General features: G+C 35.8%; 1 protein-coding gene and 1 non-coding gene across 5 annotated transcripts; both read right to left on the bottom strand.

The window, feature by feature from the left end:
* Window positions 1-6403: 6403 nt before the first annotated feature.
* On the bottom strand, window positions 6404-6511 carry LOC112787670 (small nucleolar RNA R71). The gene has a single exon (XR_003195070.1). It is a non-coding gene; the product is annotated as a small nucleolar RNA R71 (small nucleolar RNA).
* Window positions 6512-19694: 13183 nt separating this feature from the next.
* LOC112782493 (2-hydroxyisoflavanone dehydratase) lies at window positions 19695-41742 on the bottom strand. Of its 4 annotated transcripts, XR_003816339.2 has the most exons (3): window positions 40492-41626; window positions 28831-28941; window positions 26451-26719 (listed from the first exon to the last, which is right to left on the bottom strand). XR_003816339.2 is itself a non-coding variant. In XM_029296310.2 (2 exons), exon 1 carries the CDS (start codon window positions 41563-41565, stop codon window positions 40513-40515), a length of 1053 nt encoding a protein of 350 aa, XP_029152143.1. In that variant the 5' UTR covers window positions 41566-41626; the 3' UTR covers window positions 19695-20302; window positions 40492-40512. The 4 variants fall into 4 exon arrangements, 3 of the variants coding, with proteins under 3 accessions (XP_029152143.1, XP_072086471.1, XP_072086472.1); XM_029296310.2 differs by lacking the exons at window positions 26451-26719; window positions 28831-28941 and adding an exon at window positions 19695-20302; XM_072230370.1 differs by lacking the exon at window positions 28831-28941 and having other exon boundaries at window positions 40492-41742.
* Between the last annotated feature and the right edge of the window lie 30347 nt (window positions 41743-72089).

Here is a 72089-nt window from a genome sequence, read left to right as displayed (position 1 = left end):
TATTTGGTTCATGATCATGTGGAGTCACAAAATAAATACAAAAATTAAAAACAGAATCAAAAATAGCAGAAGAAAAATCACACCCTGGAGGAAGGGCTTACTGGCGTTTAAATGCCAGTAAGGAGCATCTGGCTGGCGTTCAACGCTAGAACAGAGCATGGATCTGGCGTTGAACGCCCAAAACAAGCAGCATCCTGGCGTTCAGATGCCAGGAATGCACACTGAGGAAAGCTGGCGCTTAACGCCAGAAACAAGCATAGAATTGGCGTTCAACGCCAGAAACATGCTGTATCTGGGTGCTGAACGCCCAGAACAAGCACCAATTCGGCGTTTAAACGCCAGAATTGCATGCAAATGCATTTTACATGCCTAATTGGTACAGGGATGCAATTCCTTGACACCTCAGGATCTGTGGACCCCACAGGATCATCTCAGCATCTGTGGACCCCACAAGATCCCCACCTACTTCCACTCATACTCTTCCCTCTTCTCATTCATCCTCTCTTCCCAATAAACACCCTTTCCCAAAACCCTTCACCAATCACCTCAAACTCTCTTCCTAACTACCCCTTCACCACTCACATCCATCCACTCTTCTCCATAAACCTACCTCATAAACCCCACCTACCTTCAAAATTCAAAATCACTTTCCCACCCAAACCCACCCTAAATGGCCGAACCTAACCCCTCTCCCTCCACTATATAAACCCCTCTATTCTTCTTCATTTTCACACAACACAACCCTCTCTTCCTCTTCTTGGCCGAAACACAAACCTCTCTCCCTCTCCTCCATTTCTTCTTCTTCATCTTTTCTTTCTTCTCTTACTCGAGGGCGAGCAATATTCTAAGTTTGGTGTGGTAAAAGCATAAAGCTTTTTGATTTTCCATTACCATTGATGGCACCTAAGACCGGATAATCCTCTAGAAAAGGGAAAGGGAAGACAAAAGCTTCCACCTCCGAGTCATGGGAGATGGAAAGATTCATCTCCAAAGCCCATCAAGACCACTTCTATGATGTTGTGGCCAAGAAAAAGGTGATCCCCGAGGTCCCTTTCAAACTCAAGAAAAATGAGTATCCGGAGATCCGACATGAGATCCAAAGAAGAGGTTGGGAAGTTCTAACAAACCCCATCCAACAAGTCAGAATTCTAATGGTTCAAGAAGTCTATGCTAATGCATGGATCACTAGGAACCATGATCAAAGTAAGAACCCGAACCCAAAGAATTATCTCACCATGGTTCGGGGGAAATACTTAGATTTTAGTCCAGAAAATGTGAGGTTGGCGTTCAACTTGCCAATGATGGAAGAAAACGCACGCCCCTACACAAGGAGAGTCAACTTTGATCAAAGATTGGACCAAGTCCTCATGGACATATATGTGGAAGGAGCTCAATGGAAGATTGACTCAAAAGGCAAACCGGTTCAACTGAAAAGACTGGACCTTAAGCCTGTAGCTAGAGGATGGTTGGAGTTCATTCAACGCTCAATCATTCCCACTAGCAACCGGTCTGAAGTTACTATAGACCGGGCCATCATGATCCATAGCATCATGATTGGAGAAGAGGTGGAGGTTCATGAGATTATACCTCAAGAACTCTAAAAGGTGGCTGACAAGTCCTCCACTATGGCAAGGTTAGCTTTTCCTCACCTCATTTTCCATCTATGCAATTCGGCTGGGATTGACATAGAGGGAGATATCCTCATTGATGAGGACAAGCCCATCACTAAGAAAAGGATGGAGCAAACAAGAGAGCCTATTCATGGATCTCAAGAGACGCATGAAGAAGCTCATCACCAAGAAATCCCTGAGATGCCTCAAGGGATGCACTCTCCTCCACAGAATTTTTTGGAGCAAATCAACACCTCCCTAGGAGAATTAAGTTCCAATATGGGACAATTAAGGGTGGAACATCAAGATCACTCCATCATCCTCCATGAAATTAGAGAAGATCAAAGAGCAATGAGGGAGGAGCAACAAAGACAAGGAAGAGATATAGAAGAGCTCAAGGACATCATTGGTTCCTCAAGAAGAAAACGCCACCATCACTAAAGTGGACTCATTCCTTGTTCTTAAAATTTTCTGTTTTTCGTTCTCTTTATGTTAAGTGCTTATCTATGTTAGTGTCTTATTACATGATCATTAGTATTTAGTAACTTTGTCTTAAAGTTATGAATGTCCTATGAATCCATCACCTCTCTTAAATGAAAAATGTTTTTAATTCAAAAGAACAAGAAGTACATGAGTTTCGAATTTATCCTTGAACTTAGTTTAATTATATTGATGTGGTGATAATACTTTTTGTTTTCTGAATGTATGCTTGAACAGTGCATATCTCTTTTGAAGTTGTTGTTTATAAATGTTAAATATGTTGGCTCTTGAAAGAATGATGACAAGGAGACATGTTATTTGATAATCTGAAAAATCATAAAAATGATTCTTGAAGCAAGAAAAATTAGTGAATACAAAGCTTGCGAAAAAAAAGAGAAAAATGGCAAAAAAAAATAATAGAAAGAAAAAGAAAAAGCAAGCAGAAAAAGCCAAAAGCTCTTAAAACCAAAAGGCAAGAGAAAAAAGCCAATAACTCTTAAAACCAAAAGGCAAAGGTAAATAAAAAGGATCCCAAGGCTTTGAGCATCAGTGGATAGGAGGGCCTAAAGGAGTAAAATCCTGGCCTAAGCGGCTAAACCAAGCTGTCCCTAACCATGTGCTTGTGACGTGAAGGTGTCAAGTGAAAACTTGAGACTGAGCGGTTAAAGTCAAGGTCCAAAGCAAAAATAGAGTGTGCTTAAGAACCCTGGACACCTCTAATTGGGGACTTTAGCAAAGCTGAGTCACAATCTAAAAAGGTTCACCCAGTTATGTGTCTGTGGCATTTATGTATCCGGTGGTAATACTGGAAAACAAAGTGCTTAGGGCCACGGCCAAGACTCATAAAGTAGCTGTGTTCAAGAATCAACATACTGAACTAGGAAAATCAATAACACTATCTGAACTCTGAGTTCCTATAGATGCCAATCATTCTGAACCTCAATGGATAAAGTGAGATGCCAAAACTATTCAAGAGGCAAAAAGCTACAAGTCCCGCTCATCTTATTGGAGCTATGTTTCATTGATAGTTTGGAATTTATCGTATATTCTCTTCTTTTTATCCTATTTGATTTTCAGTTGCTTGGGGACAAGCAACAATTTAAGTTTGGTGTTGTGATGAGCGGATAATTTATACGCTTTTTGGCATTGTTTTTAGTATGTTTTTAGTAGGATCTAGTTACTTTTAGGAATGTTTTTTTAGTTTTTATGTTAAATTCACATTTCTGGACTTTACTATGAGTTTGTGTGTTCTTCTGTGATTTCAAGTATTTTCTGGCTGAAATTGAGGGACTTGAGCAAAAATCAGATTCAGAGGTTGAAGAAGGACTGCTGATGCTCTTGGATTCTGACCTCCCTGCACTCAAAGTGAATTTTCTGGAGCTGCAGAACTCCAAATGGCGTGCTCTCAACGGCGTTGGAAAGTAGACATCCAGGGCTTTCCAGCAATATATAATAGTCCATACTTTGCCCAAGTTTAGACGACTCAAAAGGGCGTTGAACTCCAGTTCTACGCTGTAGTCTGGAGTTAAACGCCAGAAACACGTCACGAACCAGAGTTGAACGCCAAAAACACGTTACAACTTGGCGTTCAACTCCAAAAGAAGCCTCTGCATGTGTAAACTTCAAGCTCAGCCCAAGCACACACCAAGTGGGCCCCATAAGTAGATTTCTACATCAATTACTTACTTCTGTAAACCCTAATAACTAGTTTAGTATAAATAGGACTTTTTACTATTGTATTTACATCTTTAGTTTAATCTTCGGATCATCTTGGGACGTCTAGTTCTTAGATCATAGAGGGCTGGCCATTCGGCCATGCCTGGACTTTATCACTTATGTATTTTCAACGGTAGAGTTTCTACACACCATAGATTAAGGTGTGGAGCTCTGTTGTTCCTCATGAATTAAAACAAAGTACTACTATTTTTCTATTCAATTCAACTTATTCCGCTTCTAAGATATCCATTCGTACTTCAACATGAATGTGATGATCGTGACAGTCATCATCATTCCCTATGAACACGTGCCTGACAACCACTTCCGTTCTACCTTAGATTGAATGAGTATCTCTTGGATTCCTTAATCAGAATCTTCGTGGTATAAGTTAGAACCCATGGATGGCCATTCTTGAGATCCGGAAAGTCTAAACCTTGTCTGTGGTATTCCGAGTAGGATCTGGGAAGGGATGGTTGTGACGAGCTTCAAACTCGCGAGTGCTGGGCGTAGTGACTGACGCAAAAGGATCAATGGATCCTATTCCAGTATGATCGAGAACCGACAGATGATTAGCCATGCAGTGACAGCGCATTGGACCATTTTCACTGAGAGGACAGGATGTAGCCATTGACAATGGTGATGCCTAACATACAGCTTGCCATAGAAAGGAGTAGGACTGATTGGATGAAGACAGCAGGAAAGCAGAGGTTCAGAGGAACGAAAGCATCTCTATATGCTTATCTGAAATTCTCACCAATGAATTACATAAGTATCCCTATCCTATTTTATGTTTTATTTACTATTATTATTCGAAAACTCCATAACCATTTAATATCCGCCTGACTGAGATTTACAAGATGACCATAGCTTGCTTCATACTAACAATCTCCGTGGGATCGACCCTTACTCACGTAAGGTTTTATTACTTGGATGACCCAGTGCACTTGCTGGTTAGTTGTATCGAAGTTGTGATAAATTATAAATTAAGATTAGAGCACCAAGTTTTTAGAGCCATTACCAGGGATCACAATTTCGTGCACCAAGTTTTGATCTTATACTTTTATGTTTTGTGTCATTTTTTGTGTTTCTCTCTCTCCTCATTAAAAATTCAAAAATAAAAAAATATCTTTCCCTTAGTTTACTCATAATTTTCGAAATTTTGAATTGATTTGGTCAAAAAATTTTAAAAATTTAGTTGTTTCTTGTTAGTCAAGTCAAAATTTCAATTTAAAATTTCTATCTTTTCAAATCTTTTTCATTTTTCTTTCATGTTTTTCGAAAATTTTAAAATTAATTTTCAAAATCTTTTTCTTAATTTCTATTTCATATTTTCGAAATTATTGCTAACATTTAATATTTTGATTCAAAAATTTCAAGTTGTTACTTGCCTATTAAGAAAGGATCAATCTTTAATTTCTAGAATCATATCTTTTAATTTCTTGTTAGTCAAGTAATCAACTTTAATTTCAAAATCAAATCTTTTTAATTTTCTTTTCAAATCTTTTTCAAAATAGATTTCAATCATATCTTTTTCAAAACTTAATTTCAAAATCTTTTTCTAACTTCTTATTTTTTCAAAATTGAATTTCAAATCTTTTTCAATTAACTACTTGACTTTTTTTTGTTTGATTTTAAAAAATTTACTATTTCTTATCTTTTTCAAAATCACCTAACTACTTTTCTCCCTCCAATTTTCGAAAATAACTAACCCCTTTGTCAAAATTCTTTTTCATTAACTAATTGTTTTAAATTCTAATTTTAATTTATTTCTTTTAATATTTTCGAATACTAACCAATAATTAAAATAAAAATAAAAATATTTTTCTTTTCTTTTAAATTAAAATTTGAATACTCTCTCTCTCATCTCTTTCTATTTATTTTATTTATTTACTAACACTTCTCCTCTACTTATAATTCGAACCCTCTCCCTCTCTCTGTGTTCGAATTCTTCTTTTTCCTTCTTCATTCTATTTTTTCTATTCTTCTACTCACATAAAGGAATCTCTATAGTGTGACATAAAGGACTCATTCTTTTCTGTTCTCTTCTTTTTCATATAAGCAGGAACAAGGATAAGAACATTCTTGTTGAAGCTGATCCTGAACCTGAAAGGACTCTGAAGAGGAAGCTAAGAGAAGCTAAAGCACAAAACTCTGGAGAGGACCTAACAAAAATTTTCGAAAAAGAAGAAGTTATGGCAGCCAAAAATAACAACAATGGTGGAGATGCAAGGAAGATGCTTAGTGACTTTACTGCACCAACTTCTGACTTCTATGGAAGAAGCATCTCAATTCCTGCAATTGGAGCAAACAACTTTGAGCTTAAGCCTCAATTAGTTTCTCTAATGCAACAGAATTGCAAGTTTCATGGACTTCCATTGGAAGATCCTCATCAGTTCTTAGCTGAATTCTTGCAAATCTGTGACACTGTTAAGACCAATGGGGTTAATCCTGAGGTCTACAGACTTATGCTTTTCCCCTTTGCTATAAGAGACAGAGCTAGGACATGGTTGGATTCACAACCTAAAGAAAGCCTGAACTCTTGGAAAAAGTTGGTCAATGCTTTCTTGGCCAAATTCTTTCCACCTCAAAAGTTAAGCAAGCTTAGAGTGGAAGTCCAAACCTTCAGACAGAAGGAAGGTGAATCCCTCTATGAAGCTTGGGAAAGATACAAACAATTGATCAGAAAGTGTCCTTTTGACATGCTTTCAGAATGGAGCATCTTATGTATATTCTTTGATGGTCTGTCTGAATTGTCCAAGATGTCATTCTCCATCTGAAGAAAATGCCTGCAGAAGCCTAGGAACTCATTGAAATGGTTGCAAATAACCAGTTCATGTATACTTCTGAAAGAAATTCTGTGAATAATGGGATAACTCAAAAGAAAGGAGTTCTTGAGATTGATACTCTGAATGCCATATTGGCTCAGAACAAAATATTGACTCAGTAAGTCAATATGATTTCTCAGAGTCTGACTGAAATGCAAGCTGCATCAGGCAGTACTAAAGAAGCCTCCCCTGAAGGAGAAGCTTATGACCCTGAGAATCCTGCAATGGAAGAGGTGAACTGCATGGGAGAATTCTACGGAAACACCTATAATCCTTCATGGAAAAATAATCTAAATTTCTCATGGAATGATCAACAGAAGACTAATCAAGGCTTCAATAATAATGGTGGGAGAAATAGGTTTGGCAATAGCAAGCCTTTTCCATCATCTTCTGAGCAACAGACAGAGAATTCTAAGCAGATCCCCTCTGACTTAGCAACCATAGTCTCTGATCTATCTAAGACCACTCTCAGTTTCATGACTGAAACAAGGTCCTCCATTAGAAATTTGGAGGCACAAGTGGGTCAACTGAGTAAAAGAGTTACTGAAACTCCCCCTAGTACTCTCCCAAGTAATACAGAAGAGAATCCAAAAAGAGAGTGCAAGGCCATCAATATACCCAACATGGCCGAACCTATAGAGGAGGAGGAGGCAGTGATTTCCAGTAAAGAAGACCTCAATGGACGTCCACTGACCACTAAGGAGTTTCCCATTGAGGAACCAAAGAAATCTGAGGCTCATAAAGAGACCATAGAGATTCCACTGAACTTACTGTTGCCATTCATGAGCTCTGATGAGTATTCTTCCTCTGAAGAGAATGAAGATATTATTGAAGAGCAAGTTGCTCAGTATCTAGGAGCAATCATGAAACTGAATGCCAAGTTATTTGGTAATGAGACTTGGGAGGATGAACCTCCATTGCTCATCAATGAACTAAATACCTTGGTTCAATAGAAATTACCTCAGAAGAAACCGGATCCCAGAAAGTTCTTAATACCTTGCATCATAGGCACCATGACCTTTAAGAAGGCTCTGTGTGACCTTGGTTCAAGTATAAACTTCATGCCACTCTCTGTAATGGAAAAACTAGGGATCTTTGAGGTACAAGCTGCAAGAATCTCACTAGAGATGGCAGACAATTCAAGGAAACAGGCTTATGGACTTGTAGAGGATGTCTTAGTAAAGGTTGAAGGCTTTTACATCCCTGCTGATTTTATAATCCTAGATACTGGGAAGGATGAGGATGAATCCATCATCCTTGGAAGACCCTTCCTAGCCACAGCAAGAGCTGTGATTGATGTGGACAGAGGAGAGTTGGTCCTTTAATTGAATAAGGACTACCTTGTGTTTAAAGATCAAGGATCTTCTTCTGTAACCATGGGGAGGAAGCATGAAAAGCTTCTCTCAATACAGAGTCAAACAGAGCCCCTACACTCAACTTCTAAGTTTGGTGTTGGGAGGCCACCATTAAGCTCTGAATCTCAGTAAAGCTCTCTAAGAGCTCACTATCAAGCTATTGACATTAAAGAAGCGCTTATTGGGAGGCAAACCAATGTTATTTAATTATATTTATTTTATATTCCATTGTTATTTTATGTTTTCTTTAGGTTGATGATAGGTGCACGAAATTGTGATTACACTTTTCACAACTCCGCACAACTAACCAGCAAGTGCATTGGGTCATCCAAGTAATACATTACATGAGTAAGGGTCGATCCCACGGAGATTGTCGGCTTGAAGCAAGCTATGGTTATTTTGTAAATCTTAGTCAGGAGATTAATGATAAGAGTGATTATATTTATGAAAAATAAATAACATAAAATAAATAGTACTTATGATTCAGTAATGAGAAATAGGCTGAGGTTCCGGAGATGCTCTGTCATCTGAATCTCTGCTTTCCTACTGTCTTTTTCTCCAAACACGCATGGTTTCCTTCCATGGCAGGCTGTATGATCCTCTCGGATGAGAAATACCAGGCGCTGTCACCGCATGGCTAATCATCTGTCGGTTCTCACTAGCGTCGGAATAGGACCATTATCCTTTTGCACACTGTCACTGCGCCCAACATTCTCAAGTTTGAAGCTCGTCACAATCATCCCCTTTCAGATCCTACTCGGAATACCACAGACAAGGTTTATACTTTCTGGATCTCAGGAATGTTGCCAATGATTCTAGCCTATACCAAGAAGGTTCTAACCTCCGGACTCGGTCCGTGGATTAGAAACCCAAGAGATACGCACTCAAGCTGTCGCCCAATGACTACGTTGAGCTCAGATAGAACGGAGTGGTTGTCAGACACGAGTTCATAGGGTTGAGGATAATGATGAATGTCACAGATCATCATATTCTCCATATTGAAGTACGAGTGAATATCTTAGAATAGAATCAAGCGTAATTGAATAGAAAACAGTGGTAATTGCATTAATCCATTGAAACACAGCAGAGCTCTTCACCCCCACCTATGGGGTTTAGAGACTCATGCCGTCAAAGGTATAATTGAAGTGTAAAAATATCATAAGTTGTAAAATGAATCTCTAAAAGTAGTTTTTATACTAGACTAGTAACCTAGGGTTACAGAAAATGAGTAACTAAGTGTAAATAGTACAGAAATCCACTTCCGGGACCCACTTGATGTGTACCTGGGCTGAGCACTAAAGCTTTTTCGTGCTTAGGCTGTTCCTGGAGTTAAACGCCAGCTTTGGTGCTAGTTTGGACGTTTAACTCCAATTCTGGTGCCAGTTTGGGCGTTTTACGCCGGAATTTTTAGACTGACTTTGAACGCTATTTTGGGCCATCAAATCTCGAGCAAGGTATGAACTATTATATATTGATGGAAAGCCCAGGATGTCTACTTTCCAACACAATTAAGAGTGTGCCAATTGGGTTTCTGTAGCTCCAAAAAATCCAGCTCGAGTGCAGGGAGATCAGAATCCAACAGCATCTGCAGTCCTTTTTCAGCCTCTGAATCAGATTTTACTTAGGTCCCTCAATTTCAGTCAGAAAATACCTGAAATCATATAAAAACACACAAACTCATAGTAAAGTCCAGAAATTTGATTTTTGAATAAAAACTAATAAAAATATAATAAAAAGTAACTAAAACATACCAAAAACTATGTAAAAACAATGCCAAAAAGGGTATAAATTGTCCGCTCATCACAACACCAAACTTAAATTGTTGCTTGTCCCCAAACAACTAAAACAAAATAGGATAAGAAGAAGAGAATATACAATAAATTTCAAATATCAATGAAACTCAGTTTCAATTAGATGAGCGGGACTTGTAGCCTTTTTGCTTCTGAACAGTTTTGGCATCTCACTTTATCCTTTGAAGTTCAGAATGATTGGCATCTATAGGAACTCAAAATTCAAATAGTGTTATTGATTCTCCTAGTTCAGTATGTTGATTCTTGAACACAATTACTTTATGATTCTTGGCCGTGACCCAAAGCACTTTGTTTTCTAGTATTACCACCGGATACATAAATACCACAGACACATAACTGGGTGAACCTTTTCAGATTGTGACTCAGCTTTGCTAGAGTCCCCAATTAGAGGTTCCCAGAGCTCTTAAGCATACTCTTTTTGCTTTGGACCACGACTTTAATCACTCAGTCTCAAGCTCTTCACTTGGACCTTCATGCCACAAGCACATGGTTAGGGACAGCTTGATTCAGCTGCTTAGGCCAAGATTTTATTCCTTTGAACCCTCCTATCCATTAATGCTCAAAGCCTTGGATCCTCTTTACCCTTGCATTTTAGTTTAAAGGGTTATTGGATTTTTCTGCTTGCTTTCTCTTTTTCTTTCTTTTTCTTTTATTTTTTGCCATTTTTTTCGCAAGATTTGTATTCACTGCTTTTCTTGCTTCAAGAATCAATTTTATGATTTTTCAGATTATCAATAACATTTTTCTTTTTTCATTATTCTTTCAAGAGCCAATAATTTTAACATTCATAAACAACAATATCAAAAATATGCAATGTTCAAGCATTCATCCAGAAAACAAAAAGTGTTGCCACCACATCAAAATAATTAGATTATTTTCAAGATATAATGCGAAATTCATGTACTTCTTGTTCTTTTACAAATAAAAACATTTTTCTTTTAAGAAAAGTGAGGGATTTATGGGATTATTCATAGCTTTAAGACATATGCTCTAAATTTTATTGATCATAGAATAGAAATAAGACATGAAATAAGCATAAAAGCAAACAGATAATAATAAAAGAAAGGAAATTAAAGACATAAAAATAAATGACTCTAATACTAATGCTCATGTAACTCTTAAAACAGATCTTTAATAACAAAAGTTATCACAGAGTTAGGACTCAACAACCTGCATTGGGAGAGGCAAGTGCTCCTTCAATCTGTAGGATGCCTAGCTCTTCAAGGGACAGCTTCTGGCGCTTTAGTTCCTGTAGCTCACGCCCTTGCTTCTCTTGTTCTCTGAGCAGTTTGCAGAGCTTGCTGTTCTAATTCTGCTTCTAAGCGAGCCCAATAGTCAAATTGAGGAATTTCTGGAAGGAGTTCAGGTGCCCCCCCTCTTGGTGGGGTTATCTTGAATTTGAGGTCCATCCATCATTTTTTGGTGATTGGACATTCAACTGGGATAAATTCATCCACAGCCATCTGTACCCCCGCATATTTGCATAGCAGACTAATCAAGCTTGGGTAAGCCAATCTGGCCTCAGTGGATTCCTTGTTTGCAATTGTGTAAATTTCAATGGGGATCAACTGATGAATCTCTACCTCCTTCCCTAGCATAATATAATGAATCATCACTGCCCTCTTAACCGTGACATTAGATCGGTTGTTGGTTAAGAGTATAGAGCGCCCAATGAAATCCAGCCAACCTCTGGTAATTGGTTTAAGATCTCCTCTCTTTAAGTGGTTTAGGACACCTTTTGAATTGGTAATCCATTTGGTTCCAGGGAGGCATATGTCTTCTAGAACTTGATCCAGCCTTTTATCCTTGGCCATCCTCCTATTAAAAGACTCTCGATCATCTTGCAGTTGAGGGAGTTTAAGAACTTCTCTTACTTTGTCCAGGTGGAAGTAAATAATCTTCCCTCTGACCATAGTCTGGAAGGTGTAGAAAGCAGTTCCTTCTAATCTTTGCTTCTCTGTCAGCCACAGATTTGCATAGAATTCTTGTACCATGTTTCTTCCAACAGGTATCTCAGGATTAGCCAGGACTTCCCAACCCCTGTTTTGAATCTGCTCTTGGATCTCTGGGTATTCATCTTCTTTCAGATTGAATCTAACTTCCGGGATCACTGATCTTCTGCATACTATTTTGAGGTAGTGGTCTGCATGTTCTTTGGTGCAGAATTTCTCATGCATCCAAAGTGGCTTTGAGTTGCCTTCTTTTTTGCCTCTTGAAGTGGTTTGTTTTTCTTTGGCAGCCATGAGCTTTGTTTGTTTTGGCTTAGGGATCACGGAAATCACACCAAACTTAGTGCTTTTCTTGCCCTCAAGTAAATTAGAAAGAAAGAAGATTAATATATGGAGAGAAGGATTCCAATGATGAACCAAAGGGGGTGGCCAAATTTATAAATAAAGGGGAGGGAGGGAATGGGTTTGAAAATTTAAAAAAAAAAGAAAAAGATATGATTGAAAGATATGATTGATAAAAGATAAACATGATATGCAAAAGAGAAGATTGTTTTCAAAATTTAAGAGATATGAAGAAGATATGAGAAAGTTAAATCAGAATTTTTGTTTATGCATCTAAGAAATAAAAAATAATATCATTGAATTGAAAAGATTTGAAAAGAAATTGGAAAGATAAATGAGTTTTTGAAAAAGATTTGAAAAGAATTTGAAGGAGAATTAAAAATAATTTATAAGATCATGAATTTTTGTTAATGAAAGTTAGAAATTGAATGTTTATAATGTTTAGATGCAGAAAATTTTGAATTAAAACATGAAAATTTGAAAAAATTTGAATTGAAAACGAAAGTACCTCTCCCCTATCTGTTCTGGCGTTAAACACCCAGAATGATATCCATTCTGGCGTTTAACGCCCATCTGGTGGCCATTTTGGGCGTTTAACGCCCAGCCAGGGTACCCTGACTAGCGTTAAACGCCAGAAATCCTTCTTCACTGGGCGTTTTTCTGAACGCCCAAAATGCTGCCAATTCTGGCATTAAACGCCCAGAATGCTGCCTATTCTGCCATTTAACATCCAGATTGCCTCTTTACTGGCGTTTTGATGCCAGTGAGCTCCTTTCCTCTGTGATTTCTCTGTTTTATGTCTTGAACCTCCATTTTCCTGACTTTTTCACTGAAAATATATTAATTAACAAGGAAAACAAAATTAAAAAGACTTATATAATTGTTACAAACATCTAATTATTGATAATGGCTGGGTTGCCTCCCAGCAAGCGCTTCTTTACTGTCTTTAGCTGGACTTTACTGAGCTTTTAACTTAGTCTCAGCTTTGAGCATTCTTGCTCAACATTGCCTTCAAGATAATGTTTGATTCTTTGTCCATTAATAATGAACTTTTTGTCAGAATCAATATCTTGAAGTTCTACATAGCCATATGGTGACACACTTGTAATCACATATGGGCCCCTCCACCGGGATTTCAATTTCTCAGGGAACAATCTGAGCCTAGAGTTAAATAGCAGGACCTTCTGTCCTGTCTCAAAGACTCTAGATGATAGCCTTTTGTCATGCCATATTTTTGCTTTCTCCTTATAAATTTTGGCATTTTCGAAAGCATTGAGTCTGAATTCTTCCCGCTCATTCAACTGGAGTAATCTCCTCTCTCCAGCTACCTTAGTATCTAGGTTTAGGAACCTGGTTGCCTAGTAGGCCTTGTGTTCCAGTTCCACTGGTAGATGATAGGCTTTTCCATACACAAGCTGGTATGGAGAGGTCCCTATAGGAGTCTTGAATGCTGTTCTGTATGCCCACAGAGCATCATCGAGACCTCTTGCCCAATCCTTTCTACAGGCATTTACAGTCCGCTCCAGGATTCGCTTTAGTTCTCTATTTGATACTTTAGCCTGCCCATTTTCTGGGGATGATATGGAGTTGCCACTTTATGGTTGATTTCATATCATACCAGAGCAGAGTCAAGCTGTTTATTGCAGAAATGAGTTCCTCCATCACTGATCAGTATCCTAGGGACACTGAACCTGCTGAAGATATGCTTCTGGAGGAACTTCATCACTGTCTTAGTATCATTAGTGGGTGTTGCAATTGCCTCTACCCATTTAGATATATAGTCTACTGCCACCAGAATATAAGTGTTTGAGTATGAAGGTGGGAAAGGCCCCATGAAGTCAACACCCCATACATCAAACAACTCAATCTCTAAGATCCCTTGTTGAGGCATGGCATAACTGTGAGGTAGATTATCAGCGCTCTAGCAACTATCACAGTTACGTACAAACTCTCGGAAGTCTCTATAGAGAGTAGGCCAGTAGAAGCCACACTGGAAAATCTTGGTGGCTGTTCGCTCACCTCCGAAATGTCCTTCATATTGTGATCCATGGCAATGCCATAGGATCTTATATGCCTCTTCTCTAGGGACACATCTATGGATCATTCCGTCTGCGCACCTCTTAAAGAGGTATGGTTCATCCCATAAGTAGTATTTTGCATCAGAAATCAATTTTTTCGTTTGCACCTTGCTGTACTCTTTGGGTATGAATCTCACAACTTTATAGTTTGCAATGTCTGCAAACCATGGTACTTCCTGAATGGCAAAGAGTTGCTCATCCGGGAAGGTTTCAGAGATCTCAGTAGAAGGGAGGGACGCTCCTGCTACTAGATCTATCCGGGACAGGTGATCTGCTACTTGGTTCTCTGTCCCTTTTCTGTCTCTTAATTCTATATCAAACTCTTGCAGAAGTAACACCCATCTTATGAGTCTGGGTTTTGAATCTTTCTTTGTGAGGAGATATTTTATAGAAGCATGGTCAGTGTACACAATCACTTTTGATCCTACTAAATAAGATCTGAACTTGTCAATGGCATAGACCACTGCAAGCAACTCCTTTTCTGTGGTTGTGTAATTTTTCTGTGCATCATTTAAAACACGGCTAGAATAATAAATGACATGCAGAAGCTTGTTATGCTTCTATCCCAACACTTTACCAATGGCATGGTCACTGGCATCACACATTAGTTCGAATAGTAATGTCCAGTCTGGTGCAGAAATAACTGGTACTGTGACCAGCTTAGCTTTCAGAGTTTCAAATGCCTGCATACACTCCGTGTCAAAGATAAATGGTGTGTCAGCAGCTAGCAGATTTCTCAGAGGTTTTGCAATTTTTGAAAAATCCTTTATAAACCTCCTATAGAATCCTGCATGCCCCAGAAAGCTTCTGATTGCTTTAACATTGGTAGGTGGTGGTAATTTTTCAATTACCTCTACCTTAGCTTGATCCACCTCTATTCCCTTGTTTGAAATTTTGTGCGCAAGGAAAATTCCTTCAGTCACCATAAAGTGACATTTTTCCCAGTTTAAAACCAGGTTAGTCTCTTGGCACCTTTTCAGAACAAGTGCTAGATGGTCAAGACAGGAGCTGAATGAGTCTCTAAATACTGAGAAGTCATCCATGAAGACTTCCAGAAATTTTTCTACCATATTAGAGAAGATAGAGAGCATGCACCTCTGAAAGGTTGTAGGTGCATTACACAGACCAAATGGCATCCTTCTGTAGGCAAATACTCCAGAAGGACATGTGAATGCTGTTTTCTCTTGGTCCTAAGGATCTACTGCAATTTGGTTGTAACCTGAATAGCCATCCAAAAAGTAGTAGTATTCATGACCTGCTAGTCTCTCTAGCATCTGGTCTATGAATGGTAAAGGAAAAGGATCCTTTCTGGTGGCTGTATTGAGTCTTCTGTAGTCAATACACATACGCCACCCTGTAACTGTTCTTGTAGGAACCAGTTCATTTTTTTTATTATGAACCACTGTCATGCCTCCCTTCTTGGGGACAACTTGGACAGGGCTCACCCAGGGGCTATCAGAAATAGGATAAATAATCCCAGTCTCTACTAATTTAGTGACCTCTTTCTGCACCACCTCCTTCATGGCTGGATTTAACCGCCTATGTGGTTGAACCACTGGCTTAGCATCATCCTCCAATAGGATCTTGTGCATGCATCTTGCTGGGCTAATACCCTTAAGATCACTTATGGAGAACCCAAGAGCTGTCTTGTGTGTCCTTAGCACCTGAATTAGTACTTTCTCTTCCTATGGATTTAAAGCAGAGCTTATGATCACCGGAAAAGTGTTACCTTCTCCCAGAAATGCATATTTCAGGGATGGTGGTAGTGGTTTAAGCTCAGGTTTAGGAGGCTTATCCTCTTCCTGAGGAAATTTCAGAGGTTCTTCTATTCTCTCTGGTTCCTCCATATCAGGCTGAACATCTTTAAAAATGTCCTTTAACTCTGATTCGAGACTCTCAGTCATATTGACCTCTTCCACCAAGGAGTCAATAACATCTGCACTCAGGCAGTTTTTTGGTGTGTCTGGATGCTGCATAGCTTTGACAGCATTCAACTTAAACTCATCCCCATTGACTCTCAGAGTTATCTCTCTTCTTTGGACATCAATGAGGGTTTGTCCAGTTGCTAGGAAAGGTCTTCCTAGAATGAGAGTTGCACTCTTGTGCTCCTCCATTTCTAGCACTACAAAGTCAGTAGGAAAGGCAAATGGCCCAACCTTGACAATCATGTCCTCAATTATGCCTGACGGGATTTTAATGGAGCCATCAGCAAGTTAGAGACATATCTGGGTTGGTTTAACTTCATTAGTCAAACCAAGCTTTTTGATAGTGGATGCAGGTATTAGGTTGATACTTGCCCTAAGGTCACACAGAACTGTCTTGGTACAAGCATCCTCTATCATAAAGCTTCCGGGATCTTTAAGCTTCTCTGGTAAGATTTTCAGAATGACTGCACTGCATTCTTCAGTGAGGAAAACTTTTTCAGTTTCTCTCCAATCCTTCTTATGGCTCAAGATCTCTTTCATGAACTTAGCATAAAAGGGTATTTACTCAAGTGCCTCTGCAAATGGAATCTTTATTTCAAGAGTCCTGAGGTAGTCTGCAAAGCGGGCAAATTGTTTATCCTGTTCCACTTGGCGGAGTTTCTGAGGATAAGGCATCTTGGCTTTATATTCTTCAACCTTGGTTGCTACAGGTTTATTTCCAACAAAAGTGGTTGGAGAAGCCTATTTAAGGGGGTTATTATCAGCACTTGCAAGTGTCTGACCCCTTTGTGGCGTTTGAACGCCAGAATTGGGGGCTGCATGGGGGTTTAACGCCAGATTGCCACCCTTTTCTGGTATATGGACGCCAGAATTGGCTGTCCCTTGGGCATTTAACGCCACCTTTTCACCCCTTTCTGGTGTTTGAACGCCAAAATTATTCCTCTCTGGGCTCTTACTGCCCTCAGAGGGATTTTGGGTAGTGGTTTGGTTATCCTTTATTAGCTATTCCTTTCTTGGCTTCCTGCTACCTTGAATTGATACATTCAGTGTTTTCCCACTCCTTAATTGAACAGCTTGGCATTCTTCTGTTATATATTTAGATAGCTGCTATCTTGTCTGATCCAATTGTGCTTCCATATTTTGGTTGACATTTTTAGTGTCTTGGAGCATCTCTTTGAATTTTGTGAACTATTTTGTTATAATAAGCAATTGCTGATTGAGTTCAGCAACTTGTTCTTGAGGACTAAGTTCAGTGGATATTGCTTTAGCCTCTTCTTTCAGAGAGGACTCATTACTCAAGTACAGATGCTGATTTCTAGCAACTATATCAAAGAGCTCTTGAGCCTCTTCAATTGTCTTTCTCATATGTATAGATCCACCAGCTGAGTGATCTAGAGATATTTGAGCTTTTTCTGTAAGCCCATAGTAAAAGATGTCTAACTGCACCCACTCTGAAAACATTTCAGAGGGGCATTTCCTTAGCATCCCTCTGTACCTCTCCCAGGCATTATAAAGAGATTCATGATCCTCTTATTTAAAGCCTTGAATGTCCAGCCTTAGCTGTGTCATCCTTTTTAGAGGGAAATATTGATTCAGAAATTTATCTGACAATTATTTCCATGTTCTTATGTTTGTTGTGGGTTGGTTATTTAACCACCTCTTAGCTTGATCTTTTACAGCAAATGGAAACAGTAATAATCTGTAGACATCCTGATCCATTTTTTTATCACATACTATGTCAGTAATTTGTAAAAATTGTGCCAGAAACTCAGTAGGTTCTTCCTGTGGAAGACTGAAATACTGACAATTTTGCTGCACCATGATAATGAGCTGGGGATTTAGCTCAAAACTGCTGGCCTTGATGGGGGGTATACAGATACTACTCCCATATGCAGCAGTAATGGGGTTAGCATATGACCCCAGAGTCCTTCTGGACTGTTCATTTCCACTTAGGTCCATGATGGCGAAAGGGAGATGATGTGGATTGCAAATAAAATATATTTTTATTTTTATTTTATTTAATTAAAAACAAACCGAATAAATAAAAAAATAAGATAAAATAAAATAATTGGAAATTAAAATATAAATTTCGAAAACTAAAATGATTAATTAATTAAGAGGATTTGAAAAACTTTGGATGTGATTTTTGAAGAAGATTTTGAATTTTGGAATTTTAAAGCTAGGATAAGATAAAATAAAAATTTTAAAATAAAAATCCAAATTTTTGAAACTTTTGAATTTAATAAGGAAAAAGAAAAACAATAGATTGACACCAACAATACTTTGAATGTCAAGATGAACACCAACAATACTTTGAAGATCAGTATGAACACCAAGAACAAATTTTAAAAAAAAATTTAAGAAGATAGAAACAAAAAGGACACCAAACTTAAAAATTTTTATAATTTGGACACTAATAATTCAAAAATGTATAAGATAAACAGCAACAATCACCAAACAAGAAATTTTAAAGATCAAATAAGGAAAATTATCAAGAACAATTTGAAGATCAATAAAGAACTAAGAACATATAATTCAAAAACCGAAAGAAAAATAAAATCATGCAATTGACACCAAACTTAAAATATGAAACTAAACTCAAACAGAAGACTAAATTATGAAGTTATTGGTTTTTAAAAATTTTCGAAAATAGTTTAGAAAAATAAAATAAGGATTTTAAAATTTTAACCAAAAACAATAATAGAAGACTCAATGTTAGTGACTCTAAACCACAAAGACAATTTTTTTCCTAATCTAAGCAACAAAATAAACCATTAGTTGTCCAAACTCGAACAATCCCCGGCAACGGCGCCAAAAACTTGGTGCACGAAATTGTGATTACACTTTTCACAACTCCGCACAACTAACCAGCAAGAGCACTGGGTCGTCCAAGTAATACCTTATGTGAGTAAGGGTCGATCCCACGGAGATTGTCGGCTTGAAGCAAGCTATGGTTATTTTGTAAATCTTAGTCAGGAGATTAATGATAAGAGTGATTATATTTATAAAAAACAAATAACATAAAATAAATAGTACTTGTGATTCAGTAATGAGAAACAGGCTGAGGTTCCGGAGATGCTCTGTCATCTGAATCTCTGCTTTCCTACTGTCTTCTTCTCCAAACATGCATGGTTTCCTTCCATTGCAGGCTGTATGATCCTCTCGGATGAGAAATACCAGGCGCTGTCACCGCATGGCTAATCATCTGTCGGTTCTCACTAGCGTCGGAATAGGACCATTATTCTTTGCACACTGTCACTACGCCCAACATTTGCAAGTTTGAAGCACGTCACAGTCATCCCCTTTTAGATCCTACTCGGAATACCACAGACAAGGTTTTGACTTTTTAGATCTCAGGAATGCTGCCAATGATTCTAGCCTATACCACGAAGGTTCTAACCTCCGGACTCGGTCCGTGGATTAGAAACCCAAGAGATACGCACTCAAGCTGTCGCCCAATGACTACGTTGAGTTCAGATAGAACGGAGTGGTTGTCAGGCACGCATTCATAGGGTTGAGGATAATGATGAGTGTCACGGATCATCATATTCTCCACATTGAAGTACGAGTGAATATCTTAGAATAGAATCAAGCGTAATTAAATAGAAAACAGTAGTAATTGCATTAATCCATTGAAACACAGCAGAGCTCCTCACCCCCACCTATGGGGTTTAGAGACTCATGCCGTCAAAGGTACAATTGAAGTGTAAAAATATCATAAGTTGTAAAATGAATCTCTAAAAGTAGTTTTTATACTAGACTAGTAACCTAGGGTTATAGAAAATGAGTAACTAAGTGCAAATAGTGCAAAAATCCACTTTCGGGACCCACTTTGTGTGTGCTTGGGCTGAGCATTGAAGCGTTTTTGTGCTTAGGCTGTTCCTGGAGTTAAACACCAGCTCTGGTGCCAGTTTAGGCGTTTAACTCCAATTCTGGTGCCAGTTTGGGCGTTTTATGCCCGAATTTTTAGACTGAATTTAAACGCCAGTTTGGGCCATCAAATCTCGAGCAAGGTATAGACTATTATATATTGCTGGAAAGCTCAGGATGTCTACTTTCCAACGCAATTAAGAGCGCCCCAATTGAGCTTTTGTAGCTCCAAAAAATCCAGTTCGAGTGCAGGGAGGTCAGAATCCAACAGCATCTACAGTCCTTTTTTAGCCTCTGAATCAGATATTTGCTCCAGCCCCTCAATTTCAGTCAGAAAATACCTAAAATCACAGAAAAATACACAAACTCATAGTAAAGTCCAGAAATGTGATTTTTGAATAAAAACTAATAAAAATATAATAAAAAGCAACTAAAACATACCAAAAACTATGTAAAAATAATGCCAAAAAGGGTATAAATTATCCTCTCATCAATGATCATGTGAAGTCATAAAAACAACTGCAGAATTAAAGCAAAATGAAAAATAGCATAAAAAATAGCACACCCTGGAGGACAGACTTACTGGCGTTTAAACGCTAGTAAGGATAGCAGAATGGGCGTTTAACGCCCAGCCTAGTAGCATTCTGGGCGTTAAATGCAGAATGGACAGCACTCTGGGCGTTTAACACCAGAAAGGGGTGTCTGGCATCTGGCTGGCGTTAATCGCCTGAAAGGGGCAGCAGACTGGCGTTTAACGCCAGGAAAGGTAGCAGAGCTGGCGTTTAACGCCAGGAAAGGTAGCAGAGTTGGCGTTTGAATGCCAGAATGGTGCAGGGAGCAGAATTCCTTGACACCACAGGATTTGTAGACCCCACAGGATCCCCACCTATCCCACCTTTTCTTCTCTCCTCTTCACACCTCTCCATAACACTCTTCCCCAAATACCCTTGACCAATCACGTCAATATCTCTTCCCCAAACACCATTCACCTATCAAATCCTACCCTCTTCCCCATATCCTCTTCACCACTAACATCCATCCATCATAAACCCCACTACCTCACCATTCAAATTCAAACCATTTCCCTCCCAAACCCATCCCTTCTTGACCAAATTCCCTCTCTCTCTTACCCTATAAATACCCCTCCTCACTACCTTCGATTTCACACATCATACACACTACCACCCCCTTGGCCGAAACCACTACTCCCTCCATCTCCTCCATTTTTTATTCTTCTACTCTTTTTTTTCTTCTTTTGCTCGAAGACGAGCAAACCTTTTATGTTTGGTCTGGAAAAAGCTAAGCTTTTTTGTTTTTCCCTAACCATCAATGGCACCTAAGGCCGGAGAAACCTCTAGAAAGAGGAAAGGGAAGGCGATTGCTTCCACCTCCGAGTCGTGGAAGATGGAGAGATTCATCTCAAAGGTCCATTAAGACTACTTCTATGAAGTTGTGGCCAAGAAAAAGGTGATTCCCGAGGTCCCCTTCAAGCTCAAAAAGAGTGAATATCCGGAGATCCGACATGAGATTCAAAGAAGAGGTTGGAAAACTCTCACTAACCCCATTCAACAAGTCAGAATCTTAATGGTTCAAGAGTTCTATGCCAATGCATGGATCACTAAGAACCATGATCAAAGTGTGAACCCGAACCCAAAGAATTGGCTCACAATGGTTCGGGGGAATTACTTGGATTTCAGTCCGGAAAATGTGAGGTTGACATTCAACTTACCAATGATGCAAGGAGATCCTCACCCTTTCACTAGAAGGGTCAACTTTGATCAAAGGTTGGACCAAATTCTTATGGACATCTTTGTGGAAGGAGCTCAATGGAAGAGAGACTCAAGAGGTAAGCCAGTTCAACTAAGAAGGCTTGACCTCAAACCCGTGGCTAGGGGATGGTTGGAGTTCATCCAACGCTCTATCATTCCTACTAGCAACCGTTCTGAAGTTACAATAGACCGGGCTATCATGATCCATAGCATCATGAATGGAGAGGAAGTAGAAGTTCATGAGATCATATCCCTAGAACTCTAGAAGGTGGCGGACAAGCCCTCCACTTTGGCAAGGTTAGCCTTCCCCCATCTCATTTGTACCCTATGCAATTCAGCTAGAATTGTCATAGAGGAAGACATCCTCATTGAAGGAGACAAGCCCATCACTAAGAAGAAGATGGAGCAAACAAGAGAGCCCACTCATGGACCTCAACAAGAGCATGAGGAAGTTCTTCATCTAGAAATCCCTGAGATTCCTCAAGGGATGCATTTTCCTCCACAAAACTATTGAGAGAAAATTAACACCTTCTTAGGAGAACTGAGTTCTAACATGGAGCAACTAAGGATGGAGCACCAAGAGCATTCCATCCTCCTCCATGAAATTAGAGAAGACCAAAGAGCCATGAGGGAGGAGCAATAAAGGTAAGGAAGAGACATAGAGGAGCTTAAGCACTCCATAAGATCTTCAAGAGGAAGAACTAGCAGCCATCACTAAGGTGGACCCGTTCTTTAATTTACTTGTTTTTATTTTTCTATTTTTTTTCGAATTCTATTCTTTATGTTTTGTCTATGTTTGTGTCTTTATTACATGATCATTAGTGTCTAGTGTCTATGTCTTAAAGCTATGAATGTCCTATGAATCTGTCACCTTTCTTAAATGAAAAAAATGTTTCTAACTACAAAAGAACAAGAAATGCATGGTTTCAAATTTTATCTTGAAATTAGTTTAATTATTTTGATGTGGTGGCAATACTTTTGTTTTTCTGAATGAATGCTTGAACACTGCATATTTTTGAATTTGTTGTTTATGAATGTTAAAATTGTTGGCTCTTGAAAGAATAATGAAAAAGGAAAAATGTTATTGATAATCTGAAAAATCAAAAAATTAATTCTTGATGCAAGAAAAAGCAGTGAAAAGCTTGCAAAAAAAAGAGAAAAAAAAGAAAAAAATATGCGAAAAAAAAGAAAAAAAATAGAAGAAGAAGAAAAAGAAAAAGCAAGCAGAAAAAGCCAATAACCCTTTAAACCAAAAGGCAAGGGTAAAAATGATCTAAGGCTTTGAGCATTAATGGATAGGAGGGCCCACAGGAATAAAATCCTGGCCTAAGTGGCTAAACAAAGCTGTCCCTAACCATGTGCTTGTGGCATGAAGGTGTCAAGTGAAAAGCTTGAGAAAGCTAACAACAAAAGAAAGCTTGTTGGGAGGCACTCAAAACAGGGGACATCAACTTACTCTTCTTTTCCCGTGAGGTCATTCCTCTTAACCAACTGGAAGAAGAGGAAGAAAGTTGAGAACAACATGTCAAGCTAATGATATTAAAAGAGCGCTTGTTAGGAGGCAACCCAACCGTAGGTAATATTTCCTTTCTTTGCTTTTTTTATTTTCAATAATTTGACATATGATTGCATTCTAAGTTTGGTGTTGCCATGCAACAATTTGATTTTCAATCTTCACTGGATACTTGCATCAATTCCAAGTGAAAGTGTCACACTAAGTTTGGTGTGCCACTTATCTCTCATGCAATGTATCATGCACACCCCATTTGTTTATGCAATCACATTATCTCTGTTTTTACTGCTTGTGCCTTTATTGTATCCTTAATTTTTCTTGCTTAAGCACATGCATTACTCACACTCCATTGTTTAAGACATTCATGACCCATCATAGACCCCATCACCACTGTTTTAATTGTTGCTTGAGGATAAGCAATCATTCTAAGTTTGGTGTGGGAAGGGGAAGAATAGGACGAAAAGGACAACAACAATGAAGATGAACTACAAGGTGGTAATGTTTCTTTTTCCTCTTACTTATTTCTAGCACTTTAAATTGCATGATTGTTTTCTAATTTCTCTGTATGCATATGTGTTGTGAATAAGCATAGCTTGATTGCTGAATTATAACATGTGCTATGACATTATGACTACCATCTTGAGTTTTGTGAGTCGAAATAAGTGAGTAATCATGATCATAAATAAACAAGGTAATTAAAGAAGAAGTTATCATGAGCTTATAAGTATTGGGAAGATAGCATGATTATTGTTGCTCAATTGCATTGGAATTTATTTGATTGAAGTTTTCATCTAGGACATTTTATGAAATTTTTAAAATCATGAAAACCTTGAAGAAGCAAATGCAAATAAGGCAAGAAAAGAAAAGGGAAAGAATGAGAAAGCTGAAGGCTCTGAGTACCAATGACAATTCAATTGTGAAGTACTTGTGGTGTTTATGTATCAAGCAAAAAGCTTGAAAATAAAACACTTAGAGACAAGGCTAGGCTCAAGTGTAAAATCACTCCCTCAAAGCTTAAGGCTCTGAGCATCAATGAGTAGAGAGTAAAGAAAAGAAACAAATGAGCTTAAAGAGTCCTCTAATTAAATGCTTGTGGTGCTTATGTATCAAGTGGTAATACTTGAAAATAAAGAATTTAGAGTCGTAGCTTTCAACAAATGGTGCAAAGCACCCAAGAAGCTAAGCTAAGAAAAGAATGAAAAGCTTGCTTCAAGGAAGGAACATAAAGAAAAAGATTTCATAAATTGAGCTAAATAGAAGCATCAATCATTTGAATCTCTTTTGTGATTGTAGCATGCATAAGAAACTAGCCAACCATGAACATAAAAATTGCCACCGTTCTCACCTTGGATTATCAAACTTTATTGCATGATTCTTTATTTGCTTGAGGACAAGCAAAGTTTAAGTTTGGTGTTGTGATGACTGCGCATCATGTTATGTTTTTCTATGTTTTTTCACCTTTAATTTTCATTAATCATGCTTAATTATTAAGTGTTTTTGTGCTTAAATCATAGATTACTTTCATCCCTTTGATTTTTATCTATTTTGTATAAAATGGTGGAAAAAGAAGCAAAAAGCACAAAAGAAAAAGAAGAAAAGAGTTTAAAAGCTGAAGCAGAGAAGATAAGAGAAAAAGCAGGGGAAAGCGCCTTTGGCGCTACGCTTTTTCTCAAAATCATTGCACAGCACAAGAGAGCACCTTTGGCGCTACATTACTCTTCAAGAGCGCTTGCGATAGAAGTTGCAAAATTCCGCTGGCGACGCGTACGCGTGGGTGACGCGTACGCGTGAAAGTGAAAATTTAGCTGGTGACACGTACGCGTGCGTGACGCGTACGCGTGGGTGACGCGTACGCGTGAAAGTGATGTTTTTGGAAGACCACACGTGGGCATGGATGAGGCGTACGCGTGGAAGAGCGCCCTCGGCGCGAACGCTACGCTCTTCTCAAGAGTGCTGACGACCACACGCACGCGTGGGTGATGCGTACGCGTGACCATTGCCAAAAAGCCTTATGACGTGCACGCATGGACGACGCGTACGCGTGGGTGCAAGAGCGCTACGCTTTCCTCAAAAATGCTACGCTAGCCTGGGAGCCTCATTTTTGCTCAATTAACTTCACTCCAAGTCCACTTAAACCTCAAGCAAGCAGAGCCCATTAACATCACTCAATCAAAGGCACAATAAGCATCTAGAATAGGAATTTTTATTCAATTGTAATTTTCTTTTCATTTTAGTTTGTATTTTAGGAGAGCCTATATAAAGGCCTCAGTTTCATAGAATTAAGAGACGGGAAAAAGGCTGGATTGAGGGAATTTCTGAGGGGGAGTCTTCGGACCCTCTCTGTTCACCATCATCTTCTTCTCTTTTCTTTCTTACTTATTAAATATTTTAGTTATGAATTACTAACTCTTTCCATAGGGGAAGAGAGCTCTATTGCTATTTGATTGATTAATTTGTTTTTATTCTTTTTCTTCTCTTCATCTCTCTTTGATTTACTTGAAGGATTTTCGTTCTTCATGCTTAGCATTCAATTATCTTGGAAAAGAGATTGAATGCAATTGGGTTTTATGGGAACCTTGGAAGAGGAAACGTAAAACCATGCTTGAAAATCCTTCTCACACTTAAGTAGATTTGGGTATGGATGGGATACGGTGACATTTAATCTCTCCATTATTTGGGTCTAAGAAAGTGTGTGGTATAATCAAGGACCAAGCTTCACCTCATCTCATGAGCAACTAGACCAAGGAATTGGCTATTGATCAAGATTGGAGAGATTGAGTTACCAAGGAATTGGGACTCAATCACTCATGATTGCCAAGAGGTTAATGAGTTGCATGATTGAAGATGAAATGAAATCAATTAATCTGGAGAATGCAATATCTCTTGATCCCAATGCTTATTTTATCTTTATTTCTTTTATTTACTTTATGGTTATTTACATTTTCTGTACTTTACATTTCCAGCACTTTACTTTCTTGTCCTTTATATTTACGTCATTTACTTTCCTGCACTTTATTGCTTTCCTTTACTTTCATGCAATTTACAATTCTGTTTGCTTATCACTCCAATATGAATCGTCTAACTAGGATAATCAATTAACTATTGTTTGCTTAATCCGTTAATCCTCGTGGGATTCGACCTCACTCTTGTGAGTTATTACTTGACGACAATTCGGTATACTTGCCGAAGAAATTCATTGTAGTGATATAGTGAAACTCCAATCATCAATAAGTATGATAGTCAAAAGGATACCAGCCGTAGCCCGCAGAGTTTAGGCCGACTAGTTAAATACAGACATGACAGAGTTTTTGATTTAAAATAGAATATGTATCCTGTCTCTCAAGTTTAGCCTCTAAGGCAACAAAGTATAAAGTACAAAAGTGAGAGTACTATAACAAAGTATCCAAAAGTACAAAAGATGATAAAAGATCCTCCGCTCCGTCCCCATCTTGCAATTCACCGAGGTGGGTTACCACCTACAATTGAAAAATAACAACAATATATGGTATGAGAATTGGAGGTTTTTGTATGGTAACAGTGCCCAATATGTAAGATATAAGGTTCTAGGACGCCAAAGGCAATCCTAAAACTTCACATAGCTTAAAATAAATAATTAACTTAAACCATAACAGGGTAATCTAAACTTAGAGAATTTCTAACTAATACCAAATCACACTGCTATATCCCACAGCCTTCACCAACCTACCCTCCACGCGATCCCATCGCCACCGCCTACCTAACCTCCTTACCACCAGTCAATCACAGATAATGCAAGCAAATAAAACACAAGTAGTATATATATGGCAGTTAAATCAACTAGCATTTAGGAATGTTATTCAAATAGGCATAACTAAAGTAATCAAAGCAAGCAAGCATGTAGAAGATGCATATGATGAATATCTATCCTATTTGGCTCATGATATCACTTGTCGGTTATAGTGCCAATCCCGACACAAAATCCAGTCGGCAACTGCCAGATTAGTCTCTCTGTTGCACATACTCAGGAGAAATAATTCCGAGGGATGAGTGCCGTATCACGATATCCATCAAAGGGTAACGTTCTGCGGGAGTGTGCCCAACCACCTTCCTCTAGATGCCATATGATTCCGTGGGATAATGCCCTACTACCTTGCAACCAGAGAGAAATGTGAGTGGGGAGCCCAGCTTCAACCCTTACATATCAACGTAGGCGGGAGACTACCTCAGCCCCTACGCCGGCACCGCTACCTCGACAAGTGGGAGACTGCCACAGCCCTTGCCCGAGGCGCATAGCCACTTACCAAATCAATGTATGTCACATGAGCGGAAGACTGCTACAGTTCTCACATCTGAACATAAGTGGGAGACTATCACAGCTCCTATGACAGAGAACAATTCATATCATAATCATATACTCAATCTCAAATATCACTGCTCATAGCACAAATCTGCTTATACTCATCTTTTTAGACATAATCATTCATGTTTCTCAAGTCATGGTCACCTCAACACTCTGCTCAGACACTCCAGCTATTCCATCCACATAACTTTCCAAGCCTAAATCACTGTCTTCTAAACCCATATATAAATTCACTAATCTCAAATCAAAACCCATCTATATTAGTCTTAGGGTCTAATTACTAGCCACAAGTCTTAATGAGAAGTTAAAGAAGTTTGGAAAGCTAGAAAACCCTTTAAAGAGAAGAAAACACATTTTTAGCAAAATAGGGGTCTTGCATACGCAAAACCTTGTACCGCATAAGCATGCCTTGAAATTTTGGGTGTCCACATATGCGGCACCCTGCTCGTGTGCGCAAGTGTTCCAACCCGAATAGAATGCTCATGTCGCGTGTAAAAATTCGCGTACGCAAGGGTAAAATTTGAACTTCCATGTACGCATGCAGTGCCCGCGTATGCGAGACTCCCATACAGTGAAGAATGCCCGCGTCGCATGCACTGTGTAACATACGCAACCTTTAGCAGACTTAAAAAAATTTAAAGCTGCAAAATTTTCAGATTTTTGCACTGAACATCAAAGGTTCATAACTTCCTCTACAAAATTCCATTTTTCTCAAAATTTATACCATTTTAAAGCTCTTAAAATTATAATTAAGTTAAAATAAAGATCACCAAATTTCAAAGTCTGAGGCTTAAGTTATGATCTGCCAAAGTTCAGTAAAAATAAGGTTTTACAAATTCTCTAGTTTCCAAAACTTCCAAAACCAAACTAATTCATATGCATTCTAAATCATGTCAAAACTCACCATTCAACACCCACAATCACATCCATATATTTCATCACTTACCATTCTATTTTTTCTATCATTTCCACACCTAATTTATCATTCAATTCACCAATTCCTCAATCAAATCTCAACAACCTTATTGATCAATAATATTCCATACATACAATCATCATTTATCATCATCATATTAACATTCCACCACAATCATATCTCAACCGTACCATTTATTCAACTTCCATCAACATGCATATAACACAATCACAATTTAAGCAACCATATAATCAATTCAATCCTATCCTATGGTCCACTAGTCTAAGTGTCTAGAAACATTACATATTACATAGAGGAAACCAAAACCATACCTTGGCCGATTTCCAATTTGAACAAATTCACCAAATCTTGAATCCAATAAGCTTTTAACCACCAACACCACTTCCAATGCTCCCAATCAACTCCAAAAACACAATTTCAAGCTATACATACCAATATTACCACAATTAACACCTAGAGTTCATCAAATTCACAAATTCACAGGGGTAAAGAGGAATCTTACCTTTTCCAATGGTGTTTGGGCCATAAACCAATAGTAACCCACTATTGGATGGCACCTAAATAATCAAAACACAAAAATCTACTCAAAACCACAACCTATATTTTTGAAATTATTAGAGCTGAGGAATGCAGCAGAAATTTTGAGTTCTTACTTATAATGACTAGCTATAATTGACAGGCTCAGCAAGAGCTTTGCGTAGCCACAAACGGGACACAAATCGGAGCACTGTAGCTCAAGTTATAAGCAAAAGAGTGAGAGTGTGAATACTGTTTTAATGGTGGCTCTCTCTTCTCCCTCCCAACTTGGGCCCGATCCAACCCGTTAGCGTTTTTAGCCTGTTTGGCCTAATTTTAGGCCAAACCTTTGAAAGAGAATATTATTGTATAAGCTTTAGAATTGTCGTGGCACTTTGTTATCTTTTACTTTACGGTTTGAGATAAGGCTTAGGGTAATAGGGTGTTATATTTTAAAAGAGAATATTTGATTCTAATTCCTAGGATTGTAGCTAATTCTAGCGTTCTGCTCTTGATTCTTGTATTTGACACAAATTAATTAAACTAGATTATGAAAAATTGCCAAATGTGGCTTATATCTCATTCTAACATTATTTACATCAAAGGTAACAACTAGCAAGGTTTTCTTAAATTATTTTCATCTCTATTCAATATTTATTCATTAAGTTAAATTGAAAATTGTTCTTGATTCTTGTTTCTGACATTGTCTTAATTCTTCATTCATTAAGTTTGATTTGTTTTTATAGTTTTTGAGTTGAGTCTCTTCCTTTCTAATCTAGTTGTTGGGGATTAAAATATATTCAAATAGTTTTAGTTATTTTCTTTACATTGAGATTTGTATCTTTGCAGGGTGATGTGACCAATTAGTCTCCTATGCATGCTTGTGATTTTTTATTGTAGATAGCTAATTGCTCCATTGTAAGTGATAATTTCATTTCCTCGTGTAGAGTTAGAACCGTAAGGTAAAAGACTTAACTACTGAAGATACTCCTTCTTGCCGAGGATACAGAGCTTGTGTGTGAACCTAAAGACACCAAACTACCTTACGCTAAGTTGTCTGATCTCATGTGAAAAGATTGGTACTGCTGTGTATGATTGTATTTGGTTATATTTTGAGATTCTTCTTTATTTTAAACTAGCTATAGTTGATTATTTGACAGTGTGGCACTACTTTTTACAATGTTAAAATGATGAGTATAATGATTAATGAGTTATTTTTTAGCATTGTAAGATTTATGTTTGAATTGAGACTTTTTTCTTGTTGTTAAAATTGTTATTTGAAATTTGATCGGATTAAATCGAATTATTTTTTAAAAAAACTAAAATTTAAGTTTACTAGCAGATTTACCGAGGGACAAATCCGACAGTAAAATTATCGACAGAAAATTTTCGACGGTAATTAGTGACAAACAAAAAAATCTGCCACTAGTGAGGTTTATACCAACGGTATCTAGCAACTTTCTTGTAGTGTATCATTCCTTGTCTTAGAATGTACGCATCTTGTTTGCTTCACCTGTGTTTAGGGGTGGCAAAACGGATTAAACCCGTCGGGCCGACCCGCCGAACCCGCTAAAAAAGGCGGGTCGGACTAGGATTTGGAACCCGTCAAATTAAAATAATCCGCCAAATTTGCGGGTTTTGGCGGGGCGGGCCGGCCTGCTGGTCCAAAAATTTTTTTTTCCCTTTTTTTATTAAATAAAAGAGTAATTACTACTACAAAATTAATAATTATATAATTTTTGAATACTTTTTTTTCATTTTTTTATTTTTCTTTTAATTATTAACTTTATTTATTTTATTTTACAATTTCGTATATATGTTCAAATTAGGTGACTTATTTTTTAAAATAAAGATGGCTCTATTGACAAATATTATTTGAACAATTTTATTGAAGTTAAAAAAAAAAAGATAGTGAAAAAATTATATTATAATTTGACTATTGTTTATTTGTATTTAATTTTTTTAATTATTATTTTTTGGTTAATTTTAATTAATTTTATTTAAAAAGAACAGAGTCAAACGGGTTAGTCCGCCGACCCGCCAATCCGCCATAAAGTGGAACAGGCTAAAATTTTAAACCCACTTTAGTTGGTGGGGCGGGCCAGCCTGCTCCATTTATGGTGTGGGCCTAGGCGGGCGGGTCAGCCCGCTTTGCCACCCCTACCTGTGTTTATGTTTTTACATATTATCTTTTATGTTTTTAAGATAGGTCGGAAAAGAAAAAGACCCCGCCATCCCTGCTGATTTGCCAAAAGACTATTAAGGACGACCTAAAGAGTGAGAGTTAGGATATGGATACAAATGCGGCGGATGCACATGACGAATAACTTGATTGGGAAAGCTTCTGACCCTCGATCATAGTGAGCGCATAGTGGACTGTGTGACATTCAAGTGTGAGGAGAGGCTTAGAGCAACAATTTGGTTGTAAAAATGCTTTTTCCAAACACTTTCATATTTCACTTTTGTTATTACTATGTCTTTTAAATTTCATGTTAGCTATTTTATTACTTTGAGTTTTCTTTTAGTTTATATTACATCTTGTTTTGGTTTGTATATAAAAATATGTGTCTTGGATTTATTGAAAATTTTTAGAAATTAAGTACATACACGTGCATTAAATACTTGAACCATATGCATTTATTTTTTGAAATTATTTTTTTCTTTTTTTTGTTTTTTTAATACATACATTTTATATATATATATATATATATATATATATATATATATATATATATGTATTAAAAAAAACAAAAAAAAAAAGAAAAAAAAACAAAAAAGGGATAAATGTTGTCCCAGAGAAAAAAATACTTAAAAGTAAATGCATATAGGATGTAAATTGAAAAAATGTATGGGTATGTGAAAAGTGAATCATAGGTAGCTAGATTCATGAATTAAGATTAAATAAGTTGTTATAGGTTAGGTGGAGGTTTAAGCTAATCAAAGATTCAAATTTTTAGTCCACTTGACCAAATATATCCTCAACTTTACCTTAGTCCTATTACAATCCTCTAAAGTTCTCATGATATTTATAAGCATACATTGAATTTTTATTGATTGTTCGAAGAAGAACAAGTTTTAAAAAGCAAGATTAAAAGAGAATGGAGTGAAACAACCCTATACACTAGAGCGATTAGAGAATAAACACATCCGATGTCAATTACTTAATTCTATGTTGCATCTATCATGAAAACCTTATCTTGCAAGTTTGTAATCTTTTAGAACTCAAATTGATTGCTGGCATTAAACTGATTGACATATTACTTTCGGCCTTCTATGCTCACATATATTCTTAAAAATTGATTCATTTTGACCAAATAGATAAAAGCTGGTCGGATTAGATAAAGTAATTGATTAGTGTTATGTAGCTTACACTTAATAAGTGTTGACATCTCTTAATCTTGTCTTTCTTAATGTTTTGCATGAAGATATATTTTTGTCTAAGTGTGGGAGAGTTGATAAATTCATATTTTATGATTTTGGATTGGAAAGAGTGAAATTTATCAACTTAACTTATACTTATTTCTTAAAAATGCATGCTTTTGTAAATTTTCTCCTAATTATACTTAATTGACTGAAACATGATTTTTAGACCTTTAAAATTGTCAAATTAATTTTACTTTTAGTCCATTCAATGTCTTGATATGTTTGTTTAAGTTATTTAAGGTTTAGGAGGCAAGAATGACTTGAAAAGATAGAAGAAAAGCATGTAAAAGTGAAAATTTCATGAAAAAATGAAGAATTGAAAAAATTGCAAAGATGTATAGCACCAAATCCAACGCGTGCCTCACTTAAAATGGCACGTGATTCGGGATTTTTAGCTCATTTTGGATGCAATCCAACTCATTTCTGAAGCATTTAAAGCAAACATTGAAGGAGAAGACACCAAATAGTCTTAAGTTTAGTTTTTAGCATGTTTTAGTGAATTTTAGAGAGAGAAGCTCCAACTTCTCTATAGAATTTTTAGGATTTTTATTTTAATTCTCTCTTGTTTTAGTTTTTAATCTTGTTTTAGCTTAGTTTTATTTATATTTTTTTGTTCATACTATCTTAGTTTGCTAGGATTCTCTTGTTAGTTTTTTGTTTTTGCTATATTTTAGTTTATGAACCATTGTTGAATTTTCAAGTTTCTATTAAAGCAGTTTGATATTTTATGTTTTGTTAGTTGTTGTTTATTTGAGATGTTGTTTTTGCTTTCTTGCATTTGGTAGTAGTAGTTTTTACTAATTCTTACAATTTATATACTTGATGTTTATGTATACCAAGTGTTTGATGAAATGCTTCTCTTAGTCGTAAAATAGATTTTTTCATTCTTAGCTTGGGTTGAAAACTTGGACGATCTTGAGTTGCTAATATCCAAGTTGATTGATAATTTAGAGATGCTAACTAATCTTATTTCTATTGACACTAATCTTTTACTAATTTAATTAGTAAGTTAGTTAGAACTTATAGATTAGAATTAATTAAGCCTAATTTGCTTTCTTCCATTCGTAGAGGTTGACGAATTAAATTTATATTTTTTGTAATTATCATGTTGTGGTTATGTTGTAGTTAATAGCAAGGATAATGATCCTTAACTCTTAGCCCTTGTCAAAATCTTTTTAGTATTTGATATTCGCTTTCTTATTCTTAATTATTTCTTACTTGCTCCTACTTTAATTTTTTTTATATTTACTTATTGTTTGCTCTTTTAAGTTCTTGCTATTTATATTTTCGTTTATCGTGATCAAACTCCTTTTCATAAGCAATGATATGCACTTGATTGTGATTTCTAAGAAGAATGAGTCGAAATTAAACTTTCAATTATTATTTTAAAATTGTGTGACACTTTTACTAAATTTTGAAGAACACTAAATTTTAATTTAAAATTATATCTAGAACGAATCTTAAATTTTAAATTTGTGAATATTTTAATACATCGAGTAGCCCCAGCCAACCACCAGCTTGCACTTGAGAGCCCCCGACCTACCCCCAAGTGACCTTAGTCAACTACGGTTTATTGGTGGTGTTGATAAAAACTTAAAAAGTGTGTTAAATAAATAGTCAAAATATAAAATTAAAATATTATAACAATTTTTTAAATTAATTCTTATTTTACATAATTAATTTTAAATAAATTTATTTTTAACTTAATTTATTTTAAATTAAATCAATTAAAAAATATTTTATTCCAAATATACTCTTATAAATATTAGACTTTTAATTTTTTTTTTTTTTGGAAATTCATCCAAACACGTTTTTAATCGTACTCTTTCAGGAGTTCATATGTACTGTTCATCTCCAGCGCTAAGGCTTTAAGTTTTCATTCTTCTATGACTGATGTATCCAAGTGACTAAGTGTGTTGATTTGTTAACTGAAAACGGGAATGAAATTGGAGATTTTATACTAATGAAATAAGAAAACAAAACGACAATGCCACCAAGGGCAATTCAGTCCCAAAATTAATGTTTATAAATCGAAGGATCCTTTTAAAAATTTATTGTAATATTAGTGATGATATCAAAAATAAAATATTATTGGAAACAATTTTGAATTTAAGCAAAAATCATGCAGACCAACACATTACTTCACCCTCCAACAACTACAAAGTATTACTTTATTCTATGAAAAAATCTAAAATAATAGTTTTTATTGTTTAAGTATACTTATAAAGTCAAAGAGAAAATAATAATAATAATAATAATAATAATAATAATAATAATACATTGAATTTTAAGTAAATTAGAAAAAACAGTTTGATCAATGCAATAAGAAGATTTGGTATATTAATGTTTACAAACTGATGTTGGTAAAAATGTGTTTTTACAGAATTAAATTTGATGAAAACTAAATTAAAAAATCAATATAATTTATGTTTAGATACCTTTTGTCAAACATAATTAGTAAAAAATGAATATTATTTAGACTATGTTAGCCAAAATTACATTGGAATGCAAAATTTTTTTAAATTGACATAATTTCTATTATTCTTTATATTACTTTTGTAATTTACCTTTCACAATAAAATGAAATATGTTAAAAAGTAAATATTATTTTATGGTTTAAAAAATAAAAAATTTTATATTATGTAATTTCCAAAAAGCATACAATTAATAATCATATTTACTTTAAGTAAAATTATATTATTTTTCAATTTATGTAAAACAGTATTAATACCATTTAAAAAATTATATAAATTTATTAAAAAATCATTTTTATTAAAAAATTTTAGAATAAGTATTTAGTATTGGTATTATAAAATAATTACAATAAAATATAAAATCTACTTGATTGAAGAGTATTTAAATTTAAATTTTAACAATAAGATTGCTAAATATATGTTCTAATAATAAATTTATTTGAAAATCAAAATTAAATTATACTTACGCACATACTAAATTTAAGAATACAAAAAGTATATAAACAACAAAGTAAAACTACAAATATAATACGTCTGTTTAAATTTAATAATAATTTCTTAAATGTGCAAAATAATATTTTAAAAATTAATTAAAATAAGGTATTGATATATTATTTAATTTAATATCTCAAAATATAAGAACGTAAAAGTAAATGTCTACATTAGTTTGGCCTCAATGTGCATTTGAAGGGTGTACATGATCTGATCCGATACAAAGACTTAGTCTGAATTTAAAGAATTTAGAGGAGTTTTGGTTCCGTTAAGAGCAATCCGGTTAAATCCAAAAACAAAAAAACCAACTTCGTAAACCAATTTAATCAGGTCTAGAACAAAGCTCGAACTACCTAGACCCGACCAGGTATAAGAATTCTAGGGTTTTTTGTTCCTTCTTCACTTTTTTGTTAAGTTTATATCTTCGAATTGTTGTTACGTATTTTTCATGGTTTTAAGAATCCAAATTTATTTTTTTTATTGTTTACAACTAACCTGCTCACTTTTCTATATTTTGGAATGCTAATGAATTGTGCTATGAGTATATGACAATACAATATGTATTTTGTTGGATTTTTATTAGTGTTGTTATTTTTTATAACAGTTATAAATTCTTATTAGTGTTTAGATTCTAGAGTTTTCACTCTTAAATGTTTTTTATATTTGTTTATTTTAGGTTAGATTTTGTCATTTATACCGTTTATTTTAAAATTTCATTTTATTTTATTTTGTATTTATAAATTATAGTAATTTTAGATTTAATTTTTATTTAATTTGAATCTGGTATAATTGTAATCCAAATATAATAAAATTTTATCTGATCTAAAGTTGAATTCAAATCTAAAATTAAATCCAATAAATTTTTAAGGTCAATCTAAAGGCTAATTTTTTTTATATTGTTTAAATATATACGTAATACATTGTTATTGAAAGATTTGGTGTTTTTTTTATATGGTGTTTTATTTAAATCGGACGGTCTGATTTATTTAATGAAAAAAATAAACTACAAATCAGAGGGTCTGATTTATTTGAAGAAAAAAATATATTACAAATCAGATGTCCGTTTTGTATTTTATATTTTTTTTTATTTTTTAAAATAAAAATCGGACGATCCGATTTTAACATTAAATTTTTTTTTATTTTCGAAATCACAAAGCGAATCGTCCGATTTCTAATTGGTTTAAAAAATGAAACAAATTGAAAGATCCAAATTATTTAAACTATACTAGCGTAAAAAATTCATCTCTTCTCACATCATTGTAAAATACACTCCTCTCTCTCACATGAAAAAAAAAAAAAGCGCAATCTAAATTAGAATAAATCCAAGTTCATTGGATCCATCCACACCTCTGCCAAAAGCCACGTCACATTCGAGGAGCAAAAGATTCTCTAAACAACTTGGCTCTTCCTTCAAGAAATGCAAATTTGAATTTTAAGGATGTAACAGTAAGCCAAGCACCCATTGAAAGCCAGTAGAAGAGTTAGATTTATGAGTCCGACGATTTCTTGAGGCAATTTAAAACTTGGTTCTTCCTTCTAGAAATGCAAATATGAATTTTAAGAGCATCTCCAATGAGCAAGAAGTTGAGACTTTATTTTTTATAGGAGTAAAAATTTACAGTTGAAAAGATGAAAAAATAATTTCTGCACAGCTTTTAAAGAGAATGAGTCCATCTAAATCCAAATTCATATTGTCCAATAATAACTTGTAATTTGGTAACTTATTATAAAAATAAATAATTATATAAAATTTTAATTAATTAAATAATTATATTAAATAATTATATTTTTATTTAATTAATAATTTATATTAATAATTTAAATAATAATTAATTAAATAATTAAATTATAATTAATGTATTAATAATTATAATAATTAATTAAATTAAATAATTAAATTTTTATTTAATTAATAATTTATATTAATAATTATAATAATTAATTAGATTAAATAATTAAATTTTTATTTAATTAATAATTTATATTAATTATTTATATTTTTTGTATAAGTAATTTTATAAATTAGTATAATTTCGAATTATATATTGTCTATTTATTGTTATATATGATTTTTTTTATATTAATATCTTTTAATAATGAATTATTTTTAAATTTATAAATTTAAATAATATTATTAAAAAAAATAATTACATTAATTTTAAGTATTTTAATTAATTAATTAATTAAGTAGGACCACAATATGACTAAAGTTAGTTCTTCCTAATAGAAAAGAGAGAGATGCTTTGAGTTCCTATTTACTGTTTATGACGCAAAAGCTTATGTAAAATTATTTTTTATAGCAGGTGGGGTATAAATAGAGATTGAGATGAGTTCTCTACTGAAAATGATCTAAGAATGTAACAGTAAGCATAGAATACATTAAAAGCCCAATTGAATAATTAGATTTATGTGAATAAATTTTTTCAATTATTAAAAAAAATTAAAAATATAAACTATAATCTTTAATTTTTTATTTTTTTTCATATTTATTTTTTATTCTATTTATAAAATTAATAATAAAAAATTTTATTTTATTCTCTCAATTGTAAACAAATTAAAAGGATCCATTTCTTTAGATATGCGAATCCAAAAGTTCTTGAGGCAATTAATTCCAAGACACCTGGCAACTTATAATTGGCTAGAAATGTTTGGTACATGGGGTGGTTGGTGCGGCCCTCTTCGAACACGTGATATACAGTTATACACAGCATAAAAATTTGAATAATACTACGTGTACATTCAAATCAACTACTAAAATCAAAAATTAATATAAAATATATATTAAAATATAAATATATATTAAAAATAAATTAAATCACATATATATTTATATACAAATATATTAATAATTAATTTTAATGATTAATTTTAAAGTATAAATAATACTTTTGTAAAAATTTACAAGAGTTTATAAAAAGATTTCGCTATCTTATGTTATTAGGTTCAGATTAAAAAATATTAATTATATCTATTAATTATAATTTTTTTATATTAATTAATAATTTTTTGGTTTACTTAATTAATAAGATTTTTTCTTATTTTTTATGGTTAAATTAACTCTTAAAATTCTAGTTACATTATTAAAATTTTTTTCCAAAAAATTATGAATACAATTTAATTTTTAACTCAAACATATGTATAAACTTTCATTTAAAATTATCGTCTAAAATATTAGTGCCAAATTAGAGACCTTTTCATATTTTTCAACCCCTGAAAAAAAAAAAGAAAATCACTTCAAAAGATATTAATTTAAATTCAATACTCTATTTGAAAGATCAAGTAATATTTTTAATTATTGTTATTTTATATTTTTTTAACTAAATTACATTTAGCTCTAATCTTATTTGTTATCATGTTGCACTGATTATGTTTATTTTTCTGTAATATTAAGAATTTGGTCAATTATAGTATAAAGATGTAAATTTATGCAGAAAATACAGATATTCATTTTAAACCATACAAATTATTATTTAATAATACTAGTGACACTTATTAATAAATGATACATACGTGTAGCTATTTTCAACCACAAAAATATAATCTATACAAAATAAATCTTTATAATAATGTTTTTTAAAAGATTTTTTCTAGATGATAATTTAATATATTTATATCAATTTTTGTAAAATTATTATTTTTAATTACTCCCTTATGGATATTACGTTGTAGTGTAAAAGAAAGATTAAAAAAAATACTTAAGCTTGAATCAAAAATTAAATTATACTCATAATATATAGATATTATGTTGTTGTGATAAAAGAAAAATAAAAAAAAAATTTATATATTTGAGTAAAAATTAAATTGTACTCATAATATTTTTGAAAAAAATTTAATAATATAATTAAAATTTTAAGAATTAATTTAGTCATAAAAATATGAAAAAAAATGATATTAATTAAGTCAATTACTTACTAAATGACACACAAATTTATAATTAGTGGATACAAATTAATACAATTAATGTTTCTTAACTTATGTTCTAAGGGGCATACGATAGCAAAACCTATTTTATAATTAAAACTATTTCTCAATTATTTATAATCAAAAATCATAATTTATTCATTTGAGCGTTGATAATTTATATTTGTCTCTTGTAATAGTAACGGTACTCAACTACTCATGCATTAAATCTGTGTCTCGCCCAACAACTTTTTGTTCCAGTTTTCTTCTCTTGGTGGATCAATTATCAATATCTAATCCTTGCCCTATTATTTAATCAGAGAACAATTTTTCTTCTTCCATTATATCATTGCGATGATCGTGTGGTTTTAGTTTAACGCTGTAAGATTTTAGTTTTTATTTTGTTTTATTTAGTGGGTAGTTATCCTATAAAACATTTCTTTTTATGATTAGGATTATGCTAAATCTATATGTTTAGGACACAAGTTAGCAAAACTCTTATAAAATATATGTAAATACAATTAAATAAAAAATGAAATAATTTAACAAAATTATTTGAGAAATTACTCATTTTAAATATATTTTAAATATAATAATTAATTTGTAAATCAATAAATTTTCTTTTATAATTTATTTAAAAAATTGGTGCATGAAATAATGCTTAAATTAGCCAATGAATTATAGATCAAGACATAATTTTTCTATCTTCACTTATAAATTTCAGTTCGAGTTTCACTCCTTTAAATTAAAAAAAAAAAAAGAAATAACACTTAAATTAGTTCTTTAGATCCATCTAATTATCAACTTAGTCTCACAATTTTAAATCACAAAATCGAATTAATGTCTTAGTTACTAGTCAAGTTAATACTGTTGAGCAAGTGAATCTTCACTTATATTTTCTACACTAGATCTACACACTCATTTTTTACCATGTAATTCGTACCATACACATTTTTACAATGAATTAATATGGGTAAAATTAAAGAATGAGATATACCAGGTAACATATGAATGAAAATTATATAGCTTTTTATAGATTCTTGATAGACAAACCATCAATTTTAGTCATTTTAGTGAGTAGTCTCCTATTGGCCTTATACTCACTTAGAGAAAAAAGATAAAAAGAAAGGAAGGATACGCATCAATAGTAATTTAGTAGCAGCATACCAAGAATTTCGTTCATGACCTTCATGGTTGTTGATGGATGAAAGAAGCAAACTTTCGCAAAACTTCACGAGAATTCCCTTGATCTGGGAAGTGAACGTGTTGACTATGTGTCATACCCCAATGAATAACAAGCTCAATACTCCCACCCCAACCACTCTTCTTCAACGCCTCAACGTAGTTCTTTCCGGCAACCATCAACGAATCCTTCTCCGCCACACACACCAACACCCTCTCACACCCAAGCCTCCTTAAATCCTCCTCCGCCGGCTTCAGCCTCGGATCCTCCGGCCCCTTGTTATCCTTACACATGAACAGCCACTGCGCATCGTCCCCTATTCCACCAAAGAAAGGGTGGACCATAATCGCACCCTCTACCCTCACTCCTGGCGGAGATCCTGTTTTTCCGATTTGGCTAACCAACGTGTGGGTGATATTCCCGCCAGCGCTGCTTCCGGCGACGAAAAGACGCTGGAAGTCGCCGTGGTCGTTCAGCCAGGGCTCCGTCCCTGTTCCGTCCGCGTGCGACGTGACCCACTGGAAGGATCTCCAGGCGTCTTCGTAGCACGCGGGCAGTGGTCGGGCTGGAAACTTGCCATACTCGACGGAAACCGCGAGGACTTTGGCTTCGTTGGCGACGGCGGCGACGTGGTTGCTGTATTCTGGAGAGAAGGCGGACCTGGCACAGAAGCCGCTGCCATGGAAGAAGAGGAAGACAGGGAGTTTGTTATTGTTGGTTATTTTGGGGAGGAAGAGACGAGCGGAGACGGGAGGGTCGGATGAAATGACGGTGTCTTTGATGCGGAGGCCGGTGGCGGGGTCGTCGGAGGGAGGAAGGAATTTCGGTGGAGGACGGAGGACCTCCACCGTGCCGTCTTTGAAGACACGGAAGAAGGGGAACTCGTGTGTTACCTCCTTCTCTTGTGGGGCGGTGGTGACCATTTTTGTGTGTTGTGTGTGAGCAGAGAAGATTAGTGTTTGGGTTTTAGGAAGGAGAGTAGGTGGAGGAAGCGTCGGTTTATAACAAATAAAAGTTGCCAGTGGTGCATACTTGAAAATGCCTTTAGAAAGAAGCATCGTGTGACCCAGCAACAACTAAGCAACAAGAAAATGGACTTTTTATTTTTTATTTTTTCAGAACTTTTATTGATTAAGCTATTGTACTGGTTTAGTCATTTCTGCCCTTTGGTTTCAAGGTGTAATAAAAGTTTGGCAATATCTCATCTTTTTATTGTTTGGTTATAATATTTTATTCAAAAATATCTTCCATCCTTTTATTTGAGAATTCTCCAAAATTTATTTATATACTTAAATATAAAATAGTTAAAGTTTAATTTAACTTTTAATTTTTTTTGATATTGTAATTTTGAATAAGTCATTCAAATTTAATAATTTTATTAACTAAAATAATTTTTAATTTAAATAATATTATACTATTATATTTTACTTTTTTATTTATTTTTCTAATTTTATATATTTACAATTGTTTTATTTGATTTTTTTCAATTTTGACATAGTATCCAATCAAATTTGTATCAAAATCTCATCAATTCAAAAAGTAAATACGATTTTGCTTAAAACTCGAAATTTGCTCTGAAATTTACTAAGTGTTTATATTAAAAAGTTAATTGTATAAAAAAGAGATGAAATATTACTGATACTAGATTATGGTAAATATTGTAAATAATTGTAACAAAGAGAAATACACAAAATAAATGAAATCTTTAAAGAAATGTGAAAGTCAAATAGAAATTAAAAGAATACAAAATATTAAAAGAAAAAAAATAAAAAATAAATTAAAAGTTGACTCATACACTTACATTCAGTAATTTTTTTTGACGTCAATGTGACTTATATTTTGTAAAGTTTTAGTGTAATTATGAAGTATTCTGATTTAAGTCTCCTTATTTTTCTAAACGTCTTCTATTTATTGGTAATGATGTTAATTTGTTTATTTTTTTCCTCTTTTCCATGATCTAGTTCCCTTGACTTTTTGTGACCCATGATCTCGTTTTGATGACCAATATAATAAACCTTGTTCTCTAAGCCGAAAACCCCACATCTTCTGCTTTATCTTGGTCACTAAGCTTTTATCCTCACGTTCTTTATTTACCACGAGCTAAATAATTTTTTTCAAGTGTCACTAGTAAACTTCAACCTCTGTACTTTTCGACTTGACTCGTGTCACGCATAGTGCAATCGGCGCTTTTTTTTTTTTTATCATGGTCGAATCACAGTATGTCGAATTGTTGTACTAACAACAATATATTATTTTAAAAATATTTTTATTTTTAGAGCTCAAACCAAAAGTCGACGTAGCTTTAGCCCTTTGGCTTAGCTCTCAAGACACTCTCTCACTATTGATAGCACAACTATTAAAAATAAAATTTGGTAAATTATTTTTAATATGATGCATAAATAAATATATTATAGCAGCATAATAGGAGTTGTGTGAATTACTTTAATATAGGTATCAAAAATTGGTGTCGTTCGTTTGTCTATAGGTGTGTGTATGTAGGAATATATGCAAATTGGATCGAATTAAAAATGGTCAAAATCTCTATTTAATTTAGATTAAAATTATCAAATTAAATTGGATCTAATACCTGTATATTTTAGGCTTGAATTCGGTCCATAACCTTACAGATAATATCTAATTAGATATCGAATATAATTGGTTTAATAAAAGGTTTCTTAAAAATTCAAAATTTATCAATTTGTGAATTTAGTTTTGTTTTTACAGTCAAAAATTGCAAAAATCAAATTTGTATGATTTTTAGTAACTGTGCCAATGAAAATAAAAATGATTTAATTTTTCATTTTTGCACACACTCCCAATTAAAATAGATTAATTTTTCTCTCACATTTTCTTAATCACTACAAGCAAAAATGGCAATAAAAAAGAAGAAAGAAAAAATATCTTTTTTGTAGGTTATTTTTTCCTTAAATCTCTTTTCTCTTTTTTTTTTTTTATATTTTGTTAGTAGTTATTGAAAAAATGTGAGAGAAAAAATTGATCAATTTTTATTGACAGTACGTGTAAAATTAAAAAAATTAAATATTTTTTATTTTTCTAACACAATCATAAAAAACTATCAACTATACAAATATAATTTTTATAGTTTTTTAGGGTTAAATATGATTTTGGTCCCTAAGGTTAAGACGAAAATAGGACAAAAATATTAGGGGTAAAAACTATACATTACTCTTAGAAAAATTACCAAATCAAGTAAAGTGACAATCAATTTTAATGGTATATATTGCATTACGAATAAATTACATTATGGATTCAAGATTTTTACTCATACTTATAGAATGACTAGTATATAAATATTTAGAAAAAGAAAAAAAGAACATGGTATATATACAATAAAATATAAATTTTACTTTTTAATTTCTAATATATCAAACATTTTAATATTTAGTTTAATTAAATTTTATTTTTAACTTTTAAATAAATTTTAATTTTTCTTCAATAATTTTAGTTTTTTTATGACAGATAATTATTCAATTTATTTTTAATATTGCTCTTAATCAAAATGGTATCATTTATATTTTGCTGTATATGTACTTTGCTCTTTTTTTCTTTTCTGCAAGTTTATATACTAGCCATTTTATAAACAGTTTATGATAAGTAAAAATTTTTAAGAGTAAAATAAAAAAAAAAGATAAATTTACATAAAATGAAAGTAACGTGATTAAGAGTAATTTACTTAGTTGTGATTAAAAAATAATTGAATAACTATGTATCGTAAAAAAAATTGATATGATTAAAGAATAAAATAAAAAATTTATTTCAAAGTTAAAAAAATTTTATTTAAATTAAATATTAAAGAAATTCGATACATTAGAGACAAAAAGATATAATTTATACTTTATTATATATGTATCACACTCATGGTGTAATACTCTATCATTCAAATCCTTAGACTCGAGTTATAAGTCAATGATAACAAGGTGGTACGACTTAAATATATATATATATATATATATATATATATATATATATATATATATATATATATTATGAATTTATTAATCGAGAAGCCTGAAAAAGGAACAAAATAAAATCGCGAGCACAAACACACACGTATCGAACATCGCCCGATCGATAAAGTAGAGAAAAATAAGAACTTAACGGAAGAATAGAATAAGGAGACATGTATAAATATATATGTATAATATCTATTAGTCTCGGCAGTAGAGTTTAAACCAGCTAGAGTTACAGAAGTAAAACAGTTGATAAACATAACCTGTCTCTCCACGAATACATCGTACTCCTTTATAGGCAACTTTTCATAGGAAACAACTACATGATATAAGTTTTCCAAAATAAGAGAAAAGAGATGCTAAACAAAATACAAAACAGAAATCAAAGTAAACTTTACTGTCTTTCAGATGAGTTACAGTTCACTGCTGAGCACTAAGACCTACATCTGAAAAATAAAAGAGATATACAGAATGAGAACCTCCAATCCATAGGTTCCCAGTACAGTAAAAATGCCAAATAAATACAATCTAAGACAATATGAAATTCACTAAGAAATCTTAATCTCCATGCATCAATATTTCCATCCTGGGTTCTCACTAATTCGTAATTAGGCAACTATCATTGTAAGACCCAGAATTTTCGAAAAATATTATAATGAATTAATTTCAATTTATTTATTCATTAAAGTCTTTATTTTTAGAAATTATTTTATTAAAAGTAATTAAATCAAGTTTTTGATAATTAAATTAGAAATTTTACTTAATCTCATAAATATTGAATAATTTTATATATTTAAATTATACAACTTAATAGTTGTAAGATAATAAGAATTTTATATGATTTAGTTTAAATAATTAAAATTTTGAAATTTAATATTTTAATTTTTAGACACAAAGAAAATAAATTATATTATCTCTAATTTTAAATTAGAATACTTGATTAAACGCCAATTAGAAAATTGATAATTAAATAATATTTTAAAAAAAATAATTTGAAGGTATTAAATTAGATTTTTAATTAATACTTTCTATATCCCGATTTGATTAAAAAATTACCAAATCTCAATTTACCCAAAATTTCTAATTTTTATTTGCCCCAAATTAAACCCTAATTCCCAAATCAAAACTCTATCCCTAACCTTAATCTACCCTAACCTAACCTTAACTTCACTACCCTCATCCTCACCCATACACCTCATCGCCACACACCACAGCCGCCATTCACCCTCTTTTACCCTTTTCTTCCTCAATCACATGCAAAACAAACCCCCCCCACACACACACATACACACACAGAAAAACGGAAAAGAGAGGGAGGAAAGGTTGTGAGGAGGAGGAGAGAAGAGGGAGGACGGCGCCGGCGAGCGTCGCTGCCACTGCGCCGTCGTGATACACGTAGGAGGGAGGCCGAGGATGAGCGGCGCTGAGGAGAAAGGAAGACACGAGCCACAGCCGAGATGGAGAAAATGCCGCCATGTTTGGTTGTTGCCAACGCGTCCTATTCCACCGCTACAGTCGTCGCCAAGGAAAGTCACCACCGCCATTGTCTTCATCACGAGCCTGCGAGGTAGCTACCAGCTTCCACCGCCATCGCATCTTCCGTCATTGCCGCCGCTGAGAACACACGAGAGAGGAGATAGAACCGTGAAGCAGGGAATCGCGCATTGCCGTCACGCCTTCATCACCGTCGAACCCATTTTGCTGCTTGCGTCGCCACTGTCTCGCCGCTAGAGCCGCATCACCGTCACGAATTGCCGCTGTTCCGGCTGTCAAAAACCGCCGCTTATCTGAAGCCTCTGTCTGGATAAGCTCTAACCTTGCTTTCAAATCTCCCTATTCGTTAAGTCCGTTGTTACCGTGAGCGTGTTGATGAGGATGTTGTACTAGGTTTAAGGTTATCGTGAGTTTTCTGTTGTACACCAACACTAGAGCTGCCGCTACTTGGCTCAGTTATTTCTTCTCGGTTGCGGTAAGTGTTTCTGTTTCAAAAAGCCCTTTAGTCATTATTCTGTTACCTTACGCTGAGATTTTGTGGCGTTAATTTCTATAAGATTGAGTCTCAGTTATTCTATGTTGTGATTAGAGTTGCTGTGATTGTTGTGGAATTTGGTTGGAGTTGAGGTTGTGGCTGCCGAGGTTACATGCCGAGAAGAAGGGGTTTTGACGCGCTGTATAGCTTTCGAGTTTTGACGAGTTGAGGTAGGGGTTTTTCGTAAAATTTATTTATATTAGAGAATTGTTATAAATAGATATTTATATGAAAAATATATTTCTGTGAGTATATTTGTCTTATGAATGGGACTGTTTGCTGGATTGAAATACTGATTGCTAAGAGATGTATGGTTGTTGATAAAAACTTGATTTGTAAAGTCATCTGATTGAATATTATGAAAAGTGATTTTTCTTGGTTTTGGAGTTAATTTAATAATGTAAATGAATCGGTTTTGGAAATGATTTGAGACATGAAATGAATTGATTTTGGAAGCAGTTTGATTTTATAAATGATTTAATATTGGTGCTGGTTTGACTTTGAAAAAGATTTATTATTGGGATTGGTTCTATTTGAAAATAATTTGATATTAGAATTGGTTGAATTTTGGAAAAGGATTGAGATTTAGAAATGGTTGAGGAATGTTTGGATGAGACCCAAAAAAGGTGGCAGAATCCGAGTTTTAGAGGAGACGCTGTCGAAATTTTTATAAAAATCGAAAGTTTCATTTGAAATGCTTACTAGAAGGATTTGGGTTTTAATTTAGGATCTTGTAATTTGATTTTGAGTTATTCAGTAAAGAATGAATTATGGTTGCAAAAATGATGATTTGTGAATTTGATTAAGAGTTGAGACTTGGGGTAAGAGGCAGTGGCGTTTGTCCGCTTGCTCCGGGAAAAAGATAAGAAATAAGAATATTGAAAAATGAGTTTGAATTATGAAATTGAATTGAATGATATTAAGAATGGATTTGAAAATGAGATTGAATTTTGATTGAGATATATGTAACCGAGTAAGATGCAGTGGTGTTATCCATTTGCTCCGGATAAGAGTTCGAGACTTCAGGTAAGATGCAAGGGTTGACTTCTGTTGCCGTTTGCTTCAGGTTGAGAACTGTAATACCACCTGGGTAAGAGGAAGGGTGAAGTTGTCCCCTGCTCTGGGTACGCAGGTAAGATGCAAAGGTTGAGGCGAGGTCCCACTTGCTCCGTGTTTGGTGTTCTGTCCAATGGTTAGCTACCAGGACATGTCGGGTTGACTGTATAACTGACAGATGAGCTCATTAGCCATAGGATAGGCATGCATCATATGCATTTGTATGCTTTGCTTGAGTTTGAATTTGCTTTGGTTTGTCTAATTGTTAAACTGTTATTAACTACTACCTGAGCTATTTGCTATAACTGCTATCTAAACATGTGCTTTCCTTGTCTATTTTGCCTGTGTTTGTCTTGGTGTGCTACTTTTGAGATTGAGTTTTAGTGCTGAATTGATGATTGTGTTGGTTGATTTCATGGTTAGTTTTTTACTGAGGTTTTAGTTAAGTATGAAAAATCAAGGTGGTTCAGCATAGACTTAATGAACCTATGCTTGGAACAGGTTGATCATTCATACAGTCTAAAAAACCGATTAAGATTTTCTTATAAGAAAAGAAAGGTTTTGGATTTTTGGATATTTAAATATTGATTTTCAAATAGGATGTTTGGATGACTAGTCGTTGTTTTTTAAAAGATTCATAGGACGAACGATAATTACTGAGCTTGAAGATAGATTTCTCTTTAAATATCTTATTATGACAATTCTAAAACTCCGTGGTGAGACTGTGTGGTTAGGTTCTCACCCCCTATAGCTTTATCTTTTCAAGAAATGGAGGAAGAAGCTTACAAAGAGCTTCATTGCGTTTTGCTTATACGATGTTTTAGTTTAGATATTATTCTTCCCTCGCCATTAATATTATATTGTTGTAAGAGGGATAGGAAACCTGTTTGTAATAAAACGCATGTATTTTTATTTGTAAATACTTGTATAAGGAGTCTAGTACGTATATATGTATATGAGTAATGTGATTGAGTTCTAGTTTTATTTGCCTGTTTGTTTTTTTACTTAAAAGTATTTTTCAATTTTTTCAAAGAAATTAGCAATATGATTTCGAGTAAAAGGCTAATATTTTATTATTGAGTATATGAAGTTGTCGTAATACTACTTGCTATCAGAGTGGCGCAGTCGGAAGCGTGACATTATGATAGTGAGGGTGTTACAATCATAAGGGATTCTACTCTAATTTACTTTCCTCTTTATTTCCACACCAGTCCAACTTCAACCAGAACAGCCCTCAGATAATTCGACTAAGTGATTTTATATCAACACATCAACTCTCCATCCGGAGCAAGTGGAATCACTCAACTGCATCTACCCAGGGATCTCAAATCATCTCATTCAATATTTATCTTTATTATTCAATCATTTCGTCATTTCATATCAACAAAGACAGCCCTCAGCGTCAACCGACACCAGTATGAGAGACCTCTCAGTTATCAAATACAAGCACAACCATGACAAGTAGCAAACCTAAACAATTGAATCAAATTCAGATGATGCATGTCTGTCCTACTAGCCATGAGCTCACGTGTCAATTACTTTGCCAGAATTCGACACATCCGGTAGCTAACTCAGACATTGTCCTATCTGCTGTCTACTCGCTGTATAGTAAAGCCTTGTAGGGTGAGTGTCCTGTACACCTCACAGAGTTAATACTCTGTATATATCGTAGGGTGAGTGCCCTCTAAACCTCACAAACAGTGAAAATCTCACATAGTTAAGTGCTCTATACACCTTTGCAGAATTAAGTATTCTGTATACCTCGCAAATACACAAGCCTGTATCTCTCACAGAGTTAGTACCCTGTTATATCATCGTACAACCATTCATAATTTCACCACAATACAAAAAATTTGGTAATTACGGCAGTTTTTTAGGATTATTACGACGGTTTGAACCACCATTATTACCTTAAACGGTGCTCAAGAAAGAACGCCATAATTTGAAGCACCATTTGGTTATTACGGCAGTTTTCAAAAAACCGCCACAATTACCTAGTTAAAACGGCGGTTTTTATTTCTTGATAAAATGGCATTTTTTTGTTGGTTAAAACGACGGGTCAAACCACCGTTATTTTCTGATAAAACAGTGCCTATTTAGTTGGTTAAAACGGCGATTTTAATCCGCCATAATTTCCAAAGAAAATGGCATTTTTTATTTGTTAAAACGGCAGTTCAAACCACCATTATTTTCAGGTAAAATAATTTTGGTTGGTTAACATGGCGTTTCATGTTGTTTAAAATGACAGTATTTATTGTTTAAAAATGTTAATTTAAAACCGCCATTTTTTTCGAGTTAAAATGACGTTTTATTTGTTTAAAATGGCATTTACAAGCCGCCATTTTTACCGGATAAAAGTGATATTTTTTATCGTTTAAAAAGATAGTTTCAACCGTCGTTTTTACAACGTTAAACAAATAATTTTTTGTTTAAAATTTTACAATAACAAGAAATCATAACTCATAAACAAAATATTACGTAACTCATAAATAAAGTATTAAACATAATATATTATATTTTATTATTGAAAATCAAAAGTTCTTATACAAATAAAGTATCAAATATAACATGGTTTTATAATTCTAAACATAACATATAGCTAAAGATACATCAAATCTCCATCATAAATATCCTAAATTATTGAATTATGATGGCTCTACCTAATATATTATATATCTATTTAGCAAAATTGTTGCTTTCTAAGAAATAATATCATAGAATAGAAAATTCATATGGAAATGATAAAAAGGAGTACGAAACACCTTGACTTTTAGATAGATGTGGAATTAGATTCTTTTCCTCCAAGCATTCGAATAATAGCTTCCAGGAGTTTAATATCATTATCACGCTTTGCAATTTCTTCTTGCTTTGCGCGTAACTCTTCCATGTGCAGCTCAAACACCTCTGCAATGAAAATCAACAAGCAGAGTTGCATTCAATTTCTGATTGCAAATCCCAAAATCTACCCCTTCTCCCCAACCAAAACAGGATTTGAAACTAGGAACCGCAGGTTGAAGTTTCCAGGCACAATGGGATCAACACAATTTCAAAAATTCAAGACATGGCTACTACATCAGTGTGTATTATGTGTAACTGAATATGGACTTAACTACTTCCTAATAAAAATGAACAACTTGATAATTTCTTCAATCAAAATCAACATGCATAGCTCATTTATATTGAAGGACAACAAAAAATAAAAAACGAGTTACTCTAGATTAAAACAGGCATTTGCAAATTATTATTATAGTTTGAGTTCTAAGGATTCATGGTGAACATACTTGTGGTGTTCTCAAGCTCTTTGGTGACCTCTTGCACATTCAATTTAAAAGCTCTCTATACTGCTTCAGCCTGTCGCTTCTCAGAGCGAGTGTAGGCAGCTCCAGATTGGATGCATTCTCTGTCACATTAATAAAATTATTACTATTAGCTATAATAACATTTTCAACAAGATAGTTAACAAAATAAGCAACAGAAGAAGAGTGCTATCACTAATGGATTCACCCATAAAGGGCACAACCACATCAGCTAAATCTCCTTCCGTAGAACAACAAAATAAAAAAATTTTCAATATATTGAACTTCAAGTAATAGAACACCTTCGATAGTTTTGAAAACATGATACCATACCATTTTTTGAAGAACAAAGCCTAGTCCATATGGACATAGAAAAAGATACTTAAACACCTCTACAACAACAAATTGTATTCATGATCTTAATTTATATAACATATTTTATGTCTTAGCATTACAAAGACTGAAAAAAGTAAATCATATTCCAGAAGAAAGGAAAATGTCATTGACGTTATATGTTTGACATGAGCTAGATAGAAAGTTCAGTTAATTGCACAGAAATATAAATTAAAAACTAATTATACAGAAATATAAATTAGAAATATCCTAATTTCAAGTTTTTTTTTAATTCAATAAACTAATGGAAAACTTTAGTTAATGTTTCCTACTTTTTTTTTAAAATGAATATTTACTTTTAACCAAATTAAATTTTAAAAAATGGACGTTTATTTTAAATAAAATAAAAAGTAATATTTTATCATTTTTTATGAAGTGCAAAATTGTTATTCCAAAACACTTAATATCATCCCTCATTATCCTTTTCAATTATATCTTGTTCCTTTTCTTTATTTATTTTATAATAATTACACTAATAGATAAAGTGGAGGCAAACCTCATTAACAAAAATATATAGGTTTAATTACTTTGTTGGTCCCTATAGTTTCATCAAATTTTCAATTAGGTCCCTATACTTTTTTTCCTTTTAATTAGGTCCCTGAATCAATTTAAAGTTTTTAATTAAGTCCCTACCGTTGTAAAACCGTTTAGATTAACGGAATATTCCGTTCCTAAATTAAAGATACCATTAAATTTATAAAATAATCCTTTTCTTTTTTTTCAAAATGACAATATAGCCCTCTCCACCCTTTCTCTTTCTCTCTCTCTCTCTCTCTCTCTCTCCCTGAATCCCCCATTTCCAAAGCTGAACATCGTTTCTCAAGAACTCCTCGGGCACTCTATCCATCCTTTTGCTTGTCGTAGATGTCCTCCTCCATGATTTTGGAAGCCGTCGTTCATCCTCGACCGCCACTGCTGCCACCGATGAAGTCATTTCCAATGCCTCCGACGCCTGCAAAGTCGCTGCTGCCATCGCCGACTCCGGTATGCCTCTGTCGTGGTTGCTGACTTCATTTTTGTTGTTCCTGCCACCAGTAGCCACCACCATCGTTTCTACTTTCTCCAATGTTGCCTCACCCTATCGCTGAGCCCAGCCCCCCAAAAAAGAAAATCAGAATTCCTCCAATTTCCCGTCGTTTTTGCTTCCTCCATTCCCCCTTTCATCTAATTTCAAAATTGAATTCCATGTTTTCACTGACTGAACCAGAGTGCATCTTAGGTTTATGAAATTTTGGATAATGCTGTTGACGAGGCTCAAGCTGGATTTGCTTTCAAGATTGATGTTATTTTACAATCAGATGGTTTTGTAACCATAACTGACGATGGTTTTGTAATCAGATTGATATTGTGCTTATGGAATTACTAAAGTTTGTAGTACATATTTTTCAATGTTTTTAGTTCTTGAAACTTCTACTACAACAAGTAATTCCATTCTGAAAAGTTAAATCTGACTTTTGAGCTATTTGAGCTACTTTTACTATCTATTGAGTGATTTTGAGCTTTTAACTATACATACTAATTTCACTCATGGAATGCAGATTCCTACCGACTTACATCCAGTTACAAAAAAATCGGCTTTGGAGACAGTGTTGACGGTATTGTTCCACATGTGTTGAAGAATCGAAGCTAACAAGATAGAGAGACAAGGAGCCACAAGAGGTAAGATAAGGATGCCGTTTTTATCTGTTAACAACCGCACAAGTGAACAGAGGTTGTTTCAATGAACGCATATCTCTGATGGAGAGTGGACTGGGACTGTGAATAGAGGTGCATATCTCTGTTGGAGCTTGTGAACGATGGAGACAATGTTCTTGTGTTTTTCTTGCTTTGCTTGTTAGTTAGAGATTTCTAAAGATAGTTGGTTTGTATCCATGTTCACAAGGTATGAGGAGAACAGTGGAGGAGAAAGGAGAGGAAAGGCGAAGAAAATTAGAACTTGAGAATGGGTTGAGAATGGGTTATTCGTAAAGAATAAACTACGGGTATAATGGTAAATTTACTTTTTTTTAACGGTTTTTGTAATGTTTGCTGTCAAGAGGGACCTAATTAAAACAAAAAATTGGTTTAAGGACATAATTAAAAGAAAAAAAGTATAAGGATCTAATTAAAAATTTCGCAAAAAATTATAGGGACCAACAGAGTAATTAAACCAAATATATAATTACGTAGCAAATTGTGGATATACGTGTTAGGATGGGAGTAGTATATATTAGTAATTATTAGGTGAGACTAGTTGTAAAACCCATAATTTTTGAAAATTTTATTATAAATTAATTTTAAATTTAATTATTTATTTATAAATTTAATTTCAGAAATTTCTTTATTAAAGATAATTAAAGTAAGTTTTGATTAATTGAGTTTGAAATAAATTAAGATTCTTATTCAATTTTATCATTATTGAAGTATTTTCTATAGTTAAATTATAAAGTTGGTAGTTATGAAATAATAAAAATTTTACATGATTTAAGTTAGATAATTAATATTTTAAATTTTAATACTTATGTTTTCGAAAATAAAGAAATTAATTATATTATCCCTAATTCTTGGATCTGAATATTTTATTGAAAATAATTGGTAAAATTGATGAACAAATAGTATTTTCTATATATAATTAGTGTTGGATTTAATTTGGGTTTCAATTACTATATTATTCCTATTTTATTTGAAGTTACTAAACTACCCCTAACCCTAATTTTTGTTATACCCATCCCCTTCCATTTTCCTCTTCATGCTGCGCAGCCCCAACCCTTTCCTCACTCTCTTCTCTGCACAGCACACACACACACACACACACACAAATATATGAAAGAGAGAAAGGAAGAAATCACGGAGGGCCGAGGGGGAGATGAGCGCGCTGCCGGCAAGGGAGGGCGACACCGCCGTTGTTTGTCGCGCCCTGCTGCACCGCCGCCATTGTCCGTCGTGTCGTCATTGGACCTTGGAGGGAGACCACGCCACCGAGCCATCGCCGCCGAACCATCCACAAGCCGCTGTCGCACACCAGAGGAGAGAGAGATCGGGTAGAGAGAGAGGGGGAGAGAGAGAGAGAGAGAGAGAGAGAGAGAGAGAGAGAGAGAGAGAGAGAGAGCTCATGAGGGAGCCACCGCGGGAGGGAGGCCACCATCGTGTCCTGCTGCTTGCGACGTCGCCGTTCGTCCTCTCCGTTTCCAGACGCCGCCGTTGGAGTCACGAACATAGAACGCACACGAGGGAACCGTCGCGGAGCTGCCGTCGCCGCCGCATTGCTGGGCTCACTGTCGTTCGGAGCTCCTCGCCACTGCTGCTACCGCTGGAAACCGCCTTTGAAGCCTGTGTGTAACACCCTAATTAGCCTAAGCCTTACCTCGCGTCGTAAAGCAAAGATTAATCAATGGTTACGTCAATTCTAAAGCTTATACATATTTATATATAGAAGAAGTAATATATTCTAGAAGCCCGATGAAGGATACAACTCAAAAATAGGATTTGAAAAGCGCAAAATGTACTCACGAAGCTACAAACTTAACGCACGAGATATATATATAACAAATATGAGAGTATAGTAATGTAAAGATCTAGTCGCGGCTCTCGGAGTTTAAGCCGGCTAGCTATATACAGACAATACAGAAATCTGAAAGTTAAAACAGCTTATACAAGTTTTTCTCTCCAAATAAGCCTCTATGCAAAAGTATATACAAAAGATGAGAGATATAAACAAAATAAGCCAAAAGACTCCAAAATATATCCAGGATCATCCGCTCTGTCACCATCAAAACAATTCACCGAGGTGGGTTGTGACCTGTATCTGAAAACAATAACAGAATATGGTATGAGAACCGGAGGTTCTCAGTATGTTAACAGTGCCCAGTGATGTAAGATATAAGACTCCGAGATGCCAGAGGCAATCCTAGAACTTCATATCCATCACAGGATTCATCTTAAAGCACAACTAAAACAGTAAAGCATAACTTAAAACCTTAACATATTTAAAATGAGTAATCTATCTTAGTGGATTTTCTAACTAACAACTCCCCGCTATCCCACAGCCTTCACTAACCTACCCTCCATGCGATCCCATCGCCACCGCCTTTCGAACCTTCTCAATCCTAGTAGAAAGCACAATTAATTTCAATGTAAGTAAAACACAAGTATATGCATATATATCAAGTAATTCAAATAGGCAATTAGGCATGTTATACAAATAGGTAAGCAATTACAAGTCGGAAAAGCAAACAAACAGATAGAAGATGCATATGATGAATGCCTGTCCTAGTGACTATGATATCACATTGTCGGTTTAACTGCCAACCCGACACATCTCCATGGAGATGTCGCCCTTCGGAATCATAATGGGAACCCCGGAGATATGGTGCTTGGAATACCGTCCAGGATTTTGTGCCTGCACACTCTAGTGATCCGAAGGGATGCGAGCGGGATACTCTTGCCACGGACCTTACATGTCAACGCAAGTGGGACGAACCACCGCCTTTACGCCGCCGTCGCTACCTCGACAGGCGGGATCCAACCGCCGTCCCTGCCGGGCGCATAGCGTCTCAATAATCTCAATTTAAAAATGTTACATCAGTGGTTTTGAAAAATTTATTATTTCATTATATCAATAATTCCTCATTTCAAACTCCGAGTCCTCGACTCATCTCAACCACTGTCAATTCACAATTTCCTTTCCGAACTCATTAGTTCATCAGTTCTCAATTCATATATCTTTCTCCCTTCTCACTCCACCAAACCCATCCTCAGTACACCAGAAACCTAAGCCTCCGTTCTCTAACTTTTCAAGGTATAACCAAAATAAATCTCCTAGGACCTTTTCCTATGTTTTGATACCTGAAAATAAGCCAAAGAGTCTTAAATAAGTGTCACAAAGTTTACAAGCTTGTTGGAAAGGAGAAACAGTTAAAATCAAGAATTTAGTTGAAAAACAGGGCATGTGCATACGCACAGGGGTATGCGTGCACACACCCAGGAGGATTTTTAAAATGTGTGCGTACGCACAGTGTAAAATTTTCTAATTCTGTTCGCTCACACAAGGCGTGCGAACGCCCTCAATAGAATGCACCTTACAACGTGTGCGTGTGCACAGGGCTGTGGATGCGCACAGCTTGCAAAACCTTGTTGGTTGTGTGTGCGCACGGGTCGTGCTAGCACTCTCAACAACAAGCCTTCTGATAAACCACTATTTCATGGTTTATCTTGTGCTCAATTGAGTGGATTTTATCAACTCTTTACCCACTTATTCATACTATTTGCATGGTTTTATATTTCCTTCCTGATTATGTGCTATGATTGAAAACATGCTTCTTTGATCTTATATTTGCTTATTATTAATCCTCTCTTATTACCATTAGATGCCTTGATATGTGTGTTAAGTGTTTTCAGATATTATAAGGCAAGGATGGCTTTGAGGATGGAAAGGAAGCATGCAAAAGTGGAAGGAATACAAGAAGATGAAGAAGTTGCTAAGCTGTCCAACTTGACCTCTCTGCACTCAAATGGCTATAACTTTAGCTACAAAAGTCCAAACGACGCAGTTCCAGTTGCGTTGGAAAGCTAACGTCCGGGGCTTCGATTTGATATATAATATGCTATAGTTCCCCTGACGCTAGGCGATGCGATCGCGTGATCCATACGGCCGCGTCGCAATGACGGAAATCCAGCGTGGCAAAATTCGAACCCAGCGAATTCTGGACTGTTTTTGACCCAGTTTGCGGCCCAGAAAACACAGATTAGAGGCTATAAAGTGAGGGAATGCATCCATTCATAGGAGACTCTCATAATTCATAATTTTAGGAGTAGATGTAGTTTTTAGAGAGAGAGGTTCTCTCCTCTCTCTTAGGATTAGGATTTAGGATTTCTCTTAGTTTTAGGAGTGACTCTCAATCCCAGGTTCTTTATTTTTATTTATTTTCTCAATTTAATTTATGAACTCTTTATGTTTAGATTGATCTTCTATTATTAATGCAATTCGAGGTAATTTCAGATTTAATTCTGCTTTGCTTTATTTATAAGTACTCTCAATTTAACTTACATATTTTCTTCCTTTTGGCTTTGGTTAAAAATTGGTAACTCTTGAGTTATCAAACTCATTGTTGATTGAGAATTGGAATTCTTCAAGAATTAATTCATCCACTTAACTTACCTTCATAGATAGAGGTTAATAAGGTGGGGGGAAGAATCCAATTCTCATCACAATTGATAAGGATAACTAGGATAGGACCTCTAGTTCTCCATACCTTGCCAAGAGATTTTATTATTGTTAATTTATTTTACTTGTCATTTAAATATAACTGTGCACATTGCCCAAACTCCAAATTTCTCAAACCCCCAAATTTACAATCTCCATAACCAATAATAAGAACATACCTCCCTGCAATTCCTTGAGAAGACGACCCGAGGTTAAATACTCGGTTATCAATTTTAAAAGGGGTTTGTTACTTGTGACAACCAAAACGTTTGTACGAAGGGATTTCTGTCGGTTTAGAGACTATATCTACAACGCGACTGTTTTTATGACATTCTTTACTGGCAAAAATCCCAACATCACCTTCCCCTGCGTGTGCATATGCACAAGGCTGTGCGTGCGCACAGGTTCAAAAACTCACAGGGGTGTGCGTGCGTACACAAACCAGAAATCACAAATTCTGCAGCATTTACAGAATTCAAATTTTGACACCAAACTTTGAATGATCATAACTTCCCATACAAAAGTCCATTTTTTACAAACTTTATATCCATTTAAATATTTTTCAATGAACTTTAATTTAAAGTAAATTTCAACAAATATTTAAAATTGAGACTCAAGTTATGATCCGTGAAAGTTCACCAAAAATTTGTTTTTACCAAAATTCACAAAGTTCTCAATTTTTCAATGTCATAACCCAAAACTAAACCACCATCTCATCAACTCCCAAAACACATTAGATTTCACACTTCCCATACCTCAATTCACCACTCCACATTATGCAATCATCACTCGCCATTATTAAATACATAACAATACATTCATATTTCAACCAACACATTAATCAAATATCATTCCCCCATTACCAAAATTATCATAATCAATTCCAATTCCAATCTTCAATACCATACTATCAACAATCACAATCTCAATCTATATACACATAATTTACAACAATTTAACCTAGGGTTCATCAAATCCATAAAACCATCAAGAGATTTGAATTGCTCACCTTACCCAATGATGATTGGGGCAAAAACACAATAGTAATCAAGTGCTAGAGTGTACCTAAATACCCAAAATCACAAAATTTAATTCAATACAAAACCCAAAAACTCAAATTTCTTAGGGCAGGAAACTGGGCAGGGAATTTCAAAGAACTTACCACAAGGATTGGCTAGAAGTGATGGGCTCAGCGAGCGCTTCGCGTAACCGTAGATGCACGCGAATCGGAGCACCGTAGCTCAAGTTATGGTCAATTGATTGATGAGGTGAATAGTATTTCTTGTAAACCCTCAATCTCTTCTCACTTCAGCAGCTCTCCCTCTCTTGAAATGTGTAATGAGCTGAAGTGGGGTGCATTTAAGGGTTTATATATGTTGGGCTTGGGCCCAACTTGGGCCTGGTCCAACCCGTTAGCGTTTTTAGCCCGTTGGCCCAACTTTGGGCCAAACCTTTAAAATAATTGCCCAGTTTTCAATTTCTAATATTTTTCTATAGTTTTCTACTGTTTTTAATTATTCTCACGCAGTATTGGACAGACTTAAACCGATTTGACCGGTTCAGCTGCCGATTCGCGGTTTTATTCGGTTTTTCGAAGAAAATACATTTTTTGACTCAGAAAAATCTACTGAGCCCAAAAATAATATTTTTTAAATCCTCCAATTATCATTCTAAATTTTTGGATTCTATTTTGGGTAATATTAATTATTTAATTAAACAGTTAATTAGTCTCGGTTCTTACACTATGTCTGTTGGTAAGCTCTAACCCTGCTTCAGCTTCTTTATCCATTAAGTCCATGATGAATCCATATTTTACGATAATTTTTTGTTAGAATTGAGTGGATTTCATCATATAAACCTATACTTATTCCCTTAATTAGCATGAGTTTGAACTTTCCTCCTAAAGTGTGCTTGATTGTGAAAACATACTCTTTTGTATCTAATTTAACCTATTTTATTCCATTTACCTTCCATTTGATACCTTGATGTTGTTTGTGAGCGATTTCAGATGTAAAAGGTAGGAATGGGTTGGTGAGAATGGAAGAGGAGCATGCAAAGAGGAGGAAGCATGAAGAATCAAAGGGGGAGAGCAAAGCAACGTGTGCGTACGTACAAGACCTGCGTGCATATGCACAGAAACTAAAGCAGAGCAAAGCGTGCGCGCGAGCAGCATCTTACACGTCGCACGACCATTCTGAGAATCGCGAAGTGTGTGTGCGCACAGACCCTTGTGTGTGCATACACCAGAGTTTTGGCCAAGTGTGCGGACGCACACGTCTGTGTGTACGCACAGGTACCCGCACACACCTTCATTAAAAATGCACGTGACTCGCATTTTTGATGGATTGGAGGCCCAATTCTGAAGCCAGTAGCTCATAATGAAGGGGAAAACAACACCATACCATAGCATATCATTAGGATAGTTTTAGGAGTAGTAGTAGGAGGTTTTTAGTGTAGTTTTTCTCTAAGTTTCCTTTCATCTCCATTAGGGTTTTGATAAACCACTATTTTATGGTTTATCTTCTAATTTGAGTGGTTTCTATCAATTCTTTGCACACTTATTCATGTAATTTGCATGGTCTTACACATACTTCCCAATTTTGTTCTATAATTGAAAACTTGCTTCCTAAGCCTTTAAATTGTGTATTTTAATTTCCCTTTATACCATTCGATGACGTGATCTGTGCGTTAAGTGTTTTTAGGTTTTATAGGGCAGAAATGGCTTAAAAGATGGAGAGGAAGCTTGCAAAAATGGAAGGAACACAAGAAATAAAGGAGATGACCAGCGAGGATCGACGCGCACGCATGGCTCACGCGTGCGCGTGATTTGGAGATTTTCACAGCGACGCCTGCGCGTACCTGATGCGTACGCGTGACAAGCGAGATTGCACAGCGACGCGTGCGCGTAACTGACGCGTACGCGTGACATGCGAAGAGGACCATCGACGCGTACGCGTGATTGATGCGTACGCGTGACGTGCACCACGTGCAGAAAGTGCAGAAGATGCTGGGGGTGATTTTGGGCTGAGTTTGGACCCAGTTTTCAGCCCAGAAACACAGACTAGAGCTAGGGGACAAGCAGAGACTCAACACACATTCATTTTCACACGATTTTAGTTTTAGTTTTTGATGCCAGGGCATTTTGGCCAGTTTCACTGACCTTTTCTTTACTGTTTTTAAGGTAGTTTCATGCATTTTCTTAGGAAATAAGCTAGTTTTGGGTAGATATTCACTTACATCTTGATTCAAGCATACATTGTGCACTTTACATGATTTCATGAGGATTTTTTGCATGAATTATATGATAAATTGAATGATGCATGATCCCATGATTAAGAGCAAGACTTTGATGCACTTTGTTTGATTGATTTCAGGCCAAAAGAAGAAGAGAAGAGCCACGTTAGTGGCTACGTTAGTTACACTAACGTGGGCACTAACGTGGAAGGAAGGAAAGCCACAACATTAGTGAGAAAAGTTAATGGCATTAACTTTGAAGAAAGGAAATGGAGCCAACATTAGTGACACTTAACATTATCACTAACGTTGGACCAAGCTCATGAGTGGCCACGTTAGAGTCCACGTTAACCTAGTTAACGTAGCCTCTAACGTTAAGAAGGAAGGGGGGAAGCCAACGTTAGTGACACTCAACATTGTCACTAACGTTGGCCAAAGCACATTAAGCCACGTTAACTCCCACGTTAACCTAGTTAACGTGGAAGCTAACGTGAAGGAACAAAGTGGTCGACAACGTTAGTGACACCCAACATTGTCACTAACGTTGGAAGAACACAAGCCCCCAATGAGCCACGTTGACTCCCACGTTAACCTAGTTAACGTGGAAGTTAACGTGAAGAAAGAAGGTGATCGCCAACGTTAGTGACACCCAATATTGTCACTAACGTTGGAAGGAGCTACACATGCCACCATGAGCCACGTTAACTCCCACGTTAACTTAGTTAACGTGGCACCTGACAGCCTGACCATGCCTTCTTCAAACACGCATAACTTGAGCCACAAAACTCCAAATGAGGTGATTTCAGTGGCATTGGAAAGTAGGATTCCAGAGCTTTCCAAGCATATATGGAATTACATGGTTGACACTAAATTTAAGGGAGAAAACCTGCCCCAAAAGTGCAATGATGAACATAATATCAACCTGTATTAAGGCCAACTGACCTCTTCACCTTCCAAGAAGTATAACTCGAGTTGTAGAGCTCCAAATGATGCGCTTCCAAAGGCATTGGAAAGTAGACATCCAGGGCTTTCCAAAAATGTATAATAGTATGGGGTGGACACTAAGTTTGAGCTTCAGAAACTGGCAATAATGAAGCCTGATCGCTAGCGTTATTGGCAATCAACATTTCCAGTAACGTTGGCATATATGCCAGCGACCATGTCCACTTCAAAGGAGCATAACTTGAGCTACAGAGGTCCAATTGAGGTGATTCTAGTTGCGTTAGAAAGCTGACATTCAGAGATTTCCAACGATATATAATACTCTATAGTGGGCATGAAATTTGAGCACAAACAAGAGGCATCTTTTAAGCCCCAAAAACACCAACTGGGCAGTAAGTGCAACGATTAGCCACAATAACTTTAGCACTAACGCCACACTTGTAGCGTTAGTGTGGCTAACTTTAGCACTAACTTTAGCACCTGGACCTCAACTTAACTCACTTCTCTCTCAAGTCCACTTCAAAGCTCAAGCAAGCAAGCCCACAATTGCCAACCAAGGCCACAAGAAGCATCTAGAATAGGAATTTTCATTTAAGTGTAATTTGCTTTTAATTTCATTTTGTAATTTAGGAGAGCCTATATAAAGGCCTTAGTTTTTACATTCAAGTCATTCTGGAATTCTGGAGAATTGAAGGAAGGGGGAGAGAGTGAAGACCAATTCGAACTTCTGTGAATTGGCACACTCCAAGGGGAGTGGGTCTTCGGACCCCTCCCCTCAACCACTCTTCTTCCTTTTCTCTTCTTTTCTTTTCTTAGTAGTAGTTTTTTTTTTAGTTGTAATTTTCATTTATGAATGTTAAATTTTTAATTTTAGTTTTTATCTTCATCTTTACTCTTCTGCACTTTCTTTCTTTTCTATTTTGGTAGAGCAATGATCAACTAACTCTTTTCATTGGGTTAGAGAGCTCTATTGTGATTCAATGGATCAATTGTAGTTCTTATTCTTCTTCTTCTTTCTTTTCTCTTGATTTTACTTGAAAGCTTTCGATCTTCATCCAATTGGGTAGTTATCTTAGAAAAGAAACTATTCATACTTGGATCTCTTCTGAACCTTGGAAGAGGAATGAAGAGATCAAGCTAGAAATGCTTTCTCATGCTGGACCAAATTGGGTTTGGATGGATATGTGACTATAATCCTCTCAATGCTTGATTTGGAAAATACATGTGGTATAATCAGTGACAATACTTCATCTCTTCTCATGAGCAATTGACCAAGGAATTGGCTATTGATCAAGATTTGAGAGATTGAATTACAAGAAATTGTAATTCGATCACTTAAGATTGCCAAGGAGATCAATGAGTGCATTGATTGAGGAAGAGATGAGAATGAACTTGATCCGGAGGATTGCAATATCTCTTGATCCCAATGTACATTTTATTTTTAGTTCTTACATTTACTTTTCTTGCCATTTTACTTTTCTGCACTTTATTGCTTTCTTTATTTTCTGTCAAATTACAATTCCTTGTTGCTTATTACTCCAATATGATTCGTCTAACTAGGATAATCAATTAACCATTGATTGCTTAATCCGTTAATCTCCGTGGGATTCGACCTCACTCTATTGTGAGTTTTACTTGACGACAATTCGGTACACTTGCCGAAGGGAGATTTGTTGCGAGACAAGTTTTCCGTGCATCAGTTTTGAATCTTAGAGAGAAAAATACTATTTCCTCTAGGGTTCTTCACATTCATAGTTTTAGAGTTTTATGCTTTTGATTTGGATATTAAGAAGAGTTACTACCTCCGTTGAAGTTTCTGTCATTCTAGTTTGTTTCCTTATTTCCTTACTCTTTTAATCACCCATCTACCCTGTTCAGATTTACATATGGATATCTTTGATTTTTGAATTTATTAATGCAAGAATTATTTTTACATTTAATTTTATTATTGGTTTGAATATCATCTTTCCTTAATTTATTACTCAAAAATTAGCTTTTATTAATTTAATTTTAGTTACCGTGTCTCTTTTCTTTTCCCTTTACATGTCTGCGACATTAGCATCCATGTCAATGGAGTAGGCTCTTAACTTGACCTTGGAGTTGATTAATAGGAGACCCTTGAGTTGGAATACTCAAGTGTTAATTTGCAATTGGAAGTTGTTGGCTAACTCTCTAGTCACTAACGCTAATCCTTCCATAGGAGAGGATAAGGACTTGTGGATTAGAGTTGGCTCAATTACTTGACTTTCCTTTATTCGGTAAAGGTTAACTAAGTAAAAACAACAACCTCTTACTATTACACTTGGGAAAATTCAACAAGAATAGAACTTCCGATTAATCTTCTCCTGGTCAAGGCTTCTTTAATTCAATTACACAAAATCTCTCGTTAATTTTTATTGCTTTAATTTATAATAATTTATTTTTCTGTTCTCCAACTCTAAAATTTCTCGGAAAAATTCCTGACCAATAAAATAGCACTCTTTTGTCAACTCGTTAGGAGACGACCTGTGAATTCTACACCCAGTCTTTTATTCATAAATTGTGACAAAATTTTATAAATTGATAAGCGGAATTTTCGTCGGTTAAGAACTGTACTTGCAACGCTGTTCTTATTATAAATTCTTAATTGGCGATTTTTAGCCCGTCAATTTTTGGCGCCGTTGCCGGGGAGTTGCAACAGTATGCTAAATTATTGGTTGGTGTAAATATTTTTAATTTTACATATTTGCATATTTTATTGTATTTTATTACCATGAGCTATATGTTTCTTTCATAGAATGACGCATTCACTGCCTGATCCAAGCTTAGCCGCATTTGATCCTGAAATCGAAAGAACTATTTCATGTATTAGACGAGCTCGACGTCGGTTAACCTCCGAGGGTGGTGAAGTGGTTACTACTAATTCACCAGTCTCATCTGAGGGCGAATCTGAAGCGCCATTTGAGGAAGAAACAAGCTCCTCTTCTACTGATTCTGTTCCTAATTGGGATCTGTTCAGAATAGAATTTCTGGACAAATACTTTCCGGCTGAAGTTACGATAGACTGAGGAAAGATCAGAGACTCTTTATGAATATTGGGAACGCTTTAGGAATTTCTAGACTCATGTCCCCACCATAAGATTGACCAGTTGGTGTTGATTAGCTACTTCACACAAGGCATGAAGCCTCAGGATAAGACTACATTAGATGTTGCGAGTAATGGCTCTCTGAAGAAGTACAAGACGGTGACAGAAGCGTGGCAGTTGATCACCGATTTAGCTGAGTCTACCCAGAATGCCAGGCACAGGAACAACCATCCCAAGGCTATTACGGAGGTTTCCTCTAGTAGTGAGACTGCTGCTCTCACACAGACTCTGGGAAAGATGACCAACATACGAAAGCAGCTACAGCTGAATCAACAACAACCTCAGCCTCCCCCACAACAACAGTGTCAACAGTTGGTTCCTCAGAGAGTGTGCGAAATATTTGCCTGCTACACTCATTACACTGATGAGTGTCCGCAGCTCCAACAAGAAGACAACACCTTGGCAGCTATTGATAATTTCTACAACCGCCCGAATCAATGATACTATCAACAAAACGGCAATTATAACCAAGGTGGGAACCACAATCATGGTTGGCAAGACAACTCCAACCAGGGGTAGAGAGACAACTCCAACCAGGGATGGAGGGATAATTCCAACCAAGGATGGAGGGACAACCATAACCGAGGAGGCAGAGACAACGATGCAAATCAGAGGTGAAGCAACAATAACAATCAGCGGAACCGGTATCAGCAGAACCCTCCTTACCCACAGCAAAACCAAGGCTAGCCTTACCGAGCACCACACCTAAGGCAGTCCCAAGCATCTCAGAACAAGCAACAGCAGACCCCTCAAATCACTTACCCCCCTTCCTCTTCTAATGATGAGATGCTTCGCTCTCTTGCGCAAGGACAACAAGACATTCAGAATACACTTAACTCTACCATAAATGGTCTGAACGCTACTTTACAAGCGCTCGTCTCCCGGATGGATTCATTATCTACCCCCAACAATCAACCTTCAAGCTCCAGTGCAATTCCTTCTCAACCTTTACCCAACCCCAAAGGTGGAATCAATGCCATCACTTTGAGGCCCAGAACCACACTACAAGAGAGGAATCATGAGGAGCCATGCTCAAAGGAAGACATTCAAGTTGAAGACATAGTTGAGGTAGAGGATGTTGAAGAGGAAGATGTAGTACAAGACATGGTTGAAAAAGAAGCAGCTCAACTAGGGAATGGAGCACCAAAGGAAGATGAAGTTACAAGAGAAGCGATTCCCATTCCCTTCCCACACCTTGCTAGGAAGTCCAGAAAGCAGATGGAGCTCGATCCCAAGATGGTGGAGATCTTCAAAAAGGTTGAGGTAACCATTCCCCTTTTTGATGCCATTCGCCAGGTACCTAAGTATGCTAAGTTTCTAAAAGATTTATGCATGAATAAAGATAAATTACATGATTTAGAAACTATTCCACTAGGTAGCTCTATTCCTGCTTTAATGGGTGCTATACCGGAAAAATGTAGTGATCCGGGTCCATGCATGGTTACTATTACTATTGAGGGTGTACAATTTTTTGACTGCATGTGTGATCTAGGTGCATGTGTGAGTATTATGCCATTATCTGTATATGATGCTTTAAGGCCCCCTCCCTTAAAAAGGTCGGTAGCATGTTTTGTTTTGGCAGATAAAAGTATAATCTCGGTGGTTAGAGTTGCTGAGGACGTGCTGGTAAGCATTAAGGGGCTCACATTCCCTATTGACTTTTACATCTTGGAGATGCCTGGTGCACGGAATTGTGATCACACTTTTCACAACTCCGGTACAACTAACCAGCAAGTGCACTGGGTCGTCCAAGTAATAGAACCTTACGCGAGTAAGGGTCGATCCCAGGGAGATTGCCGGCTTGAAGCAAGCTATGGTCATCCTGTAAATCTTAGTCAGGCGGATTCAATCGGTTATGAGTTTTGATAATTGGAAGATAAATAAAACGTAAATTAAAATAAAGATACTTATGTAATTCATTGGTGGGAATTTCAGATAAGCGTTTGGAGATGCTTTGTTGCTTCTGAACCTCTGCTTTCCTATTGTCTTCATCCAATCATGCGTGCTCCCTTCCATGGCAAGTTGTATGTTGGTGGATCACCGTTGTCAATGGCTACCATCCGTCCTCTCAGTGAAAATGGTCCAGGCACGGCTTCTGTACGGCTAATCATCTGTCGGATCTCTCGTCTCGGATGAAAAATACCAGGCACAGCTACCGCACGGCTAATCATCTGTCGGTTCTCACTTGTGTCAAAATAGGATCTCTCTATCCTTTTGCACACTGTCACTACACCCAACATTTGTGAGTTTAAAGCTCGTTTGTTCTAGCCTTTGCCACGAAGGTTCTGATCTCTGTGAGTTCGACTGCTCTGTTGTCAGGAGATGCAAGTCAAAGTGAACCAGAGGCCTAAGAGATTATACTCCAGCTGTCGTCCAAGTAGAAGAGATGCACATGGAGCAAGGTGCAAGTGTGGAGAAACCCTTTGAACAAGATGAAGACACCTTGCCACTATCACTAGCTCTAGATGATCAAGTGCCTAGCCATGAGCAGAAAATGGAGTTGAAGCCCCTTCCACTCCACCTCAAGTATGCTTACCTTGAGGATAATCAGAAGCTCCCAGTTATTATTGCAAGGGAACTCACTTCCCAACAAGAGGAGCAGCTGCTTAGTGTGCTGAGAAGACACAAGAAAGTAATTGGGTGGAGCTTGGCGGATATAGTAGGCATCAGCCCTCAAGTTTGTGAGCGCCGGATATTTTTAGAAGAGGGAGCAAGGCCTGTTCGTCAACCTCAAAGGCGGATGAACCCCACCATTCTAGAGGTTGTCAAGAAGGAAGTGACCAGGTTGCTTCAAGCTGACATCATCTATCTAATCTCGGATAGTGAATGGGTTAGCCCAGTACAAGTGGTGCCCAAGAAGTCTGGAGTTACAACAGTGAAGAATGAGCATGGAGAGCTCCTGACAACTAGACTGCAGAACTCCTGAAGGGTGTGCATTGATTACAGGCGCCTCAACCAGGCTACTTGCAAGGATCACTACCCCCTGCCATTCATTGATCAAAAGCTTGATCGCCTGTCAGGTAAATCACACTACTATTTTTTAAATGGTTATACTGGCTATTTTCAAATTCATATAGCTCCTGAAGATCAGGAGAAAACTACTTTTACATGTCCCTTTGGAACGTATACATACAAGAGGATGCCTTCTGCTTATGTAATGCACCGGCTACATTCCAAAGATGCATGATGAGTATTTTCTCAAATCTTCTTGAGAGTTGTATGGAAGTTTTCATGGATGACTTTAGTGTGTATGGTGATTCATTTAACCTTTGCTTGGATAGTTTAGCTAGAGTATTAGACAGGTGTGTTAGTTCAAACCTTGTGTTAAATTTTGAAAAATGTCATTTTATGGTAAAACAAGGTATTGTTATAGGACATGTTGTTTCTAATACTGGTATTTCTATAGATCCAGCAAAGGTAGATGTGATTTCTAGTTTACCTTACCACTCCTCCGTGAGGGAAGTCCGTTCGTTCCTTGGTCATGCAGGTTTCTACCGGAGATTTATCAAGGACTTCAGTAAGGTAGCATTGCCTTTATCCCGACTGCTGAAAAGGATGTTGAGTTCGAGCTTAGTGAGGACTTCATGGAAGCGTTTGATAAGCTGAAGATCACCTTGACTCAAGCTTCGATTGTGAGAGGACTTGACTGGAGCCAGCCATTTGAGATTATGTGTGACGCCTCCAACCATGCAAATAGGAGCGGCGCTGGCTCATCGCGAAGGTAAGGACCCTTTCATAATTGCTTATGCTTCTAAGACCTTAGATGCTGCTCAATCTAATTATACTACCACTGAAAAAAGAGCTTTTGACTGTTGTTTTTGCTCTGGATAAATTTCGAGCCTACTTACTTGGTACTATGGTGGTAGTATACTCAGACCATGCAGCTCTAAAATATTTGTTAGCTAAAAAAGAGTCCAAACCAAGATTAATACGTTGGATATTGTTGCTGGAAGAATTTGATTTAGAAATCAAAGATAGGAGTGGTTCCCAGAATTTAGTGGCGGACCACTTGAGTCGCCTAGAGCACATTAAGAATGACTCCACTCCTATCAATGATTCTTTTCCATTTGATAGCTTGCACGCAATATCTGAGGTAGTTCCTTGGTATGCACCTATAGCTAATTATTTAGTTAGTCATACCTTCCCTCCCAATTTTACTAAGCATCAAAAGGACAAGTTGAAAAGCGAGTCCAAATATTACATATGGGATGACCTATATTTATGGAGGTATGGTGCTAACCAGATAATTAGAAGGTGTGTGCCTCAATCAGAATTCTAGTCAATTTTAGAGGCCTGCCACTCCTCTGTGAGTGGTGGACATTTTGGTCCTCAAAGAACAGCTAGAAAAATTTTAGACTGTGGATTCTGGTGGCCAACTCTTTTTAAGGATGCTGCTGCCTTCTGTAAATCTTGCTCCCCACGCCAAAGGTTTGGGAATATATCCAAGAGGGATGAGATGCCAGAACAACTTATGTTGTTCTGTGAAATTTTTTATGTTTGGGGCATTGACTTCATGGGTCCATTTCCAAACTCTAGTGGTTTCTTATACATATTGTTAGCTGTTGATTATATTTATAAATGGGTGGAAGCAATTCCCACCCGTGCTGATGATGCTAACACCATTGTCTTCTTTGTGCAAAATAATATTATCTGTCACTTTGGATCACCACGAGCAATCATGAGTGATCAAGGCACTCACTTTTGTAACAGGAGATTAACAGGTCTACTGAAGAAACATGGCATTATTCACAAGGTAGCAATAGCTTACCATCTCCAGACCAATGGGCAAGCCGAGGTGTCTAACAGAGAGATAAAGTGCATACTGGAGAAGATTGTCAAGCCTCATAGAAAAGACTGGAGCACCAGGCTTGTAAATGCACTCTGGGCTTATCCGACGGCATACAAGACACCCATAGGAATGGGTCCATTTCGCCTGGTCTATGGCAAGGCTTGTCATCTTCCAGTGGAGGTGGAGCACAAAGCTTTCTGGGCGGTAAGGGAATCCAACATGGGATTTGAGAAAGCTGGTGCTGAAAGGAAGCTGCAACTAGTAGAATTGGAGAACATTCGACTTGAAGCATATGACAACTCCAGGCTATACAAAGAAAGGGTGAAGGTTGTGCATGACAAGCATATCAAGAGAAAAGAGTTCAGACCTGGGGAGCTAGTTCTCCTTTACAACTCAAGATTGAGGCTCATGCCAGGCAAGCTGAGATCAAGGTGGGAAGGTCCCTATAGAGTAGAGAAGGCAGAGCCATACGGAATCTTCCACCTGAATCATCCTGCAAACTCCAAATTCATCAAAGTCAATGGCCACCGCTTGAAGCTGTATACCAACAGAAGAAGACTGAGCTTGTGGACCATCCAACTTAAGGACGTAAAAGCAAAGTGCTAGGTGGGAGACAACCCACCATGGTATGATCGTCCCTTTTTACTCTTAGATTAGTTTTCATTTCTTTTTATCAGTGTTCATTCATAATTTCTGCATAACTCCCTGCATTATGTATATATAAAAAAAACGCATTCGACGTGCAAGCGTCTAGGACGCACACGCGTCACTTGTGATTGCGAAAGGAATAGGAATTGAATAGAGAGTTGCGCGGGAGTGGTGAAGGAAGCGTGCTTTGTGCACAAGCAAGCTCACGCGTACGTGTCTTTCACGCGTGCGCGTCGCTTGCGCTTTCAGCAACCCACACGTAGGCCTCCCTAACGCGTACGCGTGACCCTGGAAATCGGCGTAAATAGCGTGCTGAATAGAGAGTTGTGCTGACCTCGTGCTAGAACTGTGCTAGAGGCACAAATTTAGCCACGCGTACGCGCCCCTGACGCGTTCGTGTCAGTTTCACTACCTGGCTATCCACGCATGCGCGTACCTGACGCGCACGGGTCGTATGTCTTTTTGGCTCTCATGCATTCCAACCCGAGAGATGTGCATGCTCCGGGCTGCCTTCACGCGATTGGCACAACCCATGTCACGCGTATGCGTCCCAGACGCTTACGTGTCGCTTAAATTTTACGCGACCTACGCGTACGAGTGCGATACTCGCGTGCGTCGCATGCGCCGCATGGTTAAACCAGTACGCCGCCAGATTTCAATTATTCCCTCCCCTAATCCTAATTCTTTTTCAATCCTAATTCTCCCTTATTTCTTCTTCCTTCTTTCTTCATTATTCCTTCTTACTATCTACTACTTTCTTCCTCCCTTTTTCATCTTCTACCTCAGGTTTCTTTCTTTTCTCTCCTCTACTCTTTCATTTATCTTTCAATTACTGCATTTAATTATTTTTCTTTCTTATCCATTTTATATTACCTTAGTTATTTATGATTTCTTTTTCATGCATTTTTATGTTGGTGTTGGAGTTTTATTTGGATGTTACTTTCTTATACTTGAACTTGTGGATCTTATGAGGAGTGATTTGACAGTTGACATTTAAATTTGTCTCTCATATACATTTGGATTCATTATTTTCATTCCTATTTTAACTTGCACACCAAGTGTTTGTGAAAAAGCACTTATGGCATTTTGAACTCTATTTTGTTTTACTCTCACACTTTAATGCCTCTCTTTTTCACCACACTTCCAATCCAGATGTATTGGGATTATCATTCACAATTATCATCATATAAATGCTCTTTAAATTGGTACATTTAATAATTGATGCTTGAGTTATGCTTCTCATGCCTATTACTTGCATGTTTTTAACCGTTCTGCATCTACTTGTTATGAATTGCCTTTATGAATTTGACTTCATATCTTCCATGCATGTTGTAGCTACCGTGTATAGGACATCATTATTACTCTGGCATTTATTATTACATGGATTTTCCTCCTTTCAATTGTTAGTACTCTATACTTGAATTTAATTCTCTTTCTTCCTTCTTTTTAGGATGGCCACTAAAAAGGGAAAGGAGAAAGCTTCTGAAAAGCCACCGACAAGGAGGGGAACCAAGAGAACTCCAGCTAAGGCGCCACCATCTACAAGAATCAAGCCACAAACAACGCGGGTGAAGAGGATCATTAAAGTTGATGAAGCAAAGAAAGCCTTTCCCGCACGGGACTCCACACGGTTCACCAACCATTATTGCGAGCAGATGTTCCCCATCCTAGTTGAGAGGAACTACAATAATGAACATATACTCATTGTCCCAACCTATTTTGTTGATTTTGTAGATCCCTTATCGAGAGGAGACAGTGGAGATTTTTGAGGAGGCAGCCGCGAGAGGCCAACTTATGATGTGTAGTTGAATTCTACTCCAACTTCTACTCGCCTACCCTGCCGACTGTCTATGTTCGTTAGCAACAAGTCCCTGTCTCCGAGAGTGCCATACAGCGAGCACTGGATCTTCCACCAAGC

The sequence above is a fragment of the Arachis hypogaea genome, chromosome 20, assembly GCF_003086295.3.
Source record: "Arachis hypogaea cultivar Tifrunner chromosome 20, arahy.Tifrunner.gnm2.J5K5, whole genome shotgun sequence".
NCBI classification, from domain to species: Eukaryota; Viridiplantae; Streptophyta; class Magnoliopsida; order Fabales; family Fabaceae; genus Arachis; species Arachis hypogaea.
This window is presented reverse-complemented; position numbering and strand designations above follow the sequence as displayed.

Coding starts and splice junctions, on each gene's coding strand:
- LOC112782493 (XM_072230370.1), bottom strand. CDS start 41,565: ATGCTTCTTTCTAAAGGCATTTTCAAGTATGCACCACTGGCAACTTTT.